Source organism: Silene latifolia, chromosome Y (assembly GCF_048544455.1).
Source record: "Silene latifolia isolate original U9 population chromosome Y, ASM4854445v1, whole genome shotgun sequence".
NCBI lineage: Eukaryota > Viridiplantae > Streptophyta > Magnoliopsida > Caryophyllales > Caryophyllaceae > Silene > Silene latifolia.
In genome coordinates this window covers 59,141,486-59,213,574 of record NC_133538.1, presented here as the reverse complement: position 1 = coordinate 59,213,574, position 72,089 = coordinate 59,141,486, and the positions used below count along the sequence as shown (strand labels likewise).

The 72,089-nt window shown below is 39.6% G+C and overlaps 1 protein-coding gene and 1 non-coding gene across 2 annotated transcripts; one reads left to right on the top strand and one right to left on the bottom strand.

Annotated features, from left to right (window-relative positions):
• The first annotated feature begins 30,878 nt into the window (after window positions 1–30,878).
• LOC141628141 (uncharacterized) lies at window positions 30,879–35,159 on the top strand. Its single transcript, XM_074441318.1, has 7 exons — window positions 30,879–31,415; window positions 31,641–31,760; window positions 31,856–32,304; window positions 32,722–32,905; window positions 33,858–33,967; window positions 34,158–34,580; window positions 34,715–35,159. Exons 1-7 carry the CDS (start codon window positions 30,879–30,881, stop codon window positions 35,157–35,159), a joined length of 2,268 nt encoding a protein of 755 aa, XP_074297419.1.
• A 3,921-nt stretch (window positions 35,160–39,080) lies between these two features.
• Window positions 39,081–39,187, bottom strand: LOC141636305 (small nucleolar RNA R71). Its single transcript, XR_012540926.1, has one exon. It is a non-coding gene; the product is annotated as a small nucleolar RNA R71 (small nucleolar RNA).
• Window positions 39,188–72,089: the final 32,902 nt, after the last annotated feature.

Below are 72,089 nucleotides of genomic sequence, written 5' to 3'. Positions count from 1 at the left end.
GGTTTTTTGCACCAGGATTTTTTAAGGAAAAAGGTTTAGGGTTGGATTAGCCGGCTCCGCGAAGCTTTGCCGCCTAATCCAACCCTAAACCCTTTTCCGTCCTGTTTTAGGAGCGTTTTTCCCCAAATTTAAATCCTGTCGTACGTTTTAGGAGCGTTTTTCCCCAAATTTAAATCCCGTCCACGACAGGGTATCACTCGTCCTTCCCTAGGGTTTAGTTTTGGTTTTTTGCACCACGATTTTTTAAGGAAAAGGGTTTAGGGTTGGATTAGGCGGCTCCGTGAAGCGGTGCCGCCTAATCCAACCCTAAACCCTTTTCCGTCCCGTTTTAGGAGCGTTTTTCCCCAAATTTAAATCCTGTCGTACATTTTAGGAGCGTTTTCCCCCAAATTTAAATCCCGTCCACGATGTGGTATCACTCGTCCTTCCCTAGGGTTTAGTTTTGGTTTTTTGCACCACGATTTTTTAAGGAAAAGGGTTTAGGGTTGGATTAGGCAGCTCCGTGAAGCGGTGCCGCCTAATCCAACCCAAAACCCATTTTCTTCCCATTTTAGGAGCGTTTTTCCCCAAATTTAAATCCCGTCCATGACAGGGTATCATCCGTCCTTCCCTAGTGTTTAGTTTTGGTTTTTATCATGTAACAGTTTTGTACTACGAACAACCTTTGTTTAAGGAAAAGGGTTTAGGGTTGGATTAGGCGGCTCCACGAAGGGGTGCCGCCTAATCCAATCCTAAACCCATTTCCGTCCCGTTTTAGGAGCGTTTTCCCCCAAATTTAAATCCCGTCCACGACAGGTATCAAACCCGTCCTTCCCTAGTCTTTAGTTTTTGTTTTATCAGAATAAAGTGTTGTACTACGAACAACCTTTGTTTAAGGAAAAGGGTTTAGGGTTGGATTAGGCGGCTCCATGAAGCGGTGCCGCCTAATCCAACCCTAAACCCTTTTCCGTCCCGTTTGAGGAGCGTTTTTCCCCAAATTTAAATCCTGTCGTACGTTTTAGGAGCGTTTTTCCCCAAATTTAAATCCCGTCCACGACAGGGTATCACTCGTCCTTCCCTAGGGTTTAGTTTTGGTTTTTTGCAGCATGATTTTTTTAAGGAAAAGGGTTTAGGGTTGGATTAGGCGGCTCCGCGAAGCGGTGCCGTCTAATCCAACCCTAAACCCTTTTCCGTCCCATTTTTGGAGCGTTTTTCCCCAAATTTAAATCCCGTCCACGACAGGGTATCACCCGTCCTTCCCTAGGGTTTAGTTTTTGTTTTTTTGCACCACGATTTTTTAAGGAAAAGGGTTTAAGGTTGGATTAGGCGGCTTCGCGAAGCGGTGCCGCCTAATCCAACCCTAAACCCTTTTCCGTCCCGTTTTAGTAGTGTTTTTCCCCAAATTTAAATCCCTTCCACGACAGGGTATCACCCGTGCTTCCCTAGGGTTTAGTTTTGGTTTTTTTTCACCACGATTTTTTAAGGAAAAGGGTTTAGGGTTGGATTAGGCGGCTCCTCGAAGCGGTGCCGCCTAATCCAACCCTAAACCCTTTTCCGTCCCGTTTTAGGAGCATTTTTCCCCAAATTTAAATCCCGTCCACGACAGGGTATCACCCGTCCTTCCCTAGGGTTTAGTTTTGGTTTTTTGCACCAGGATTTTTTAAGGAAAAAGGTTTAGGGTTGGATTAGCCGGCTCCGCGAAGCTTTGCCGCCTAATCCAACCCTAAACCCTTTTCCGTCCTGTCTTAGGAGCGTTTTTCCCCAAATTTAAATCCTGTCGTACGTTTTAGGAGCGTTTTCCCCCAAATTTAAATCCCGTCCACGACAGGGTATCACTCGTCCTTCCCTAGGGTTTAGTTTTGGTTTTTTGCACCACGATTTTTTAAGGAAAAGGGTTTAGGGTTGGATTAGGCGGCTCCGTGAGCGGTGCCGCCTAATCCAACCCTAAACCCTTTTCCGTCCCGTTTTAGGAGCGTTTTTCCCCAAATTTAAATCCTGTCGTACATTTTAGGAGCGTTTTCCCCCAAATTTAAATCCCGTCCACGACAGGGTATCACTCGTCCTTCCCTAGGGTTTAGTTTTGGTTTTTTGCACCACGATTTTTTAAGGAAAAGGGTTTAGGGTTGGATTAGGCGGCTCCGTGAAGCGGTGCCGCCTAATCCAACCCAAAACCCATTTTCTTCCCATTTTAGGAGCGTTTTTCCCCAAATTTAAATCCGTCCATGACAGGTATCATCCGTCCTTCCCTAGTGTTTAGTTTTGGTTTTACTGTAACAGTTTTGTACTACGAACAACCTTTGTTTAAGGAAAAGGGTTTAGGGTTGGATTAGGCGGCTCCACGAAGGGGTGCCGCCTAATCCAATCCTAAACCCATTTCCGTCCCGTTTTAGGAGCGTTTTCCCCCAAATTTAAATCCCGCCACGACAGGGTATCGCCCGTCCTTCCCTAGTCTTTAGTTTTGGTTTTATTGTAACAGTGTTGTACTACGAACAACCTTTGTTTTAGGAAAAGGGTTTAGGGTTGGATTAGGCGGCTCCATGAAGCGGTGCCGCCTAATCCAACCCTAAACCCTTTTCCGTCCCGTTTGAGGAGCGTTTTTCCCCAAATTTAAATCTTGTCGTACGTTTTAGGAGCGTTTTTCCCCAAATTTAAATCCGTCCACGATGTGGTATCACTCGTCCTTCCCTAGGGTTTAGTTTTGGTTTTTTGCAAAGACGATTTTTTTTTTAAGGAAAAGGGTTTAGGGTTGGATTAGAGGGCTCCGCGAAGCGGTGCCGCCTAATCCAACCCTAAACCCTTTTCCGTCCCATTTTTGGAGCGTTTTTCCCCAAATGTAAATCCCGTCCACGACAGGGTATCACCCGTCCTTCCCTAGGGTTTAGTTTTTGTTTTTTTGCACCACGATTTTTTAAGGAAAAGGGTTTAGGGTTGGATTAGGCGGCTTCGCGAAGCGGTGCCGCCTAATCCGACCCTAAACCCTTTTCCGTCCCGTTTTAGTAGTGTTTTTCCCCAAATTTAAATCCCTTCCACGACAGGGTATCACCCGTGCTTCCCTAGGGTTTAGTTTTGGTTTTTTGCACCACGCTTTTTTAAGGAAAAGGGTTTAGGGTTGGATTAGGCGGCTCCGTGAAGCGGTGCCACCTAATCCAACCCTAAACCCTTTTCCGTCCCGTTTTAGGAGCGTTTTTCCCCAAATTTAAATCCTGTCGTACGTTTTAGGAGCGTTTTTCCCCAAATTTAAATCCCGTCCACGACTGTGGTATCACTCGTCCTTCCCTAGGGTTTAGTTTTGGTTTTTTGCACCACGATTTTTTAAGGAAAAGGGTTTAGGGTTGGATTAGGCAGCTCCGTGAAGCGGTGCCGCCTAATCCAACCCAAAACCCATTTTCGTCCCATTTTAGGAGCGTTTTTCCCCAAATTTAAATCCCGTCCATGACAGGGTATCATCCGTCCTTCCCTAGTGTTTAGTTTTGGTTTTTATCTGAATAGATTTTGTACTACGAACAACCTTTGTTTAAGGAAAAGGGTTTAGGGTTGGATTAGGCGGCTCCACGAAGGGGTGCCGCCTTATCCAACCCTAAACCCATTTCCGTCCCGTTTTAGAAGCGTTTTCCCCCAAATTTAAATCCCGTCCACGACAGGGTATCACCCGTCCTTCCCTAGTCTTTAGTTTTGGTTTTATCAGAATAAAGTGTTGTACTACGAACAACCTTTGCTTAAGGAAAAGGGTTTAGGGTTGGATTAGGCGGCTCCATGAAGCGGTGCCGCCTAATCCAACCCTAAACCCTTTTCCGTCCCGTTTGAGGAGCTTTTTTCCCCAAATTTAAATCCTGTCGTACGTTTTAGGAGCGTTTTTCCCCAAATTTAAATCCCGTCCACGACAGGGTATCACTCGTCCTTCCCTAGGGTTTAGTTTTGGTTTTTTGCAGCATGATTTTTTTAAGGAAAAGGGTTTAGGGTTGGATTAGGCGGCTCGCGAGCGTGCCGCCTAATCCAACCCTAAACCCTTTTCCGTCCCATTTTTGGAGCGTTTTTCCCCAAATTTAAATCCCGTCCACGACAAGGTATCACCCGTCCTTCCCTAGGGTTTAGTTTTTGTTTTTTTGCACCACGATTTTTAAGGAAAAGGGTTTAGGGTTGGATTAGGCGGCTTGCGCGAGCGGTGCCGCCTAATCCAACCCTAAACCCTTTTCCGTCCGTTTTAGTAGTGTTTTTCCCCAAATTTAAATCCCTTCCACGACAGGGTATCACCCGTGCTTCCCTAGGGTTTAGTTTTTTTTTTTTTTGCACCATTTTTTTTTTTTAAGGAAAAGGGTTTAGGGTTGGATTAGGCGGCTCCTCGAAGCGGTGCCGCCTAATCCAACCCTAAACCCTTTTCCGTCCCGTTTTAGGAGCATTTTTCCGCAAATTTAAATCCCGTCCACGACAGGGTATCACCCGTCCTTCCCTAGGGTTTAGTTTTGGTTTATTTCACCACGATTTTTTAAGGAAAAAGGTTTAGGGTTGGATTAGCCGGCTCCGCGAAGCTTTGCCGCCTAATCCAACCTTAAACCCTTTTCCGTCCTGTTTTAGGAGCGTTTTTCCCCAAATTTAAATCTTTTCGTACGTTTTAGCAGCGTTTTTCCCCAAATTTAAATCCCGTCCACGACAGGGTATCACTCGTCCTTCCCTAGGGTTTAGTTTTGGTTTTTTGCACCACGATTTTTTAAGGAAAAGGGTTTAGGGTTGGATTAGGCGGCTCCGTGAAGCGGTGCCGCCTAATCCAACCCTAAACCCTTTTCCGTCCCGTTTTAGGAGCGTTTTCCCCAAATTTAAATCCGTCGTACGTTTTTAGGAGCGTTTTCCCCCAAATTTAAATCCCGTCCCACGATGTGGTATCACTCGTCCTTCCCTAGGGTTTAGTTTTGGTTTTTTCCACCACGATTTTTTAAGGAAAAGGGTTTAGGGTTTGATTAGGCAGCTCCGTGAAGCGGTGCCGCCTAATCCAACCCAAAACCCATTTTCGTCCCATTTTAGGAGCGTTTTTCCCCAAATTTAAATCCCGTCCATAACAGGGTATCATCCGTCCTTCCCTAGTGTTTAGTTTTGGTTTTACTGTAACAGTTTTGTACTACGAACAACCTTTGTTTAAGGAAAAGGGTTTAGGGTTGGATTAGGCGGCTCCACGAAGGGGTGCCGCCTAATCCAATCCTAAACCCATTTCCGTCCCGTTTTAGGAGCGTTTTCCCCCAAATTTAAATCCCGTCCACGACAGGGTATCACCCGTCCTTCCCTAGTCTTTAGTTTTGGTTTTATTGTAACAGTGTTGTACTACGAACAACCTTTGTTTAAGGAAAAGGGTTTAGGGTTGGATTAGGCGGCTCCATGAAGCGGTGCCGCCTAATCCAACCCTAAACCCTTTTCCGTCCCGTTTGAGGAGCGTTTTTCCCCAAATTTAAATCCCGTCGTACGTTTTAGGAGCGTTTTCCCCAAATTTAAATCCCGTCCACGACAGGGTATCACTCGTCCTTCCCTAGGGTTTAGTTTTGGTTTTTTGCAGCATGATTTTTTTAAGGAAAAGGGTTTAGGGTTGGATTAGGCGGCTCCGCGAAGCGGTGCCGTCTAATCCAACCCTAAACCCTTTTCCGTCCCATTTTTGGAGCGTTTTTCCCCAAATTTAAATCCCGTCCACGACATGGTATCACCCGTCCTTCCCTAGGGTTTAGTTTTTGTTTTTTTGCACCACGATTTTTTAAGGAAAAGGGTTTAAGGTTGGATTAGGCGGCTTCGCGAAGCGGTGCCGCCTAATCCAACCCTAAACCCTTTTCCGTCCCGTTTTAGTAGTGTTTTTCCCCAAATTTAAATCCCTTCCACGACAGGGTATCACCCGTGCTTCCCTAGGGTTTAGTTTTGGTTTTTTTGCACCACGATTTTTTAAGGAAAAGGGTTTAGGGTTGGATTAGGCGGCTCCTCGAAGCGGTGCCGCCTAATCCAACCCTAAACCCTTTTCCGTCCCGTTTTAGGAGCATTTTTCCCCAAATTTAAATCCCGTCCACGACAGGGTATCACCCGTCCTTCCCTAGGGTTTAGTTTTGGTTTTTTGCACCAGGATTTTTTAAGGAAAAAGGTTTAGGGTTGGATTAGCCGGCTCCGCGAAGCTTTGCCGCCTAATCCAACCCTAAACCCTTTTCCGTCCTATTTTAGGAGCGTTTTTCCCCAAATTTAAATCCTGTCGTACGTTTTAGGAGCGTTTTTCCCCCAAATTTAAATCCCGTCCACGACAGGGTATCACTCGTCCTTCCCTAGGGTTTAGTTTTGGTTTTTTGCACCACGATTTTTTAAGGAAAAGGGTTTAGGGTTGGATTAGGCGGCTCCGTGAAGCGGTGCCGCCTAATCCAACCCTAAACCCTTTTCCGTCCCGTTTTAGGAGCGTTTTTCCCCAAATTTAAATCCTGTCGTACATTTTAGGAGCGTTTTCCCCCAAATTTAAATCCCGTCCACGACAGGGTATCACTCGTCCTTCCCTAGGGTTTAGTTTTGGTTTTTTGCACCACGATTTTTTAAGGAAAAGGGTTTAGGGTTGGATTAGGCAGCTCCGTGAAGCGGTGCCGCCTAATCCAACCCAAAACCCATTTTCTTCCCATTTTAGGAGCGTTTTTCCCCAAATTTAAATCCCGTCCATGACAGGGTATCATCCGTCCTTCCCTAGTGTTTAGTTTTGGTTTTACTGTAACAGTTTTGTACTACGAACAACCTTTGTTTAAGGAAAAGGGTTTAGGGTTGGATTAGGCGGCTCCACGAAGGGGTGCCGCCTAATCCAATCCTAAACCCATTTCCGTCCCGTTTTAGGAGCGTTTTCCCCCAAATTTAAATCCCGTCCACGACAGGGTATCACCCGTCCTTCCCTAGTCTTTAGTTTTTTTGTTTTATGAAAAAGTGTTGTACTACGAACAACCTTTGTTTAAGGAAAAGGGTTTAGGGTTGGATTAGGCGGCTCCATGAAGCGGTGCCGCCTAATCCAACCCTAAACCCTTTTCCGTCCCGTTTGAGGAGTGTTTTTCCCCAAATTTAAATCCTGTCGTACGTTTTAGGAGCGTTTTTCCCCAAATTTAAATCCCGTCCACGACAGGGTATCACTCGTCCTTCCCTAGGGTTTAGTTTTGGTTTTTTGCAGCATGATTTTTTTAAGGAAAAGGGTTTAGGGTTGGATTAGGCGGCTCCGCTGGCGGTGCCGTCTAATCCAACCCTAAACCCTTTTCCGTCCCATTTTTGGAGCGTTTTTCCCCAAATTTAAATCCCGTCCACGACAGCGTATCACCCGTCCTTCCCTAGGGTTTAGTTTTTGTTTTTTTGCACCACGATTTTTTAAGGAAAAGGGTTTAAGGTTGGATTAGGCGGCTTCGCGAAGCGGTGCCGCCTAATCCAACCCTAAACCCTTTTCCGTCCCGTTTTAGTAGTGTTTTTCCCCAAATTTAAATCCCTTCCACGACAGGGTATCACCCGTGCTTCCCTAGGGTTTAGTTTTGGTTTTTTTGCACCACGATTTTTTAAGGAAAAGGGTTTAGGGTTGGATTAGGCGGCTCCTCGAAGCGGTGCCGCCTAATCCAACCCTAAACCCTTTTCCGTCCCGTTTTAGGAGCATTTTTCCCCAAATTTAAATCCCGTCCACGACAGGGTATCACCCGTCCTTCCCTAGGGTTTAGTTTTGGTTTTTTGCACCAGGATTTTTTAAGGAAAAAGGTTTAGGGTTGGATTAGCCGGCTCATGAAGCTTTGCCGCCTAATCCAACCCTAAACCCTTTTCCGTCCTGTCTTAGGAGCGTTTTTCCCCAAATTTAAATCCTGTCGTACGTTTTAGGAACGTTTTTCCCCCAAATTTAAATCCCGTCCACGACAGGGTATCACTCGTCCTTCCCTAGGGTTTAGTTTTGGTTTTTTGCACCACGATTTTTTAAGGAAAAGGGTTTAGGGTTGGATTAGGCGGCTCCGTGAAGCGGTGCCGCCTAATCCAACCCTAAACCCTTTTCCGTCCCGTTTTAGGAGCGTTTTTCCCCAAATTTAAATCCTGTCGTACATTTTAGGAGCGTTTTCCCCCAAATTTAAATCCCGTCCACGATGTGGTATCACTCGTCCTTCCCTAGGGTTTTGTTTTGGTTTTTTGCACCACGATTTTTTAAGGAAAAGGGTTTAGGGTTGGATTAGGCAGCTCCGTGAAGCGGTGCCGCCTAATCCAACCCAAAACCCATTTTCTTCCCATTTTAGGAGCGTTTTTCCCCAAATTTAAATCCCGTCCATGACAGGGTATCATCCGTCCTTCCCTAGTGTTTAGTTTTGGTTTTATCAGAATAGTTTTGTACTACGAACAACCTTTGTTTAAGGAAAAGGGTTTAGGGTTGGATTAGGCGGCTCCACGAAGGGGTGCCGCCTAATCCAATCCTAAACCCATTTCCGTCCCGTTTTAGGAGCGTTTTCCCCCAAATTTAAATCCCGTCCACGACAGGGTATCACCCGTCCTTCCCTAGTCTTTAGTTTTGGTTTTATTGTAACAGTGTTGTACTACGAACAACCTTTGTTTTAGGAAAAGGGTTTAGGGTTGGATTAGGCGGCTCCATGAAGCGGTGCCGCCTAATCCAACCCTAAACCCTTTTCCGTCCCGTTTGAGGAGCGTTTTTCCCCAAATTTAAATCTTGTAAACGTTTTAGGAGCGTTTTTCCCCAAATTTAAATCCCGTCCACGACAGGGTATCACTCGTCCTTCCCTAGGGTTTAGTTTTGGTTTTTTGCAGCACGATTTTTTTAAGGAAAAGGGTTTAGGGTTGGATTAGGCGGCTCCGCGAAGCGGTGCCGCCTAATCCAACCCTAAACCCTTTTCCGTCCCATTTTTGGAGCGTTTTTCCCCAAATGTAAATCCCGTCCACGACAGGGTATCACCCGTCCTTCCCTAGGGTTTAGTTTTTGTTTTTTTGCACCACGATTTTTTAAGGAAAAGGGTTTAGGGTTGGATTAGGCGGCTTCGCGAAGCGGTGCCGCCTAATCCGACCCTAAACCCTTTTCCGTCCCGTTTTAGTAGTGTTTTTCCCCAAATTTAAATCCCTTCCACGACAGGGTATCACCCGTGCTTCCCTAGGGTTTAGTTTTGGTTTTTTGCACCACGACTTTTTTAAGGAAAAGGGTTTAGGGTTGGATTAGGCGGCTCCGGTGCCGCCTAATCCAACCCTAAACCCTTTTCCGTCCCGTTTTAGGAGCATTTTTCCCCAAATTTAAATCCCGTCCACGACAGGGTATCACCCGTCCTTCCCTAGGGTTTAGTTTTGGTTTTTTGCACCACGATTTTTTAAGGAAAAAGGTTTAGGGTTGGATTAGGCGGCTCCGCGAAGCTTTGCCGCCTAATCCAACCCTAAACCCTTTTCCGTCCTGTTTTAGAAGCGTTTTTCCCCAAATTTAAATCCTGTCGTACGTTTTAGGAGCGTTTTTCCCCAAATTTAAATCCCGTCCACGACAGGGTATCACTCGTCCTTCCCTAGGGTTTAGTTTTGGTTTTTTGCACCACGATTTTTTAAGGAAAAGGGTTTAGGGTTGGATTAGGCGGCTCCGTGAAGCGGTGCCACCTAATCCAACCCTAAACCCTTTTCCGTCCCGTTTTAGGAGCGTTTTTCCCCAAATTTAAATCCTGTCGTACGTTTTAGGAGCGTTTTCCCCCAAATTTAAATCCCGTCCACGACAGGGTATCACTCGTCCTTCCCTAGGGTTTAGTTTTGGTTTTTTGCACCACGATTTTTTAAGGAAAAGGGTTTAGGGTTGGATTAGGCAGCTCCGTGAAGCGGTGCCGCCTAATCCAACCCAAAACCCATTTTCGTCCCATTTTAGGAGCGTTTTTCCCCAAATTTAAATCCCGTCCATGACAGGGTATCATCCGTCCTTCCCTAGTGTTTAGTTTTGGTTTTACTGTAACAGTTTTGTACTACGAACAACCTTTGTTTAAGGAAAAGGGTTTAGGGTTGGATTAGGCGGCTCCACGAAGGGGTGCCGCCTTATCCAACCCTAAACCCATTTCCGTCCCGTTTTAGAAGCGTTTTCCCCCAAATTTAAATCCCGTCCACGACAGGGTATCACCCGTCCTTCCCTAGTCTTTAGTTTTGGTTTTACTGTAACAGTGTTGTACTACGAACAACCTTTGCTTAAGGAAAAGGGTTTAGGGTTGGATTAGGCGGCTCCATGAAGCGGTGCCGCCTAATCCAACCCTAAACCCTTTTCCGTCCCGTTTGAGGAGCTTTTTTCCCCAAATTTAAATCCTGTCGTACGTTTTAGGAGCGTTTTTCCCCAAATTTAAATCCCGTCCACGACAGGGTATCACTCGTCCTTCCCTAGGGTTTAGTTTTGGTTTTTTGCAGCATGATTTTTTTAAGGAAAAGGGTTTAGGGTTGGATTAGGCGGCTCCGCGAAGCGGTGCCGCCTAATCCAACCCTAAACCCTTTTCCGTCCCATTTTTGGAGCGTTTTTCCCCAAATTTAAATCCCGTCCACGACAAGGTATCACCCGTCCTTCCCTAGGGTTTAGTTTTTGTTTTTTTGCACCACGATTTTTTAAGGAAAAGGGTTTAGGGTTGGATTAGGCGGCTTCGCGAAGCGGTGCCGCCTAATCCAACCCTAAACCCTTTTCCGTCCCGTTTTAGTAGTGTTTTTCCCCAAATTTAAATCCCTTCCACGACAGGGTATCACCCGTGCTTCCCTAGGGTTTAGTTTTTGTTTTTTTGCACCACGATTTTTTAAGGAAAAGGGTTTAGGGTTGGATTAGGCGGCTCCTCGAAGCGGTGCCGCCTAATCCAACCCTAAACCCTTTTCCGTCCCGTTTTAGGAGCATTTTTCCGCAAATTTAAATCCCGTCCACGACAGGGTATCACCCGTCCTTCCCTAGGGTTTAGTTTTGGTTTATTTCACCACGATTTTTTACTGAAAAAGGTTTAGGGTTGGATTAGCCGGCTCCGCGAAGCTTTGCCGCCTAATCCAACCTTAAACCCTTTTCCGTCCTGTTTTAGGAGCGTTTTTCCCCAAATTTAAATCTTTTCGTACGTTTTAGCAGCGTTTTTCCCCAAATTTAAATCCCGTCCACGACAGGGTATCACTCGTCCTTCCCTAGGGTTTAGTTTTGGTTTTTTGCACCACGATTTTTTAAGGAAAAGGGTTTAGGGTTGGATTAGGCGGCTCCGTGAAGCGGTGCCGCCTAATCCAACCCTAAACCCTTTTCCGTCCCGTTTTAGGAGCGTTTTTCCCCAAATTTAAATCCTGTCGTACGTTTTAGGAGCGTTTTCCCCCAAATTTAAATCCCGTCCACGACAGGGTATCACTCGTCCTTCCCTAGGGTTTAGTTTTGGTTTTTTCCACCACGATTTTTTAAGGAAAAGGGTTTAGGGTTTGATTAGGCAGCTCCGTGAAGCGGTGCCACCTAATCCAACCCAAAACCCATTTTCGTCCCATTTTAGGAGCGTTTTTCCCCAAATTTAAATCCCGTCCATAACAGGGTATCATCCGTCCTTCCCTAGTGTTTAGTTTTGGTTTTTATCAGAACAGTTTTGTACTACGAACAACCTTTGTTTAAGGAAAAGGGTTTAGGGTTGGATTAGGCGGCTCCACGAAGGGGTGCCGCCTAATCCAATCCTAAACCCATTTCCGTCCCGTTTTAGGAGCGTTTTCCCCCAAATTTAAATCCCGTCCACGACAGGGTATCACCCGTCCTTCCCTAGTCTTTAGTTTTGGTTTTATTGTAACAGTGTTGTACTACGAACAACCTTTGTTTAAGGAAAAGGGTTTAGGGTTGGATTAGGCGGCTCCATGAAGCGGTGCCGCCTAATCCAACCCTAAACCCTTTTCCGTCCCGTTTGAGGAGCGTTTTTCCCCAAATTTAAATCCGTCGTATGCGTTTTAGGAGCGTTTTTCCCCAAATTTAAATCCCGTCCCACGACAGTGGTATCACTCGTCCTTCCCTAGGGTTTAGTTTTGGTTTTTTGCAGACGATTTTTTTTAAGGAAAAGGGTTTAGGGTTGGATTAGGCGGCTCGCGGCGGTGCCGCCTAATCCAACCCTAAACCCTTTTCCGTCCCATTTTTGGAGCGTTTTTCCCCAAATGTAAATCCCGTCCACGATGGGTATCACCCGTCCTTCCCTAGGGTTTAGTTTTTGTTTTTTTGCACCACGATTTTTTAAGGAAAAGGGTTTAGGGTTGGATTAGGCGGCTTCGCGAAGCGGTGCCGCCTAATCCGACCCTAAACCCTTTTCCGTCCCGTTTTAGTAGTGTTTTTCCCCAAATTTAAATCCCTTCCACGACAGGGTATCACCCGTGCTTCCCTAGGGTTTAGTTTTGGTTTTTTTGCACCACGATTTTTTAAGGAAAAGGGTTTAGGGTTGGATTAGGCGGCTCCTCGAAGCGGTGCCGCCTAATCCAACCCTAAACCCTTTTCCGTCTCGTTTTAGGAGCATTTTTCCCCAAATTTAAATCCCGTCCACGACAGGGTATCACCCGTCCTTCCCTAGGGTTTAGTTTTGGTTTTTTTGCACCACGATTTTTTAAGGAAAAGGGTTTAGGGTTGGATTAGGCGTCTCCTCGAAGCGGTGCCGCCTAATCCAACCCTAAACCCTTTTCCGTCCCGTTTTAGGAGCATTTTTCCCCAAATTTAAATCCCGTCCACGACAGGGTATCACCCGTCCTTCCCTAGGGTTTAGTTTTGGTTTTTTGCACCACGATTTTTTAAGGAAAAAGGTTTAGGGTTGGATTAGCCGGCTCCGCGAAGCTTTGCCGCCTAATCCAACCCTAAACCCTTTTCCGTCCTGTTTTAGGAGCGTTTTTCCCAAAATTTAAATCTTGTCGTACGTTTTAGGAGCGTTTTCCCCCAAATTTAAATCCCGTCCACGACAGGGTATCACTCGTCCGTCCCTAGGGTTTAGTTTTGGTTTTTTGCACCACGATTTTTTAAGGAAAAGGGTTTAGGGTTGGATTAGGCGGCTCCGTGAAGCGGTGCCGCCTAATCCAACCCTAAACCCTTTTCCGTCCCGTTTTAGGAGCGTTTTTCCCCAAATTTAAATCCTGTCGTACGTTTTAGGAGCGTTTTCCCCCAAATTTAAATCCCGTCCACGACAGGGTATCACTCGTCCTTCCCTAGGGTTTAGTTTTGGTTTTTTGCACCACGATTTTTTAAGGAAAAGGGTTTAGGGTTGGATTAGGCAGCTCCGTGAAGCGGTGCCGCCTAATCCAACCCAAAACCCATTTTCGTCCCATTTTAGGAGCGTTTTTCCCCAAATTTAAATCCCGTCCATGACAGGGTATCATCCGTCCTTCCCTAGTGTTTAGTTTTGGTTTTTTATAACAGTTTTGTACTACGAACAACCTTTGTTTAAGGAAAAGGGTTTAGGGTTGGATTAGGCGGCTCCACGAAGGGGTGCCGCCTAATCCAATCCTAAACCCATTTCCGTCCCGTTTTAGGAGCGTTTTCCCCCAAATTTAAATCCCGCCACGACAGGGTATCGCCCGTCCTTCCCTAGTCTTTAGTTTTGGTTTTATTGTAACAGTGTTGTACTACGAACAACCTTTGATTAAGGAAAAGGGTTTAGGGTTGGATTAGGCGGCTCCATGAAGCGGTGCCGCCTAATCCAACCCTAAACCCTTTTCCGTCCCGTTTGAGGAGCGTTTTTCCCCAAATTTAAATCCTGTCGTACGTTTTAGGAGCGTTTTTCCCCAAATTTAAATCCCGTCCACGACAGGGTATCACTCGTCCTTCCCTAGGGTTTAGTTTTGGTTTTTTGCAGCACGATTTTTTTAAGGAAAAGGGTTTAGGGTTGGATTAGGCGGCTCCGCGAAGCGGTGCCGCCTAATCCAACCCTAAACCCTTTTCCGTCCCATTTTTGGAGCGTTTTTCCCCAAATGTAAATCCCGTCCACGACAGGGTATCACCCGTCCTTCCCTAGGGTTTAGTTTTTGTTTTTTTGCACCACGATTTTTTAAGGAAAAGGGTTTAGGGTTGGATTAGGCGGCTTCGCGAAGCGGTGCCGCCTAATCCGACCCTAAACCCTTTTCCGTCCCGTTTTAGTAGTGTTTTTCCCCAAATTTAAATCCCTTCCACGATGGGTATCACCCGTGCTTCCCTAGGGTTTAGTTTTGGTTTTTTTGCACCACGATTTTTTAAGGAAAAGGGTTTAGGGTTGGATTAGGCGGCTCCTCGAAGCGGTGCCGCCTAATCCAACCCTAAACCCTTTTCCGTTCCGTTTTAGGAGCATTTTTCCCCAAATTTAAATCCCGTCCACGACAGGGTATCACCCGTCCTTCCCTAGGGTTTAGTTTTGTTTTTTGCACCATTTTTTTTTTTTTAAGGAAAAGGTTTAGGGTTGGATTAGGCGGCTCCGCGAAGCTTTGCCGCCTAATCCAACCCTAAACCCTTTTCCGTCCTGTTTTAGAAGCGTTTTTCCCCAAATTTAAATCATGTCGTACGTTTTAGGAGCGTTTTTCCCCAAATTTAAATCACGTCCACGACAGGGTATCACTCGTCCTTCCCTAGGGTTTAGTTTTGGTTTTTTGCACCACGATTTTTTAAGGAAAAGGGTTTAGGGTTGGATTAGGCAGCTCCGTGAAGCGGTGCCGCCTAATCCAACCCAAAACCCATTTCCGTCCCATTTTAGGAGCGTTTTTTCCCAAATTTAAATCCCGTCCATGACAGGGTATCATCCGTCCTTCCCTAGTGTTTAGTTTTGGTTTTTCTAATGTGAGTTTTGTACTACGAACAACCTTTGTTTAAGGAAAAGGGTTTAGGGTTGGATTAGGCGGCTCCACGAAGGGGTGCCGCCTAATCCAACCCTAAACCCATTTCCGTCCCGTTTTAGGAGTGTTTTCCCCCAAATTTAAATCCCGTCCACGACAGGGTATCACCCGTCCTTCCCTAGTCTTTAGTTTTGGTTTTTCTGTAATGGTGTTATACTACGAACAACCTTTGTTTAAGGAAAAGGGTTTAGGGTTGGATTAGGCGGCTCCATGAAGCGGTGCCGCCTAATCCAACCCTAAACCCTTTTCCGTCCCGTTTGAGGAGCGTTTTTCCCCAAATTTAAATCCCGTCGTACGTTTTAGGAGCGTTTTTCCCCAAATTTAAATCCCGTCCACGATGTGGTATCACTCGTCCTTCCCTAGGGTTTAGTTTTGGTTTTTTGCAAAGATGATTTTTTTTTTTAAGGAAAAGGGTTTAGGGTTGGATTAGGCGGCTCCGCGAAGCGGTGCCGCCAAATCCAACCCTAAACCCTTTTCCGTCCCATTTTAGGAGCGTTTTTCCCCAAATTTAAATCCCGTCCACGACAGGGTATCACCCGTCCTTCCCTAGGGTTTAGTTTTGGTTTTTTGCACCACGATTTTTTAAGGAAAAAGGTTTAGGGTTGTATTAGGCGGCTCCGCAAAGCTTTGCCGCCTAATCCAACCCTAAACCCTTTTCCGTCCTGTTTTAGAAGCGTTTTTCCCCAAATTTAAATCCTGTCGTACGTTTTAGGAGCGTTTTTCCCCAAATTTAAATCCCGTCCACGACAGGGTATCACTCGTCCTTCCCTAGGGTTTAGTTTTTGTTTTTTGCACCACGATTTTTTAAGGAAAAGGGTTTAGGGTTGGATTAGGCGGCTCCGTGAAGCGGTGCCGCCTAATCCAACCCTAAACCTTTTTCCGTCCAGTTTTAGGAGCGTTTTTCCCCAAATTTAAATCCCGTCCTTGACAGGGTATCACCCGTCCTTCCCTAGTGTTTAGTTTTCGTTTTACTGTAACAGTGTTGTACTACGAACAACCTTTGTTTAAGGAAAAGGGTTTAGGGTTAGATTAGGCGGCTCCGCGAAGCGGTGCCGTCTAATCTAACCCTAAACCCTTTTCCGTCCCGATTTAGGAGCGATTTTCCCCAAATTTAAATCCTGTCGTACGTTTTAGGAGCGTTTTTCCCCAAATTTAAATCCCGTCCACGACAGGGTATCACTCGTCCTTCCCTAGGGTTTAGTTTTGGTTTTTTGCACCACGATTTTTTAAGGAAAAGGGTTCAGGGTTGGATTAGGTGGCTCCGTGAAGCGGTGCCGCCTAATCCAACCCAAAACCCATTTCCGTCCCGTTTTAGGAGCGTTTTCCCCCAAATTTAAATCCCTTCCACGACAGGGTATCACCCGTCCTTCCCTAGTGTTTAGTTTTGGTTTTACTGTAACAGTGTTGTACTACGAACAACCTTTGTTTAAGGAAAAGGGTTTAGGGTTGGATTAGGCGGCTCCATGAAGCGGTGCCGCCTAATCCAACTCTAAACACTTTTCCGTCCCGTTTGAGGAGCGTTTTTCCCCAAATTTAAATCCTGTCGTACGTTTTAGGAGTGTTTTTCCCAAATTTAAATCCCGTCCACGACAGGGTATCTCCCATCCTTCCCTAGGGTTTAGTTTGGTTTTTCTGTAATAGTGTTGTACTATGAACAACCTTTGTTTAAGGAAAAGGGTTTAGGGTTGGATTAGGCGGCTCCGCGAAGCGGTGCCGCCTAATCCAACCCTAAACCCTTTTTCGTCCCGTTTTAGGAGCGTTTTTTGATAATTTTAAACATAGTTACATAATCGTTGTTCAATTTAATATACCACAATCTAATAGTAAATTGGACAATTAACCGAATTAAGATGTCAGTCATTAAAAACAAGTGTTACAAACACTGATTAAAAACGAAATACTTCCAAAAAGAATGATGAGTTAACTTAAATATACGTGTCACAAAGAAGCATAAATCGTAATAAGATAAAGGAAATATTAAATCTTTTACTCCTTTCTTAGTCGTTTGTTCACAGGAGGAGAATGAACGCTGCTTTCGCCCTCTAGCAACTCCTTTTTCAGATTATTCCTGTAACCTTCCATCTCTTCAATAGCTTTGACAACAAGAGGCCACTTCATGTTAATCGAAGGGTTGACTTTAGCATATGACTCCCTAAGAGCTGTAACACCAAGGAGAAATTGACTGTCTAAATCAGTTTCAGTGTATTTCTTCACCTTTTTTTTCTTCTAGCTGTTTCCCAATACACTTGTTTTCCGCCATCAGAAACTTGAGATGAGCTTCAGCATTGTTCAAGTCATTTTCAAGCACTTGTACTCGTTCTAGCATTTCTATTACCTTACTATCAAATGATATAACCTGGTCAAGTAATGAATCTCTATGCCTTGTCATTTCATCCAGTTCAAACTTGGTGTCTTCCAGTTTCCTTTGAATTCGTTCCATTTTTCTCTTGCTGAAACAAAAAAAAAAACCTATTAAAACAGAAAAATAAACTTTTTTCCCTAAATTAGAGAAAACAAAATCTATTTATAAACAAACATAAATTGTTTTCCCTAAATTTGAGCAAGGTAGTCATGTAATAAATGAAATTTTAGCAACAGTTGTAATATTAAACCATCCATGATCTTTATAGATACTTAATATTACAAAAGATTAAAAAAAAATTAGACATGAAAAACCTTTGAATTTGTCTTGGCTTATTTTTTTGTTTAGAAAATGAAGTGTAAATGTTGAATGAAAATGAGATTATTTATAGATAATTGAAAAAAACAAATCAGTTTTTAAAAAAAAACAAAAAAAATAACTGCCTTGGAAAATGTCACTTTGAACAAAGTGAAAAACTGTTTTAGAAAGATAACTGCTGCAGATTGTAGAATTCAAAGCGTCAAAAACGTGTGTTACAGTAACATAATTGTGTTTTTTTAAAATGAGATTATTTATAGATAATTGAGAAAAACAAAACTGTTATTTTTTTTAAAAAAAAAAATTAACTGCTTTAAAACCCACTTTTATTAACTGCTTTGAAAACTGTTTTTAAATGATGATTGATGTTAACCACGTGCCTGTTCCCCATAATTAAGTCCAGTTATAAATGCTGCACAGAGTGGAGAATTCAAAGCGTCAAAATCTTTTATTATAATTTTCATTTATTACTATCACAGTGTTACAGTAACATTATTTTCATTTTGTCTCGACTTTTTTTGTTAAAAAAAAAAACTAATATTTTAAAAACTGTTTTCAAAATTAAATGCTTTAAAAAACAGTTAATTTTTGAATTCGAAAAGACAAAATAAGACATGAAATTTATCGAACCCATGTTTCATTTTCCCTATGAAGTGCAGTTATAACAGCTGCAAGAGTGAAGAATTCAAAACGTCAAATTATGTTTTCTTTTTCCACTTTTGCAATCGTCACATCTTTATTCTGATAACATTGTTAATGAATTTCGCATATAATTAGTTATCACATTAAAGAATAAACTTATTAGTAATATATTCCAAAATATGTTCCACTGTCTATGACAGCCACTATTACGTTGTTAAAGTAACATTGTTTTAGATTACATCACTTGATTTTCACTTTAAAATGAAGTACAGGCATTTCGGTGTTGAGTGGCTTCGGTTCATTCTCAATCGGTGGTTGTTTGTCTGACAATTCATCTTCCATTTCCTTCCCTTTGAGCATTCTAGCGGCTTCCCTCCTTGCAGCTATATCAGGCCAGATTGTTTTCTTTGATTTTTTGAAGATTTCAACAGCGTCCAACAATTCAGCCCGTGTTTTGTTGATGTCAGCCATGAGCAAACATGCATCAATTTGGGAAGCACATGCCCGCCGATAAAATGTGTTGTTGAGCAAAGAAGACTTGTTTGCATATCCCAAAAAATTGGAGACAATTTGTCATAGTGATACAGTGACTCTTCAAATACGGAAGCCCGTTTCGCCATTTAAACTTCACATTTACCACAGGATAGCGGAGCATTTCAGTTACCCTCACGTCGCCCTTTGTGTCCAGGTAGTCACTCATGCAACCGGCCGTCGAAATGTAACATTAATTTCCTTTTAGTATCAATTAAGAAATCGAGTAATCAACAATGTTACAAAGATAGGTGTACCAAGAATTTGAAACAACATAAAAATGTTAAAGATAGGTATTATCGTAACAATCGAAACTTTAAACATACAATTTGACAACTCGGGGGACTTTATCTGTCGTTGTCGTTGCGATGTCGTAAGTGAATGAAGACTCCCGGTTAGCATACGATTGACTGTCGATCACACTAATCTCTTTGTTGAGGAAATTAATACACACACAGAAGTAGTGATAGCCAGCCAAACAAGGTAAAAATAAGTTCGGCATCAAGTCTGTAATTTGCCTTGATCGCGTTGATGAAATTATCCCAAATTTCAAACAACTCGTTCTTTATATCAGACTGTTCACTATCCTCTTGCATCACAGCCAGTAGAGCATGCTGTAATTTTTAAAATAAAAAATAATAAAAAAAATGTTAGGGTTAGATTTCCCTTGTAAAAGAATCATATGTTATTGAACAGAAGCAGACATTTAACACCGATGCAACTTACCATGTGACCTAGTCCTAAGTAAAGTATGGTTGGCCCTCCTGCCCTTGTGCCTCTTTTGCTGTTCTCGACATAATTCAAGAGTAGAGACCGGCATTCAAACACCATCCAATTTGTGTGACTCCTAGGACGTAGTGAGAGTATATCAGCTCTTGTCAACCTCTTGTTGTCTCCAAACGCAGCCAGGATCTCACATTCGTAACCATAAGAGTCGATTACTCAAGAGTTTTCGCAGAAACAGCATTGTAACATAAACAGTGTTTAAAAAACACTTTTACGTAAAAAAAGTGTAATAAAGAACACTTTTACAGTATCAACAACTATTTTACCTTTTTTGGAAGTCGATATCATCCATAAACGCATAATCAAGAACGTGTCTTCTCAGATTAGTTTGTTCGGAGTTTCGATTTGCTCTCATAAATTCGAGACTAGGAATATATCACCGTCAATTTCACCGTGACCTAGAGAACATCCCATAGCATCATCTTTATGAAATTTAAATATTATCTCCTCATCTTCACCAATTGGTCTAGGAGAACGCTTGTAAGCAACCGACTTCACCCTCGGCTGTTTGGGCTCTTCCTCCTTTTGTTTTTCCTGTTGCTTCTTTGTTTTTTCCTCTTCCTTTTTTTACTCTTCCTTTTTTCTTCTTCTCTTCCAGCCTTCTTTTTTGCAGCAGCTTTTCCTTCAGCTGTTCCCTTTTATTCCTGAATTTAGATATCCTCCCTTGCACCTCTTTTCGTACTTGATTCAAGTCGCTAAGAACAAGTATTGCACATATTTCAGCACGGTACAACATTCTTTTCCATTCATCCCCCAGCTCAGAGTCAAAAACATTCCCCGTGTAGAAAGCCATGTGCATCATCATGAAAACCCCACAATCTACATTTTTTGCAATGCTCTGCCATTTAAATTTCACATTCTGCAGTGGGAAACTTTCCACTTTGGAGCCTTTTGCAATTTGCATTTCTGACAACATTTTCCCCATGATATTTGCCTGCACAAAAAGTAATATCATTATCGTATCTATATTCTTTGTAACAATGATTTCCAAATTTTTTAATGGAAATTTAAAAGTATAACATTGTTACTGTAAGTAGAGAAACTTACCACACTTCTTGCATTTTTGCTTTTCGAGATCTGGCATATAAGGGTTTGTTGTCTAGGTAGTCAACGGTTTTCGACATGAAATTTATGCAAGCACAGAAAAAGTGGTCCTCCAGAATGAGTGGAATGAATATCTGCAATTAAGCAGATATATATCATTGCTAAACAGAACTTCTATACACTCTACTTATATAAGAATAAAAAAAAATTAACAGTAATGTGGTTTACCATATCACAGTTGAAATTCAGTATACTTGGGTTGTATTTGATCCACTGTCTGAAGGACAGCAAAACTTCACCTTCTAAATGTCTGTTTTGAACGAGTTTTCCAACAGACATAGTTGCTAATGCGTCCTACAAAAATAAATATAAATACAAAGTCAATAAACATTATAGAAACACAAAATCAATAAGAATAAAAATTTATTTATTGCAGTAATATACAGATTGACCCAAGCCCATGAAGATCCTCAATGGTGTATCACTTGCTACCTTTCTGAAGATGAGGTCATTAAGCAACATTGACCAACATTCAGTCACCATTATATAAATGAGCTCACCACGAGCCAATGAAATTAAATCTTCCCTTGGAATGAAGTGATACTTCCCATACGAGACAAGCCTTTCCCTGTTGGACAATGAGATGTAATAGTCAGAACACCTTTTAATAGAGTAACAGTTTAACAGTAACAACTATTCAGTTAAAACAGTATTCACTTGCAAAGTAAAACGTTTTGTTTATCACAGTGCAAGAGTAAATAAAGTACTCACGTATCTTATAGGTTCTCGTCATCGCCGATAAAACAATAGTCAATTGTTTCTTTCCTAACTTCAAGAATAGGCGCCATTATCTCCTTGTGTTTTATCATAGTCTTGGACACAAGTGTTAGATCCGGAGTTGGTAGGCCACATTCGATTGTGCAGCCGTAGCGAGGATCCGTCACGCGCATCAAGTCTTCAGTTGTTTCGACATGTAAGAAATAGTGGTCGCCAGTATGTTCGTCGTAATCGTCATACAGGATCTCATCACTACAATCATCGACAATATCAACTTCATCATCGTCGTCATCTTCTGCTACCTGACTGCACTGAGTAGTTATTGGTTCTTCGTCGCCAACTGTCTAATCATCAGCCTCACGGGGTTTTTCTCCTTTCTCGCCTTTTTCATCATTCCCATCGGCGTCTTCATTACCAGTTGCTTCATCCTCCTTACTGTTATCTTCGTTTTTATCGCCAGCACTGTCTTCATCTTTATCATCATCGGTCTCTTCATCTAGTTTTTCATTCCCATCATCTTCTTCTTCATCTTTATCGTCATCTTCTTTTTCATTTCCCTCACTGGTTGGTTGGTCATCAACCTGGCCTGATGCATCATCATCGGCCTCTTCCTTGTTATCTGTGGCATAAGTAATTGAATTGAATATAAATTAATAATGTTTTTCGGACCAACAATGCCTCATAGTTATACTAACAGTGTTACTGTAAATTTGCTACTTCAATTACCTTTGGAAGATCCTTCTTCAGCTGCCTCAGTCGTTGGGTTCTCTTCAGCTTGGCCCGATGCATCATCTTCGGCCTCTTCCTTATCATCTGTGTAGTAGATAATTGAATATATATATATCACTGTAAACTTCTGATAAAACTACGACAAGAATAAAAATAAGCGTTACTATAAAGTTGTTAAAGAATGATTGCTAAGCAGTGTTAAATCGCCTAACACAACGAGTGCAAATAGATTTTCTATTACCTTCGGGAGATCCTTCTTGATTGCCTCATCTCATTGGGTTGTCTTCAGGCTTGCCTCGATTCATCGCCTTCCGCCTCTTCCTCGTCATCGTGTCACAGGTAATTGGATTCAATATATATTAACAATTTTTCTTTGAACCAAAAAAGGCACAATAGATACACTGTAAATTTCGGTTAAAATTACGTCACATGATAACATTGTTCGATTACATCCTCTGACACAACGAGTTTAAATAGATTCATCAATTACCTTCAGGAGATGCGTCTTCACCTGCCTCACTAGTTGGGTTATCTTCAGGCTGGCCTGATGCATCACCTTCGGCTTCTTCCTTGTCATCTGTGTACCAGATAATGAAAATATATTACTAAATTATTTGTTAAAAAAGCACCCAGTAACAGAAAGCCTATAACAGTATTACACTATTACCTTCACCAGATCCATCTTCACGCTCGCTAGTTGTTTTGTCACCCTGCCCTGATGCATCATATTCATCAACATCATCGTTTTCATCTAAAAGGAAAGTAATTGAATATTAGTAATTATTTGTAAAATGAAAACTCTATAACAGCGATGATGTAACAGTGTTAGTGCAAGTGATTAGATTATTGTAGTAGTGTTACTATATTACCTTCATCAAATGCATATTTATCATCCTCGCCACTCCCCTCTTTGTCGTCTTTATTTTCTTCGTCTTTATCATCCTCCTCCTCTTCATCTCCGTCATCCTCTTGACCTTTGCCAGATTCATCCTCTTCATCTGCATCATCGTCTTCATCTGCATCATCCTATTCCTCTGTATCATCCTCTTCATCTGCATCAGAAGTAAGTAATTGAATATTATATTACTAACTATTAATATATATATATAACATATTACAGTAACAGTGTTATTGTAAAACTATAACTAAAAGTAATAACAGTAACACTGTTACTCGATCTATTACCTTCACCAGATTGGCTTTCAACATCCTCTACATCCTCCTCTTTGTCCTCTTTGTCTTCTTCCTCTTCATCCTCCTTTTCCTTTTCATCTTGTTCATCGTCTTCCTCCTCATCGGCACTTTCTTCATCGTTATCTATGTCCGTGCCATCCTCTTGAAGCCTCTTGTTTTTAAGACGACTCTCAACATCGCCGCCATCGTCATCCCCGTCCTCATCATCATCCTCCTCATCATCAGTCTCGTCATCATCGTTGCCATCATCAGTCCCGTCCTCATCATCACTTTCCACTCCACCCTCCATCTCATCTTGCCTGTCCTCGTCATGAACCTCCTCATCCTCTTCATCATCTTTTTCATGATGTTGCTCACTTAAACTGCTTAATACCTTCTTTACCAGGGATTCTGACTTAACTGTCCTAGGACTTTTCTCTGTTGGAAATGGTTCCAACTTCCTACTGACTTTGGACCTTGTATATACCGGGAAGTCATTCGCCCTCCTCTTCAACGATTGAGCCTTTCGCACAACATCTTCAAAGATATTTAAGGCATTCGGGCTTTAGTGGTGATTTTGCATTTCGCTTCGATTCGAAAACCTTTGATCGCCGAGCAAATCTCTCGTGAAAAAGGTTGGAATCCTTATATACATCAGCAACATCAGGCCGGTCTCCTAAGTCAATAAACCAGGATTTAAAGAAACGAATTAGATACCGATTTGGGAGTTGTAACAATTGCACACAATTAAATTTATAAAAACAACTCACATCAACAGATTTTTCCTTCAACTCAAGATCTGTTTCAATGCCAGGAAGCTTTTCCATCAAGATGTACTCCCTTCCCTCACTACTCTTAAGAAAATCGCTCGTCATCCTCACCCTCATCGAGTCTCCGCCCATCCTATTTATTAAACATATTAGTAATTAGTAATTAATATTAATAATTAACAATATAGTAAGGTAACAATAATGTTATTACAAAGTAAATCCATTACAAGAACGATATTACAAAGTGACCATATTACGTTGATTTATATTACACCGACAAAGTGCCACATTACCTTGATTTGGGGATCCCTTGCCAAGATAAATAGGATAGACAGTTTCGACATCTCATCACTCCTAGACACCAATCTTTCCTTCGTCTTTGAATCTTTTGAAAGACTTTCATCTGTCAATCGTATCGAGGTAAGTCGGTTGGTTGTACCTCGCCATGGAACTCAAACCGGTGAATGTAAGCCAACAGTAGCACCACAATACACCCACAAAGACATTTAACCGTTCCTGTCTTCAACCCCTTGACACCCTCAGCTACCTTCTCAAAGATATACTTTGACCAATTAAAACCTTTTATTTTTTCAACATCGTCCACAAACCTTAAATGACCTAAAATCAGAATAATTTGGAGTCGACGCTAAAAAAGTGGAGAGCGCATAAAGAACGAACACCTGCTTGAACTCATCACCGCAGGCGCCCTTGTTATTCTTAAACCAACTAGTCACCAAATCAAGCTTGATGTTCTATGCTGTAGAGATGTTGAACTTCCTTCTCCATTTGTTTTTTAACTCAGTGTCCTCAGCCTGGGATCCACGACCAGTCGCGGTCAGCACCACATTATTACCCTTCACCGGTAGTAAAAATAGGTCATGAACATCATACTGTGACAGCACAAACTCCTCTGTTTCAGTAACATGAACCTTAAAACTGTCGTAATCAAAAGTCTCAACAATCAAGTCTGTTAGCCCGGAAGGGACTACTGATATATTCATCTTCAATAGTCCTCCAAAACCAATTTCTTTAATGGCTTTCTTTTGCTTTACGGAAAACTTGCTCATAACATCGACTAACGACTGGGCCCTGCACTTAGTTGGGTATTTATCCGGCCTGTAATAAGGAAGTGTAAATTAGCACCACTGCTTAAACAGTGTGACACTATTTTATGCCAACAAACCAGCAGTAAGAAAGCAACAAAACAAGGATACAGTAAATGTGTTACTATAACACTGAAACTTTAAACAACTCAACACGACGAACAAATAAATCAGTAGAAAGGAGAACGGTAACACATATTAATTGCTCATATATTACAAATTATCAACCCTAATTTTAAAGCGAAAAACTAGAACGCAGAAAATCAATTACTCACTTCGAGCAAAACAGTTAGGCTAAATTTATTACGAATCAGTATAATCGACACAAACAACAACAATAACAACAAGAACAGCAACAACCTAATTTTTTAATGGAAAATTAATTTCCTTCTAAGATCAATTAACAAACAAGTATAATCGACAATGTTACGGTACATCTATTACAAAGAGTAATCAAACAAAGATAAAAATGTTACAAAGATAGGTGTTTCGTAACATCGAAATCGAAATGAAACTTTAAACATACAAGTTTTGGCCACTAGAAAGATACATACTTTTTAAAGACTGTTCTTTTTCACCTTCACCACCGTCTTGGTGGTCTCTTCTCTCATTTTAGCCCTCTTCGACATTTTTGAGCGACGCTCGAGTCATCCGAAACCTCATAATCTCTATCACTTTCTTCTTCAGATGACATGGGCTTATCTCTAGGTCTCTTTTTTGTTACTCGATCTTTGGTTTCTTTGTTTCGCCACCTTTTTTGGCATCGCGTTTGTGTTTCTTTTTTACACACCTTCACGCTCTCTTTCTTGCTTACTACCTTTTCTGGTGTTGGCTCTTTTGCCGCTGAAACTTTCTTTTTTGCTATAACCTTCTCCGTCGTCTTTTGTTTGGGCACCTTCTTTGCCACCTCTTCGTCACCAACTCGCAGATTTGGCCATTCCGCCTTCGGTCCGACCCTTTGTTCTGATAACTTTTTGGGCACCTCTTCTTTTGTCTCCTTTGCAACCGATTTTGATTGCTTAGTCGTTGCCTTTGACGTTGGTACGATTCTTCGCCTTTTGAGGAGGTGCACTTGCTTGCTTCTCAATGGGCACCGATTGCTCCTTCGACAACACTGGCACATCATGCGACGACTTTTCTGCTGCCTTCTTCCTCGGCACATTGGTTTCTCTTTTACTTTGCTGGATCGGAACCTTCGCAGCCTGCTCCTTTGGTACTACTGTTGGTGGCTTAAGCACCTTTTCAGTAGGCACCTTACTTTCCTTCACTGGCACCTTTTTTGAAGGAGCAGGTGTTGCCTGACGTACACTCTCGGTAGGCACCTTCGTTGCCTTTTCATTTGTAGGATTTGTGACTTTTCGGCCGCATCTTCTTAGTCGGCTTTGGCACGTTCTCTGTCGGCACCTTTTTGCTCGTGTCTTCTCCGATGTGGCCACTTTAGCCTTCTTAGTGGGAGCCGATTTCTCGGTACCTCTTTTTTCCTGACATTGTTATTTTCAAAAATTAAAATCAGAATTTTACAATAACAATATAACAGACAACTATTAAATTGAAAAGGAATGATGGTAGTCAAGTCGTTGAAGAAATGACAAATGGAATACAAATAATGGCGGTCGAATAATTTTTTAAAGATCAATTGATTCTGTTTTACTGTAACAATGAGACAATATATCATAAACCCTAATAGTAGTGACTTGCGGTCGAGCAAAGATTTTTAGACACATACTCAGATGCATGAGATGCTTCGACTTCCTTCTGTGCTGTTGGTTTTGATGGCTTCTGTGTCGGCATCTTTTTGCTAGGTGTCTTCTCAAATGCTGCTACTTTTGCCTTCTTCGTCGCAGCTGATTTCTCGGGCATCTCCGCTTTCTTGACATTGTTTTTCCAAAAATCAAAATCAGAATAAGATTAAAAGTAAATCAATTACAGCTACTACACTGATAGGTAATGATGCTGCTCTTTAAAAGGATAGGGGATAGTATACACTGTTACTGTATCAGTGTTATAGTAACATTGTTAATGTATATCTGTTGAGAAATATTATAAACTTCAGGAAAAGGGAGATTTCATGCAAATCACTAACAACTCCACACAACGAAGAGTCATAGGGACATACTGATCCGCATGAGATGTTTCAACGTTTTTCGGTGCTGGCATTTTGGAAGGCTTCTGTGTCAGCGCTTTTTTGCTCGCTGTCTTTTCTGAAGCTTCCACTTTAGCCTTCTTACTGACGACAGATTTCTCAGTTACTACGTCTGCTTTCCTGACATTGTTTTTCAAAAAACAAAAACAGAATAACATTAAAACTAAAACAATTACAGCTATTAAACTGAAGCAGAATGATGGTGGACGAGTTTGACAAAGAATGTGGAATGGAACAAGAATGATAGTATCCTCAGAGAATGAGACACTGTTACAGTATTGTCAAACATTGTTTTGATATAAAACTACAGTAACACTGTTACAGAAGCAATTGCTGCTCTTGAAAAGGATAGGGGATACACTTTTACTCTGATAGTGTTACAGTAACATTGTTAATGTAGATCTTTTGAGAAATATTATTAATTTCAGGAAAAGAGACATTTCATGCAAATCAGCTCAACACGACGAAGAGTTATAGGGACATACTGATCAGCATGAGATGCTACTACGTTTTTCTGTGCTGACGGTTTGGAAGGCTTCTGTGTCGGCGCTTTTTTGCTCGCTGTCTTTTCCGATGCTTCTACTTTGGCCTTCTTACTGACGGCATATTTTTCAGGTACTACCTCTGCTTTCCTGAGATTGTTTATCAAAAAACCAAAACAGAATAACATTAAAACTAAAACAATTACAGTTATTTAACTGAAGAGGAATGATGGTGGACGAGTCTGAGAAAGAATGTGGAATGGAATAAGAATGATAGTATCCTCACAGAATGAGACAGTGTTACAGTATTGTCAAACAATTATTTTGATATAAAACTACAGTAACACTGTTACAGAAGCAATTGCTGCACTTTAAAACGATAGGGGATACACTTTTACTATGACAGTTTTACAGTAATATTGTTACTGTAGATTTGTTCAGAAATATTATTAACTTCAGGAAAATGAACATTCCCTGCAAATCACAAATAACTCAACACGACGAACAAATAAATCAATCGAAAGAAGAACGGTAACACACATTAATTACTCATTTATTACAAATCATTAACCCTAATTTTGAAGCGAAAAACTAGAACGCAGAAAATCAGTTACTCACTTCGAGCAAAACAGTTAGCCTAAATCAATTACAACAGCAACATTAACAACAAGAACTATAATAACCTAATTTTTTTTTACTGAAAACTCAATTTCTTTCTTCGATCAATTAATAAACGCTTCAAATCACTATAATCGAGACTAACAACAACAACAATAACAACAACAATAACAACAACAACAGTAATAACCTAATTTTTTACTGAAAAATCAATTTCTTTCTTCGATCAATTAATAAACGCTTCAAATCACTATATCAAGACTAACAACAACAACAATAACAACAACAACAACAACAACAATAATAACCTAATTTTTCGCGGAAAAATCAATTTCTTGCTTTGAGCAAAATAGAAACCCTAAGTCGATGATTATTTGAAGAAAAAAGAGTATAATCAACACTAAAAACAACAACAATAACAACAATAATAGAAACAACAACAACATGCAGTGGCGAAATAAGTTTATAAACAATATAATGAAATAGAGCGATTTTATACCTCTTCGTCATCTTCGAAACGATTGTTCTGAGTAAATATAATAATGATCTTCACTTGATTAGTGCAAATTTGCTTGATGTAATAAAATTTACGGAAAAAATTTATGGTTTAGTGAATTAACTGCCAAAGAAAAAGAAAGTGAAGCGGTTTTTAGAGGGAGAGACATGCGTTTTAGAGAGAGAAAAGGAAGTGAAAATTTATGAGGAATAATGAATGTGTCGTTCTTATTATATCAGCGTGCCTACTTTTTCTTTTTTTTTTCTTTTTTTTTTAAAATAAAGACACGTGTCAAAATCAGGACGGTTGGATCAAAAGATCCAACGGTTCTTATTGATATGCTTGACTCATCTAAGATGATAGACTCATGGGATGCTCACTCTATATAGAGTTGCATCAAGTGAGTCTAGGTATCTTAGGTGAGTCTAGCATTTTAATCTCATCCATTAGATCTACTCCTAATCAACAGCAGAGATGACATCTCAGAAATTATAACAAACCTATAAAAGCTAAGAATTCAAACCTCCCCCTCATAATTCAGTTTCACTTTCTCTCTCCTCCGTCTTTTTTCCTTACTCGCTTTTATCAATTCATTCACAAATCAATCAAATTCGTCTGTTTTCCAGGTTCTCGTTGCTACAATGGATGCAGATTCTACCGACATTAACATGCAAACAGGTAATTTCCGTAATCCTTTCGTTTTCAGTTTTCCTTTTCGCGATTTCATCTGGATTCTATGTCGTTGATCATTCGCTATTGTAATTTAATTATTCCGTTGCTTTTCAGTTTTTTAGGTTAATCGATTTTATTTTTGCTTCAATTTTAATGACATCCGTTCACTTCTACTTTAATTTTACGGTGTCCTTTCCTTTGATTATTCTCGTATTTGCTTTTCTCTTAAATATTAGGTGAAATATCCTTGTATTTGTTATTTTTCCTATCGAATTTTCATATTTGCGTTCTCCTCTGCTTCTGCTTACAATCGCAGTTGCTTTATCGTCACATTCCGCCAATTTTGATTATATTTGTCTTTATTCTGTTGCTTTTCAGTTTTTTAGGTTAATCGATTTTATGTTTGCTTTAATTTTAATGCCATCCGTTCACTTCTACTTCAATTTTACGGTGTCCTTTCCTTTGATTATTCTCGTATTTGCTTTTGTCTTAAATATTAGGTCAAATATCCTTGTATTTGTTGATTTTCTCGTTCAAATTCGGTCAAATTTCATTATATTTGACCTCTTTTCCTGTCTTGTATATTCATGTTCCCTGTCTCGTATATTTTGTTCTCTTGTCAAGCTTAGGCTCAAATTTTGTTACAATATCAATGTTACTGTAACACAATCACATATATTCATTTTCCATTGCACATATAACATATGTTGTACCACTTCTGGACGTCCTCTTGTTCTGTTGTTACTTCAATGTACTTTAGTTTCTTGTTCTAAATTGTAGTCCAGCCTCTTCGCATATTCCTGTTCTCCCGTCCATCCTTATGTCACTACATTGTCATAGTACTAGTATTATCAGAACAATGTTACTCTTTGTAATACCACCGTTGTATTTGGTCACTAATACTCGTATTTTCCTTTTTGTATTACGAGACTCGTCATGTCACTCAACCCCATTTTACGCCAATTGTCCAAGAGCAACCCAATCCTCAACCAAATAATCAGCTTGTTCTGTCTCACACGCCTAATGGAGGTGAGCGCTGGACGCGTGTGGTTAAGCACAAGTTTAGACCTACCATTAGTGCAGTTTTCGCCTCCCTTGAGGCTGGAATCAAGTTCTACGAGGTTTATGCTTGGGCATGTGGATTTACCCCTCGGAAGCACAGTACGAAAACACTACGAGGTGGTGTTGCACACCAAAAATTCGTAGTCTGCAACCATCAAGGGTTCAGGGAATCTAAACCAAAAAAGCGTCCCCGTAACCAAGGATGATGAGAATATGGGTGATGGTTCGTCCACGGCTAGTACGATTTACGGCGAGTTAAAATCACAAGAACCGGATGCCGAGCGTGACGTCGATTTGCCCTTCTACATGTCCTTGATGGCCCAGCTATGATTGACGAGTTTTCTGAAGTCCACAATCATCGTCTTACCTACTCTCAGAACGAGAGATCTCGATAAGATTTCACGATCCTTGATATGTTCCGAAAGACGCTTATCTTGGACAACTCCAAGTTGAATATTGGCGCTGGATTGACCTTTAGACAGGTTAAGGAACTTGTCAATGGGTATGAAAATATCGGTGCTACATTGATAGATTTTAAGAACTTTCAAAGAGATATCAAGTGCTATATTGGGTTACGAGATGCTGACCTTTTCATCGATCGACTCGAGAAACTCAAAGCAACCCAACCCCAGTTCTACTTCGCCTATGATGTTGATCCGCAAAACCATCTAACAAAGTTCTTTTGGGCTGATGCTACATGTATTAGAAACTACTCATTCTTTGGGGATGTTGTGAGCTTCGACCCTACTTACGGAACCAACAAGTATGATATGGTTTTTACACCATTCACAGGTGTTAATCACCACAGAAAGTCGGTGTTGTTTGTCGGTTGTCTCCTGTTACACGAGGATGACATCTCCTTCCAATGGACCTTTCAGCATTTATTGACTGCCATGGGACAAAAAAAGCCACAGTTCATGATCACGGATCAATGCCCTGGCATAAAGAAGGTAATAGTGTGACAATGTTACTGTAACAGACTTACTTAAATTTATTGTACCACAACTTTCGACTCCAACTACCACTGTTCCATCTCTTCCTCTTTTACAAGGTTATTCAATAACAATGTCATCAGTAACTAAATTACTAACATATAATTTACTCACTTGCTCTTTCCTATCACCGGTCAATATCACGTTCGACTTCTTTGTTTCATTATGACTGGCATACAACAGGCTTTCCCTTCTGTTTTCAAGAAAGCAAGGCATCGTTATTGTATGTGGCATATTACACAAAAGATCACGGAAAAAGTTGGTTCAGTACTCTGCAAAGACACGGGAACAGTGTATGTTACAGTACACTGGTCGAATTTTTCAAGCGCTATGAGAATCACTTTGGTACACTGGTCGAATTTTGGATGAGGTAAACAACTCTTTTTCATTCCTTACAGTACCCGGGAACAGTGTATGTTACAGTACCATTGTTTCATTGTTACATAAATAATTTGTTGCCGAATCCTTGTTGCATTAAAACCAGGTTCCAAACTGCTATGGACCAGCAGCGCTATACACGAAGGTGCGATGATTATAACAGCGACCACTCATTCCCTGAGCTTAAGACAGAATTACCTATAGAAAAGCATGACGCTATTATATACACACATGCTGTGTTCAAGGTGTTTCAAGAAGAAGTAATGGCTGCCGATTCATGTGGTGTTGATGACTTTGGGAAAGAGGAGCATGTGCGCATAATTCATGTAATCGATGCTGAGATAGACAAAATTTTCAAGGTGGGGTTCGACCCTAGAAGCACAGATGCAGTATGCGAGTGTAAACTGTTCGAAAGAATTGGACTACTCTGCAGGCATATTGTGTGGGTGTACAAGGGCAAAGGAATTGGGTGAATACCAAGCAAGTACATTGTAGATCATTGGCTAAATAACACACACGCAGCGAACAGGTTTGATTCGAAAACATTATTACGATGATGATTTTGACTTGTTACAAGATTGTTTTCTGAGAACATTGTAACCATAATTTCTTATAGTAACATTGTCACCATGATAAACAGTAACCTGCTGTTTTACTTCCAGGCTTGATTCGAATGGGAATGTCATTGAGGATTCATATATGGCTACGCCTCGATAATGATCATTTGTGCAACGTATGGTCGAGTTCCGTCGAGATAGTTGGTGTTCTCAAAACTTTACCTGCTGAACACACGGAAGAGTTAGCATCCCTCCTAATTGAGTTCCGGCAGAAGTTATGTATTGAACCGGTTACAAAAGACCAAGAGATGGATTCTGTTGGGCTGCAGCTCGTCGTCTGAAGTCACTATCCACCCTCCGGAACAAGCACGCAACAAGGGCAGTGGAAAAAGATTGAAGTCAGCTAAACAACAGGCCATTGAAAAAGCAGCCAAGCCAAAGAGGCTATCTGCATACTGCAAAGAAAGAGTTACCCACAACAGGAGAACATGCCCTCTTCGCATATTTGATGAAGTCTGAGAAAGCGATTTTTAAAAAAAAAGTTTGATGATCTTTGTTATGATGTTACAGTATCATTGTGACCTTAGCAATAATTAGTAGGATTTTGTGTTGCCGTGACAATAATATCTCACAGTAAAAATAAAAAGTAGAATTGTGTGTTGCTGTGACAATAACATGTCACAGTAAAAAGTCATTCGATTTTTCAACATCATAGTTAACATTTTATACAGCACTTACAACATTTTATACAGCAATAAATATTGTTTTATGACCATTTTCCGTACCGTTTTAGGAGCATATTTCCTAAGTTTTACAGTAACAGTGTTATACGATTTGTTTTGTTTAAGGAAAAGGGTTTAGGGTTGGATTAGGCGGCTCCGCGAAGCGGTGCCGCCTAATCCAACCCTATACCCTTTTCCATCCCGTTCTAGGAGCATTTTCCCCCAAATTTAAATCCTGTCGTACGTTTTAGGAGCGTTTTTCCCCAAATTTAAATCCCATCCATGACAGGGTATCACCCGTCCTTCCCTAGGGTTTAGTTTTGGTTTTTTTGCACCACGATTTTTTAAGGAAAAGGGTTTAGGGTTGGATTAGGCGGCTCCGCGAAGCGGTGCCGCCTAATCCAACCCTAAACCCTTTTCCGTCCCATTTTAGGAGTGTTTTTCCCCAAATTTAAATCCCGTCCACGACAGGGTATCACCCGTCCTTACCTAGGGTTTAGTTTTGGTTTTTTTGCACCACGATTTTTTGAGGAAAAGGGTTTTGGGTTGGATTAGGCGGCTCCGCGAAGCAGTGCCGCCTAATCCAACCCTAAACCCTTTTCCGTCCCGTTTTAGGAGCGTTTTTCAATAACAATGTCACTGTAACTAAAGTACTAACATATAATTTACTCACTTGCTCTTTCCCTATCACTGGTCAATATCACGTTCTGACTTGCTGTTTCATTATGAATGGCATACAACAGGCTTTCCCTTCTGTTTTCAAGACGGCTAGGTATCGTTATTGTATGTGGTATATTACACAAAAGATCACGGACAAAGTTGGTTCAGCACTCTGCAGAGACATGGGAACAGTGTATGTTACAGTACACTGATCGAATTTTTCAAGCGCTTTGAGAATCACTTTGGTACACTATTCGATTTTGGATGAGGTAAACAACTCTTTTTCATTCCTTACAGTACCCGGGAACAGTGTATGTTACAGTACCATTATTTCATTGTTACATAAATAATTTGTTGCCAAATCCTTGTTGCTTTAAAACCAGGTTCCAAACTGCTATGGACCAGCAGCGCTATACACGAAGGTGCGATGATTATAACAGCGACCACTCATTCCCTGAGCTTAAGACAGAATTACCTATAGAAAAGCATGGCGCTATTATATACACACATGTTGTGTTCAAGGTGTTTGAAGAAGAAGTAATGGCTGCCGATTCATGTGGTGTTGGTGACTTTGAGAAGGAGGAGCATGTGCGCATAATTCACGTAATCGATGCTGAGATAGATAGAATTTTCAAGGTGGGGTTCGACCATAGAAGCACAGATGCAGTATGCGAGTGTAAACTGTACGAAAGAATTGGATTACTCTGCATGCATATTGTGTGGGTGTACAAGGGCAAAGGAATTGGGCGAATACCAAGCAAGTACATTGTAGATCGTTGGCTAAATAACACACACGCAGCGAACAGGTTTGATTCAAAAACATTATTCCAGTGACAGTTTTGACTTGTTACAGTAATTGTTTTACAGTAACATTGTAACCATAATTTCTTATAGTAACATTGTCACCATGATAAACAGTAACCTGCTGTTTTACTTCCAGGCTTGATTCGAATGGGAATGTCATTGAGGATTCATATATGGCTACATTTGATATTAGTCATTTGTGCAACGTATGGTCAGAGTTCCGTCAGATAGTTGGTGTTCTCCAAACTTTACCTGCTGAACACACGGAAGAGTTAGCATCCCTCCTAGTTGAGTTCCGGCAGAAGTTATGTATTGAACCGGTTACAAAAGACCAAGAGATGGAGATTCTTTTAGGCTGCAGCTCGTCGTTTGAAGTCACTATCCACCCTCCGGAACAAGCACGCAACAAGGGCAGCGGAACAAGATTGAAGTCAGCTAAACAACAGGCCATTGAAAAAGCAGCCAAGCCAAAGAGGCTATATGCATATTGCAAAGAAAGAGTTACCCACGACAGGAGAACATGCCATCTTCGCATAGCTGATGAAGCTGCTGAGAAAGCAGCTAAAAAGAAAAAAGTTTGATACTGTTATGATGTTACAGTAACATTGTGACCTTAGCAATAATTAGTAGGATTTTGTGTTCTTTGTGACAATAATATGTCACAAAGTAAAAATAAAAAGTAGAATTGTGTGTTCTTTGTGACTATAACATGTCACAAAAAAAGTCATTCAATTTTCCTACATCATAGTTAACATTTTATACAAAGACTTACAACATTTTATACAAAGAATAAATATTGTTTTAGGACCATTTTCCGTCCCGTTTTAGGAGCATATTTCCTAAGTTTTACAGTAACAGTGTTATACGATTTGTTTTGTTTAAGGAAAAGGGTTTAGGGTTGGATTAGGCGGCTCCGCGAAGCGGTGCCGCCTAATCCAACCCTAAACACTTTTCCGTCCCGTTTTAGGAGCGTTTTTCCCCAAATTTAAATCCTTTCGTACGTTTTAGGATCGTTTTTCCCCAAATTTAAATCCCGTCCATGACAGGGTATCACCCGTCCTTCCCTAGAGTTTAGTTTTGGTTTTTTGCACCACGATTTTTTAAGGAAAAGGGTTTAGGGTTGGATTAGGCGGCTCCGCGAAGCATTGCCGCCTAATCCAACCCTAAACCTTTTTCCGTCCCGTTTTAGGAGTGTTTTTCCCCAAATTTAAATCCGGTCCATGACAGGGTATCACCCGTCATTACCTAGGGTTTAGTTTTGGTTTTTTTGCACCACGATTTTTTAAGTAAAAGGGTTTAGGGTTGGATTAGGTGGCTCCGCGAAGCGGTTCCGCCTAATCCAACCCTAAACCCTTTTCCGTCCTGTTTTAGGAGCGTTTTCCCCAAATTTAAATCCCGTCCATGACAGGGTATCACCCGTCCTTCCCTAGGGTTTAGTTTTGATTTTTTTGCACCACGATTTTTAAAGGAAAAGGGTTTAGGGTTGGATTAGGCGGCTCCGCGAAGCGGTGCCGCCTAATCCAACCCTAAACCCTTTTCCGTCCCGTTTTAGGAGCGTTTTTCCCCAAATTTAAATCCCGTCCACGACAGGGTATCACCCGTCCTTCCCTAGGGTTTAGTTTTGGTTTTATGTAAATTTCTTGTTGTACTACGAACAACCTTTGTTTAAGAAAAAGGTTTAGGGTTGGATTAGGCGGCTCCGCGAAGCCGTTGCGCCTAATCCAACCCTAAACCCTTTTCCGTCCCGTTTTAGGAGCGTTTTTCCCCAAATTTAAATCCCGTCCACGACAGGGTATCACCCGTCCTTCCCTAGGGTTTACTTTTGGTTTTTTTTGCACCACGATTTGTTAAGGAAAAGGGTTTAGGGTTAGATTAGGCGGCTCCGCGAAGCGGTGCCGCCTAATCCAACCCTAAACCCTTTTCCGTCCCGTTTTAGGAGCGTTTTTTCCCAAATTTAAATCCCTTCCATGATAGGGTATCACCCGTCCTTCCTTAGGGTTTAGTTTGGTTTTACTATAACAGTGTTGTACTACGAACAACCTTTGTTTAAGGAAAAGGGTTTAGGGTTTGATTAGGCGGCTCTGCGAAGCGGTGCCGCCTAATCCAACCCTAAACCCTTTTCCGTCCCATTTTAGGAGCGTTTTTTGACAATTTTAAACATAGTTATATAATCGTTGTTAAATTTAATATACCACAATTCTAATAGTAAATTGGACAATTAACCGAATTAAGATGTCATTCATTAAAAACAAGTGTTACAAACACTGATTAAAAACTGATGCGTGTCTTTTATATGATGTTTTACATCCCATTTTACACGCATTTCAGAGCTCATTCATGTAGTTTATGCTACATTTCTACCTATTTCCGTCTACTTCCGTATTTTTGTACATTTTTGCAGAAATGTGAAGAATCCAGCGGAAATCGAGCTAAATCCATCCCCGAGTATCTTGCATTTCATTTGACGTGAAGTATTCGTTTAAGGAACGAGCTTGGTGCGCAATTCAAGGCCCAAAAGACAAATCCACGAGATTATAGAAGTCAAGTAGCAGCTCAAGCAGTCGATCGACCACTACCATCAGTCGATCGACCAACCATCGGGTTCGAAGTCGTTGTTCATTGCTATTCGGGCCGATCGATCGACCGATCTAGCGATCGATCGACCAAACTGCTATTCCAGACGAGAATTAAAAGACCGTGAATCTTGAAGCCCAAAGTTATGTTAGGTTTAGGAAATAAAGTTACGTTAGTTGCTATATAACGTAACCTAGAAACATCAGTTTGGACATCAAGTTTTTACATTAAGTTTTACATACGATTCTTTAGAAATAATTAGGGTTTGGGAAACTATTTCGCATTGGATTTTCGTTGTGACTTCAATCATTCCGTTACGATCATTCTTCAATTTCGGTATTCACTTGCTCTATTTTCAGTTCATCTTTATTGCATTGTTAGTATAGGAATTGTTAGTTAGTCTCCCGAAACCGATTTATCTTTATTGTTAATTGTTTGTTCATTCGTTTTAAGCATGAAACTTTCTGCCTATTTCGTTAATTTCATTGTTGTTATCAACGTTACTATGAGTAGCTAAATCAATTGTTCTAGGATGTAGGCGAATTATAGCGTAGGCGGCGTAGTATTGTTTTGGATTGAATTCGCGTGTCAGTCGATCGACCGCCATAGCTGGTCGATCGACTGACCACGTGAGGTTACCTTTCGTTTTAATTGATTTTAATGTTGTATTTAACGAATCGAATGCATGCGACCAGTTAGATGCTTAATTTATAACTGACCCATTAGATCGAAATATAGGGACAGTTGTTAGACCACCAATTAAAATGACTAGACTATGCTGAGATCGAAAGATAGGTATAGTTTAGACCATTAATCACTTTTCAGGACGAGAGTCAGTATTGGTGATATTAGGGACATATAGCGAGATCGAAAGATGCTATCTGTTAAGAGTGGACCGAGAGGACCTCTTGTTTTCCCGCCTTACTTGTGTTTGATTCAGACCGATTTAGTATGCTGCCGCCGAAGCTGTAATGAACCGACCATCCTAGTACCCCTTCTTTATCTATTTAATCCGTCTTCTTAGTTTATTGTCTTTATTTACTCTTAGGTATAGACCAATTCAACTCAACCCATACACTCGTTACCTTAGACTAGAATTAGACAGCTAGAAATTACGTCTGCCTCCTTGTGGTTCGGCCCTGTTACCACTAGCCTAGGTTAGTCTTAATAGGAAATTATAAATCTTATTTTGGTACTCACAACGACGGGTATCAAATTTTGGCGCCGTTGCCGGGGAGGCAATAGTTCTAATTTTTAGTTGTTTTATTCTTTCTTAGTTTAAGGGACATCCGTTCCTTAAACTTTTCTTATATTCTTTTTGTAGTTTTTCTTATGCGCAGGTCACAGGGTGGCGAACTAGTACCATTAAATCCTGAGATCGAGAAATCCTTGCGCGAGTTGAGACGATCACAAAGGGTATTACCGACAGAGGAAGAGCTAAGTACTCTGTCAAGCCACTACGAGAACAATCTGTTCGAAGGAGATCCACCTACATCTCCTACCTCTACTTCTTCAGCCGAGACAGTTACTTCTCCAGAAATCCCAGTTATGGCTGAAGAAGCAACCATTGCTAGTCACTCAGAGCCAACAGCTGCGAATCTCTACAAAGGATTCGAACTACCTGGGGAGGCGAGAAAATTCGAGCCAAAGCCTTCCTATATTAACCTGGTTGAGAGAAACTAGTTCGGGGAGCCGCAAATGAAGATGCGACCAAGCACATGGAGATTTTTATTGATTATTCTTTGCTCTATACCCCGCCACCGGTGTGACCCAAGATCGATCAAGGAGACCATGTTCATTTTCTCTCTTCGTGATCTTTTGCAAGAGAGTGGTATAGAGATCTGGACCGAGCCGCACATGGGATCACCGACTGGAATTCCTTAGCCCTGGCATTCTACAAAAAGTACTTCTCTGCCTCGAAGACGAATGCCATTAGAGCTCAGATCACGAGCTTTAAACAAGGGCCAGATGAGAACTTCCATGAAGCATGGGTCCGTTTCAAGAAACTGGTGCGAACCATACCGCACCATGGGTTCGAAAAATGGACCTTGTGCAATCAGTTAAATAATGGACTGTATGACGATCAAAGGGCCATATTGGATGCTGCAGCCAATGGCCGATTTGCTGAGAATATGGGAGAGACTAAGGGGTGGAAGATTATCGATGATTTGGCCACTCATAAGGCCGAATATGGGAATTCGAGAGGAAACCAGAGGAGAGCTGCTGAATCTTCCTCTGTTGCTGCACTAGAAGCCCTCACTGTAAGGTTTGACAAATATGAATTAGGAGGAGCTTCTAAAGGTGGGATGTACCAAGTAAATGTTGTTTCAGACGCTCCTTTCGTCTGTAGATGATGTGGAGCTGAGGGACATGTCTCAGAGAATTGTCCCAGTCCTTTCGAGTCTTGTGCTGCCTTTCAACACTATAGGCAGACAAACACGTACTATGAGCTGAATGTTCACCCCAACTTGAGGTGGAGTAGCCAGAATGTCCTAAATCCGACTCAACCTCCACAACAGCAGCAGCAGCAAGCTTATGTGCTCCCTCATCATAAGCAACAACAATACCAAAAACCCCCTTATGTGCCGCAACAGCAACAACAATCCCATGGTTCTGATTTTGCTGAGTTTAAGAACTTGTTGCTGAAGGAGTCCCAAGCTAGAGAGGCCGGGATGAAGCTACTAGAGAGCCAAATTGCTCAGTTGGCTAGTAAGAGTACCACTCGAGCTCCCGGACACTTACCGACTCAAACTGACCAGAAAGAGACCCTAAACGCCATTACTTTGAGGAGTGGGTCTACCCTGGAGGGGCCTGCTATGGTCGAGGATACCCCGGAAAAGAATAAGGCGGAACCGAGTCAAAACAAAGTCAGAATGAATAATTCAAAGAAAAAGGCGTCTACTGGGTATATCGGTCGATCGATCGATATACCCGATCGATCGATCGATATGCGGGTTACATGAGCTTCGAATCTGTACATCTCGGTCGATCGACCGAGCAAGGTGGTCGATCGACCGAGACCCTGCGATATTGAGAAATTTCGTCCTTCAATGCCCGATAATTTGAGAGACCATTTGTTCCGGGGTTCGACAACTCCGAAAGTATTGGGAAAGACCGAGTCTTTGATGGGTCCGTCCCGATTCCGAAGTTCGATCCGATGACGGTTAATGGCTCACATTTGAGATGGTCCGAGGAGGGTTCGAGCTTCATTAAGGAGAAGGTGGTGGACTTTCAGCCTAAGTCCACGGATACCGGCACGCGCGATTTAGAGGAGAGGGCTAAGGTACTTCTCTCAGCCCCATATCCAGAGCGACTAGTGCCGACAAAGGAATAGGTATCTTTCAATAAATTTGAAAAGGTTATTCGTAGTTTGAATGTACAAGTTCCTTTCCTTGAGTTGGTCAATCAAGTGCCTGCCTACACTAAATTCATGAAACAATTCCAGTCTAAGAAAAAGTCACTTGAAAATGTGCATACTGTCACGTTAACCAAAGAGTCATGCTCTTATTTGTCTCATACCGCACCCCATAAGCTAGAGGACCCGGGTAGCTTTTCTGTTCCTTGCAATATAGGTACCTTCTCTATTGAGAAGGCATTATGTGACTTAGGAGCTAGTATAAGCGTCATGCCTTTGAGTCTAGCTAGGAAGCTCAAATTGACTAGGTTCACGGTGACAGATATGATAGTACAGATGGCTGACCGATCTGTGGTCAAGCCAGTAGGAGTCTTGGAGGACATCCCTGTCCAAATAGGGAAGTTCTTCTTCCCCATCGACTTCGTGGTACTTGACATGCCTGAGAATGCTCATATTCCCATTATTTTGGGTAGGCCATTTCTGCACACTGCTGGTGCAGTCATAGATGTCGGTCTAGGAACCCTGACTTTTAAAATGGGCAAGCATTCTATTGTTTTTGCTCAGCCATCTAAGAAAAAGGACCCCATGTGGCCTGTGACTTGTAATACGGTTTCTGACAAGAAATTGTACTTTGTGCTTCCTGATTTACCTATCTCTATTCCTGTTGTAACCCCTCCGCCCCAGATTGGGAGCAAATTGGAGGAAGATTTGTCTATTTCTGATGTTTGGGGAAGGAAGAACAGCAAGTTGCTCCAACTGTAAAGAGGCCGATCATTCAAAGAGGAGGTCTTGGTTGCCTTAGCTATGGCATTGATGAAGAAGTTGATGACGAACCGGTCAAGACACGGAAGTCCGACTTGGACTTTGATAAGCAAGAAGAGGTCATTGACTGGGGAGACGATGAAAGTATTGATCCGTTGAGCCATACGGACGTGGAAGCTAAGAAGGGTGCAGCTGCTAAGATAAGCACCGTTGAGGCTACCTCTAGTAGCCAGAAGCCGACAAAGTGGGCCAATCCGTGGCCGTTCTTGATCAACTACTAGTTGATCACATGTTTTCCAAATATTTTATTTGCTTTTGTTAGACACTTTTTATTGCTTTTGTGTGCGCGAAACTTCGAATTTTATTTTGCTTGCTTAGGATTTTATGCGTTTGAGACTTTGCTTTGGGTTCTTGGGCAATTTTAGGCGCGTATTATTATGCATTTGCAGGTTTTTTAGACCTCTTTAGCTCCCGTAATTGAGCAAATATGAAGAAATAAGGAGTACAGCAGTATTTTCAGTCGATCGACTGGCTACATTGGTTGATCGACTGAGTTGCACTTTCCAGGAGCTACTGTTCCTGACACATTGGTCGATCGACTGCCGTTCTTAGTCGATCGACCAAGGACGCTGCTGTCCCTATTCACGACCTCTCCCCTGCTGTGTTTGGTCGATATGCGGAGTTACGGGAGTTTTCTACTCCACTTTATTTTCCGTCCAATTATTTATTTCTTCTAATTTTCTCATTTGTGCAAATATTTACCGCTTCAAAATTGTCTTCTCGATTTTATGCGTGGGTTTTATTTGTCTTTCAGGTACTTATTAGTAGCATGCTGCTTTGAAACCTCCTAGCTCACGCTGGTTTGGGAGGTTTCCTTTTGCTGCGCTTAAAGTCTTGTAAGTTCCCGATTTCCACTTCATGTCATTTTTATTTATTTTCCCGCAAATTCCCATTTCTCTTTTCTTCATTACATGATTTTGCACAATGGGGACATTGTGCGATTTGGTTTGGGGAAGGGTTTTGCGTCGCATATCATTTGCTTGCATTCACATTTACATTCTGTTTTGCATTGTTCATTTCATTTTATACGAAATTCAAAAAAATTGAAAAATTTCAAAAATTTCCATAAAATGCACGTTTATTTTAGCATATAGGTCGAGTCGGAACGGTAGTATTTCAAGGATGATATTGCATTTTGCACCTGTTTTGCCTGAGCCTTGCTTGATTAACATGTTATTAGTAGAATCGTAAATGCATATCTACAAGTTTTCATTAATTATTTGCTGGACTTAACACTTGACTTTGAAAATTAGCAATCTACATCATATTTCTGAGATTTAGAGCCTATAACTGGTGACATCTATGATCAGTTTATTTAGGAATGTGAGTAGTACTCCTTATGAGGCATGTCACATAAATGTGCATAAATATGAACTTAATCTGCTTAATACCTGTACGCATTCGGTCTGTGGTTAGTTGACACATGTGGTAGAGGTTTCCCTTTTCTCGTTTCACCCATGAACCCCACACCGCCAAAGATGACCTTTTTGTCCCATTACTACATCCTACATTTAGCCTGCCCTTGTCAAGCTAGTAGTCTGTGTTCTTGGGATTGTTACTTAGTTTTTGGTAGCATATGCTCATGTTTGAGATATTGTTGGAAAGATGAAAAGGAGGAAAGAAAGAAATAGAAAAGAAAAAAAAAAGATGAAAAAAAATGATTCGAAAAGAAAAAAAAGAGTTTTGTACTGTTCATGCGGTCGATCGACTACCCCTTTTGGTCGATCGACTGAGGTTCGAGAAAAAGAGAGAGAATCAATTCGCATAATTCAAAATCCTTATCTTTTGGCGATTTTTGCTCCCATGTATTATTCATATTTTGTGGGGAGGTAGTTGATTACTTTTATACCTGGAGATTGTGAGATTTGTGCTTGCTATAGCACCGTTCCATTTGTTTTTGAGCAAGAAGTTGGATGTTGCCATATGGTTCCGTTTCGGTACTAGCTTGATCACCTGTACCTCCACTTTTCCATAAACGTTTTGCCTCTTCTTACCCATACCTCACATATCCACATATATACCTCGGCATATGTCATGGTCTCTTGTTGGTTGGAATGCATATGTACGGTTGTAGAGATTGCTTTCATATTAGACTGCAGGCATGTTCTTATAGGTCGTAGTTAGGTGAGAGTCTTTACAAAACCAATTCTTTCTATCTTTACGTTATTCGCCTGTGCTTGTTTGAGTGATATGAGCGACCCGTGAGAGTCCAATTTGATGAGTCTCTACAGTTGACGGTTCAGTAGTTTTAACGGCTCCATAACTCGTTTGCATGATTCATTTGCTAATTGATTGTTGGTTGTGCATTAAATTGGTTTAGGCTTTACATGTTGTAATTCGCTCTAAGATTGAACTCGTTCCATTAGGTCATTAGATCGAGTCTAGTTCTTTCTTGGGGACAAGCAAGGGTTTGGTTTGGGGAAGTTTGATGCGTGTCTTTTATATGATGTTTTACATCCCATTTTACACGCATTTCAGAGCTCATTCATGTAGTTTATGCTACATTTCTCCCTATTTCCGTCTACTTCCGTATTTTTGTACATTATTGCAGAAATGTGAAGAATCCAGCGTAAATCGAGCTAAATCCATCCCCGAGTATCTTGCATTTCATTTGACGTGAAGTATTCGCTTAAGGAACGAGCTTGGTGCGCAATTCAAGGCCCAAAAGACAAATCCACGAGATTATAGAAGTCAAGTAGCAGCTCAAGCAGTCGATCGACCACTACCATCAGTCGATCGACCAACCATCGGGTTCGAAGCTACTTGTTCATTGCTATTGATCGATCGACCAGTCTAGATCGATCGACCAAACTGCTATTCCAGACGAGAATTAAAAGACCGTGAATCTTGAAGCCCAAAGTTATGTTAGGTTTAGGAAATAAAGTTACGTTAGTTGCTATATAACGTAACCTAGAAACATCAGTTTGGACATCAAGTTTTTACATTAAGTTTTACATACGATTCTTTAGAAATAATTAGGGTTTGGGAAACTATTTCGCATTGGATTTTCGTTATGACTTCAATCATTCCGTTACGATCCTTCTGCAATTTCGGTATTCACTTGCTCTATTTTCAGTTCATCTTTATTGCATTGTTAGTATAGGAATTGCTAGTTAGTCTCCCGAAACCGATTTATCTTTATTGTTAATTGTTTGTTCATTCGTTTTAAGCATGAAACTTTCTGCCTATTTCGTTAATTTCATTGTTGTTATCAACGTTAGTATGAGTAGCTAAATCAATTGTGCTAGGATGTTGACGAATTATAGGGTAGGCGGCGTAGTATTGTTTTGGACTGAATTCGCGTGTCAGTCGATCGACCGCCATACCTGGTCGATCGACTGACCACGTGAGGTTACCTTTCGTTTTAATTGATTTTAATGTTGTATTTAACGAATCGAATGCATGCGACCAGTTAGATGCTTAATTTAAAACTGACCCATTAGATCGAAAGATAGGGACAGTTGTTAGACCACCAATTAAAATGACTAGACTATGCTGAGTTCGAAAGATAGGTATAGTTTAGACCGTTAGTCACTTTTCAGGACGAGAGTCAGTATTGGTGATATTAGGGACTTATAGCGAGATCGAAAGATGCTATCAGTTAAGAGTGGACCGAGAGGACCTCTTGTTTTCCCGCCTCACTTGTGTTTGATTCAGACCGATTTAGTATCTTTTTGCCTTGGAAGCCGTAATGAACCGACCATCCTAGTACCCCTTCTTTATCTGTTTAATCCGTCTTTTTAGTTTATTGTCTTTATTTACTCTTAGCTATAGACCAATTCAACTCAACCCATACACTCGTTACCTTAGACTAGAATTAGACAGCTAGAAATTACATCTGCCTCCTTGTGGTTCGACCCTGTTACCACTAGCCTAGGTTAGTCTTAATAGGAAATTATAAATCTTATTTTTGGTACTCACAACGACGGGTATCAAAAACGAAATACTTCCAAACAAGAATAATGAGTTAACTTAAATATAAGTCATCAGAGAAGCATAAATCGTAATGATTAAGGAAATATTAAATCTTTTACTCCCTTCTTAGTCGTTTGTTCACAGGAGGAGAATGAACGCTGCTTTCGCCCTCTAGCAACTCCTTTTTCAGATTATTCCTGTAACCTTCCATCTCTTCAATAGCTTTGACAACAAGAGCAGGCCACTTCATGTTAATCGAAGGGTTGACTTTAGCATATGACTCCCTAAGAGCTGTAACACCAAGGAGAAACTGACGGTCTAAATCAGTTTCAGTGTATTTCTTCACCTTATTTTCTTCTAGCAGTTTCCCAATACACTTGTTTTCCGCCATCAGAAACTTGAGATGAGCTTCAGCATTGTTCAAGTCATTTTCAAGCACTTGTACTCTTTCTAGCATTTCTATTACCTTACTATCAGATGATATAACCTGCTCAAGTAATGAATCTCTATGCCTTGTCATTTCTTCCAGTTCAAACTTGGTGTCTTCCAGTTTCCTTTGAATTCGTTCCATTTTTCTCTTGCTGTTGCAAAAAAAAAAAAAAAAAATACCTATTTAAACAGAAAAATAAATTGTTTTCCCTAAATTAGAGAAAACAAAATCTATTTATAAACAAACATAAACTGTTTTCCCTAAATTAGAGCAAGGTAGTCATATAATAAATGAAATTTTAGCAATAGTTGTAATATTAAACCATCCATAATCTTTATAGATATTTAATATTACAAAAGATTAAAAAAAAAATTAGACATGAAAAACCTTTGAATTTGTCTTGGCTTAACTTTTTGTTTAGAAAATGAAGTGTAAATGTTGAATGAAAATGAGATTATTTATAGATAATTGAAAAAAACAAAACAGTTTTTTTAAAAAAATAAAAAAAATAACTGCCTTGAAAAATGTCATTTTGAAGAAAGTGAAAAACTGTTTTAGAAAGATAACTGCTGCAGATTGTAGAATTCAAAGCGTCAAAAACGTGTGTTACAGTAACATAATTGTTTTTTTTTTAAAATGAGATTATTTATTGATAATTGAGAAAAACAAAACAGTTATTTTTTTTTAAAAAAAAAAAATTAACTCCTTTAAAACCCACTTTTATTAACTGCTTTGAAAACTGTTTTTAAATGATGATTGATGTTAACCACGTGCCTGTTCCCCATAATTAAGTCCAGTTATAAATGCTGCACAGAGTGGAGAATTCAAAGCAGAAAAATCTTTTATTATAATTTTCATTTATTACTATCACAGTGTTACAGTAACATTATTTTCATTTTGTCTCGACTTTTTTTGTTAAAAAAAAACACTAACATTTTAAAAACTGTTTTCAAAATTAAATGCTTTAAAAAACAGTTAATTTTTGAATTCGAAAAGACAGAATAAGACATGAAATTTATCGAACCCATGTTTCGTTTTCCTTATGAAGTGCAGTATAACAAATGCAAGAGTGAATAATTCAAAACGTCAAATTATGTTTTCTTTTTTCACTTTTGCAACTGTCACACTGTTACAGTAACATTGTTAATGAATTCTGCATATAATTAGTTACTGTTACAATAACAAACTTATTAGTAATATAATCCAAAATATGTTCCACTGTCTATGACAGCCACTATTACGTTGTTAAAGTAACATTGTTTTAGAGTACATCACTTGATTTTCACTTTAAAACGAAGTACAGTCATTTCGGTGTTGAGTGGCTTCGGTTCATTCTCAATCGGTGGTTGTTCGTCTGACAATTCATGTTCCATTGCCTTCCCTTTGAGCATTCTAGCGGCTTCCCTCCTTGCAGCTATATCAGGCCAGATTGTTTTCTTTGAATTTTTGAAGATTTCAACATCGTCCAACAATTCAGCCCGTATTTTGTTGATGTCAGCCATGAGCAAACGTGCAGCAATTTGGGAAGCACATGCCCGCCAATAAAATGTGTTGTTGAGCAAAGAAGACTTGTTTGCATATCCCAAAAAATTGGAGACGGCTGTCATAGTGATACAGGCTGACTCTTCAAATACGGAAGCCCGTTTCTACCATTTAAACTTCACATTTACCACAGGATAGCGGATCATTTCAGTTACCCTCACGTCGCCCTTTGTGTCCAGGTGAGTCACTCATGCAATCGGCCTGTCGAAAGCAGAACATTAATTTCCTTTTACTATCAATTAAGAAATCGAGTAATCAACAATGTTACAAAGATAGGTATAACAAAGAATACTTTGAAACAACATAAAAATTTTACAAAGATAGGTATTCTTGTAACATCGAAATCAAATCAAATCGTAAACATACAATTTGACAACTCGGGGGACTTCATTGTCGTGGCGATGTCGTAAGTGAATGAAGACTCCCAGTTAGCATACGATTGACTGTCGATCACACTAATCTTTTTGTTGAGGAAATTAATACACACACAGAAGTAGTGATAGCCAGCCAAACAAGGTATAAAAATAAGTTTGGCATCCAGTCTGTAATTTGCCTTGCTCGCGTTGATGAAATTATCCCAAATTTCAAACAACTCGTTCTTTATATCGATCGCATTCACTATCCTCTTGCATCACGGCCGTAGAGCATCTTTGTAGTTTTTAAAAAAAATAATAAAAAAAAAATGTAAGGGTTAGATTTCCCTTGTAAAAGAATCATATGTTATTGAACAGAAGCAGACATTTAACACCGATGCAACTTACCATGTGACCTAGTCCTAAGTAAAGTATGGTTGGCCCTACTGCCCTTGTGCATCTTTTGCTGTTCTCGACATAATTCAAGAGTAGTGACCAGCATTCAAACACCATCCAATTTGTGTGACTCCTAGGACATAGTGAGAGTATATCAGCTCTTGTCAACCTCATGTTGTCTCCAAACGCAGCCAGGATCTCACTGTTACAGAACCATAAGAGTTAGATTACTCAAGAGTTTTCGCGAAACTTGTGTAACATAAACGAGTGTTTAAAAACACTTTTACGAAAAACAAAGTGTAACAATAACACTTTTACAAAGAACAACAAGTATTTTACCTTTTGTGGAAGTCGATATCATCCATAAACGCAGAATCAAGAACGTGCCTTCTCAGATTAGTTGTACTGGACAACAGTTTCTGATTTTCTCTCATAAATTCAGAGACTTGGAATATTTCACCGTCAATTTCACCGCGACCTAGAGAACATCCCGTAGCATCATCCTTATGAAATTTAAATATTATCTCCTCATCTTCACCAATTGCTCTAGGAGAACGCTTGTAAGCAACCGACTTCACCCTCGGCTGTTTGGGCTCTTCCTCCTTTTGTTTTTCCTGTGGCTCCTTTGTTTTTTCCTCTTCCTTTTTTTCCTTCTTCTCTTCCAGCCTTCTTTTTGGCAGTGACTTTTCTTGGTTGTTCTCTTTCATTCCTGAATTTTGATATCCTCCCTTGCACCTCTTTTCGTACTTGATTCAAGTCGCTAAGAACAAGTATTGCACATATTTCAGCACGGTACAACATTCTTTTCAGTTCATCCCCCAGCTTAGAGTCAAAGCCATTCCCCGTGTAGAAAGCCATGTGCATCATCATGAAAACTCCACAATCCACATTTTTTGCAATGCTCTGCCATTTAAATTTCACATTCTGCAGTGGGAAACTTTCCACTTTGGAGCCTTTTGCAATTTGCATTTCTGACAACATTTTCCCCATGATATTTGTCACAAAAAAGTAATATTCTTTGTATCTATATTCTATGTTATCAGAACAATGATTTCCAAATTTTTTAATGGAAATTTAAAAGTATAACAATGTTACTGTAAGTAGAGAAACTTACCGCAGTTCTTGCCATTTTTGCTTTTCGGGATCTGGCATATAAGGGTTTGTTGTCTAGGTAGTCAACGGTTTGCGACATGAAATGTATGCAAGCACAGAAAAAGTGGTCCTCCAGAATGAGTGGAATGAATATCTGCAATTAAGCAGATATATATCATTTTTAAACAGAACTTCTATACACTCTACTTATATAAGAATAAAAAAAATTAACAGTAATGTGGTTTACCATATCACAGTTGAAATTCAGTGGACTCGGGTTGTATTTGATCCAATGTCTGAAGGACAGCAAAACTTACCTTCTAAATGTCTGTTTTGAATGGGTTTTCCAAGATCCATTGTTGCTAATACGTCCTACAAAAATGAATATAAATACAAAGTCAATAAACATTATAGAAACACAAAATCAATAAGAATAAAAATTTATTTATTACAGTAACATACAGATTGACCCAACCCATGAAGATCCTCAATGGTGTACCACTTGCTACCTTTCTGAAGATGATGTCATTGAGCAACATTGACCAACACTAAGTCACCATTATATAAATATCCTCACCAGGAGCAAATGAAATAAAATCTTCCCTTGGAATGAAGTGATACTTCCCATACGAGACAAGCCTTTCCCTGTTGGACAATGAGATGTAATAGTCAGAACACCTTTTAAGAGAGTAACAGTTTAACAGTAACAACTATTCAGTTGAAACAGTATTCACTTGCAAAGTAAAACGTTTTGTTTATCACAGTGCAAGAGTAAATAAAGTACTCACGTATCTGAGAGGTTCTCGTCATCGTCGATAAAACAATAGTCAATTGTTTCTTTCCTAACTTCAAGAATAGGCGCCATTATCTCCTTGTGTTTTATCATAGTCTTGGACACAAGTGTTAGATCCGAATCTGGTAGGCCACATTCGATTGTGCAGCCGTAGCGAGGATCCGTCACGCGCATCCAGTCTTCAGTTGTTTCGACATGTAACAAATAGTGGTCGCCAGTATCTTCGTCGTAATCGTCATACGGGATCTCATCACCGCAATCATCGACAATATCAACTTCATCATCGTCGTCATCTTCTCGCTACGATTTTGACCTTTGAGTAGTTATTGGTTCTTCGTCGCCAACTGTCTCATCACCAGCCTCACTGGGTTTTTCTCCTTCCTCGCCTTTTTCATCATTCCTATCGGCGTCTTCATTACCAGTTGCTTCATCCTCCTTACTGTTATATTCGTTTTTATCGCCAACATTGTCTTCATCTTTATCATCATCGTTCTCTTCATCTGGTTTTTCATTGCCATCATCCTCTTCTTCATCTTTATCGTCATCTTCCTTTTTATTTCCCTCACTGGTTGGTTGGTCATCATCCTGGCCTGATGCATCATCATCGGCCTCTTCCTTGTTATCTGTGGCACATGTAATTGAATTGAATATAAATTACTAATGTTTTTCGGACCAACAATGCCTCATAGTTTTACTAACAGTGTTACTGTAAATTTGCTACTTCAATTACCTTCAGAAGATCCTTCTTCAGCTGCCTCAGTCGTTGGGTTCTCTTCAGCTTGGCCCGATGGATCATCTTCGACCTCTTCCTTGTCATTTGTGTAGCAGATAATTGAATATATATATCACTGTAAACTTCTGATAAAACTACGACACAGTAACAGCGTTACTGTAACAGTGTTACAATAACAATGTTAACAGTGTTACATCAGCTAATACAACGAGTGCAAATAAATTTCTCTATTACCTTCGGAAGATCCTTCTTCAGCTGCCTCATTGGCTGGGTTGTCGTCAGGCTGGCCTGATTCATCAACTTCCGCCTCTTCCTCGTCATCTTTGTCACATGTAATTGGATTCAATATATATTAACAATTTTTCATTGAACCAAAAAAGGCACAATAGATACACTGTAAATTTCTATTAAAATTACGTCACAGTAACATTGTTACAGTTACATCCTCTGACACAACGAGTTTAAATAGATTCCTCAATTACCTTCAGGAGATGCCTCTTCACATGCCTCACTAGTTGGGTTATCTTCAGGCTGGCCTGATGCATTACCTTCGGCCTCTTCCTTGTCATCTGTGTAGCAGATAATGAATATATATTACTAAATTGTTTATTAAAAAAGCACCCAGTAACAGAAAGCCTATAACAACATTACACTATTACCTTCACCAGATCCATCTTCTGGCTCGCTAGTTGTTTTGTCACCCTGCCCTGATGCATCATATTCATCAGCATCATCGTTTTCATCTAAAAGGAAAGTAATTGAATATTAGTAATTATTTGTAAAATGAAAACTCTATAACAGCGATGATGTAACAGTGTTAGTGCAAGTGATTAGATTATTGTAGTAGTGTTACTATATTACCTTCATCAGATGCATCTTTATCATCCTCGCCACTCCCCTCTTTGTCGTCTTCATTTTCTTTGTCTTTATCATCCTCCTCCTCTTCATCTCCGTCATCCTCTTGACCTTTGCCAGATTCATCCTCTTCATCTGCATCATCGTCTTCATCTGCATCATCCTGTTCCTCTGCATCATCCTCTTCATCTGCATCAGAAGTAAGTAATTGAATATTATATTACTAACTATTAATATATATAACATATTACGAGAATGATGTTATTGTAAAACTATAACTAAAAGTAATAACAGTAACACTGTTACTCGATCTATTACCTTCACCAGATTGGCTTTCAACATCCTCTACATCCTCCTCTTTGTCCTCTTTGTCCTCTTTGTCTTCTTCCTCTTCATCCTCCTTTTCCTTTTCATCCTGTTCATCGTCTTCCTCCTCATCGGCACTTTCTTCATCGTTATCTATGTCCGTGCCACCCTCTTGAAGCCTCTTGTTTTTAAGACGACTCTCAACATCGCCGGCATCGTCATCCCCGTCCTCATCATCATCCTCCCCATCATCAGTCCCGTCATCATCGTTGCCATCATCAGTCCCGTCCTCATCATCACTTTCCACTCCACCCTCCATCTCATCTTGCCTGTCCTCGTCATGAACCTCCTCATCCTCTTCATCATCTTTTTCATGATGTTGCTCACTTAAACTGCTCAATACCTCCTTTACCAGGGATTCTGACTTAACTGTCCTAGGACTTTTCTCTGTTGGAAATGGTTCCAACTTCCTACTGACTTTGGACCTTGTATATATCGGGTAGTCATTCGCCCTCCTCTTCAACGATTCAGCCTTTCGCACAACATCTTCGGCATATTTAAGGCATTCAGGCTTTAGTGGTGATTTCTGTTTCTGCTTCGGTTCGAAAACCTTCAGTCTCGTGAACAAGGTTGGAATCCCTTCTATACATTAGCAACATCAGGTCGGTCTCCTAAGTCAATAAACCAGACAGAAAGAAACGAATTAGATACCAGATTTGGGAGTTGTAACAATTGCACACAATTAAATTTATAAAAACAACTCACATCAACAGCTTTTTCCTTCAACTCGGCATCTGTTTTAATGCCATGAAGCTTCTCCATCAAGATGTACTCCCTTCCCTCACTACTCTTAAGAAAAACTGCCTCGCCTTCCTCACCCTCATCAGATTTTGCCCATCCTATTTACAGAAACATATTAGTAATTAGTAATTAATATTAATAATTAACAATAAATTAAGGTAACAGTAATGTTATTACAGTAAAGCCATTACAGTAATGATATTACAGTGACCATATTACAGTGACGACATTACACTAACAGTGCCACATTACCTTCAGATGGGGATCCCTTGCCAAGACAAATAGGATAGACAGTTTCTGACATCTCATCAGCTCCTAGACAGCCAATCTTTCCTTCGTCTTTGACTCTTTTTGAAAGACTTTCATCTGTCCAATGCTGTATCAGAGGTAAGTCAGTTGGTTGTACCTCGCCATGGAACTAAAACCGGTGAATGTAGGCGAACAGTAGCACCACAATACACCCACAAAGACACTTAACCGTTCCTGTCTTCAACCCCTTGACACCCTCAGCTACCTTCTCAAAGACATACTTTGACTAATTAAAACCTTTTATTTTTTCAACATCGTCTGACCTTCAACAATCTGAAATCAACAGAATAATTTGGAGTCGGCGCTAAAAAGTGGAGAGCGCATAAAGAACGAACACCGCTTGAACTCATCACCGCAGCGCCCTTGTTATTCTTAAACCAACTAGTCACCAAATCTAGCTTGATGTTGATCTTTGTAGAGATGTTGAACTTCCTTCTCCATTTGTTTTTAAATCGGTGTCCTCGGACTGGGATGCGCGACCCGATCGCGGCCAAAGACCATATTATTACCCTTCACCCGGCGGTAAAAATAGGTCATGAACATCATCGTGATGATAGCACAAACTCCTCTGTTTCACTAACATGAACCTTGAAACTGTCGTAATCAAAAGCCTCAACAAGCAAGTCTCATTAGCAGGAAGGGACTATTGATATATTCATCTTCAATAGTCCTCCAAAACCAATTTCTTTAATGGCTTTCTTTTGCTTTACGGAAAACTTGCTCATAACATCGACCAACGATGGGCCCCGCACTTAGTTGGGTATTTATCCGGCCTGTAATAAGGAAGTGTAAATTAGCACCACCTTTGCTTAAACAAAGTGTGACACTATTTTATGCCAACAAACCAGCAAAGTAAAAAAGCAACAAAACAAGGATACGAGAAAGGTATTCTTCGTAACATCGAAACTTTAAACAACTCAACACGACGAACAAATAAATCGGTAGAAAGGAGAACAAGAACACACTTTAATTGCTCATTTATTACAAATTATTAACCCTAATTTTGAAGCGAAAAACTAGAATGCAGAAAATCAATTACTCACTTCGAGCAAAACAGTTAGGCTAAATTTATTACGAATCAGTATAATCGACACAAACAACAACAATAACAACAAGAACAGCAACAACCTAATTTTTTAATAGAAAATTAATTTCCTTCTACGATCAATTAACAAACAAGTAGAATCGATAATGTTATAAAGACATCATTAGTAGCATCAAACAACATAAAAATGTTACAAAGATAGGTGTTATTTAACATCAAATCGAAATCGAAACTTTAAACATACAAGTTTTGGCCACTAGAAAGACACATACTTTTTAAAGACTTCTTCTTTTTCAGCCTTCACCACCGTCTTGGCTGGTCTCTTCTCTGTTTTAGCCCTCTTCGACATTTTGAGCCGACGCTTGAGTCATCCGAAACCTCATAATCTCTATCACTTTTTTCTTAGGATGATGACATAGGCTTATCTCTAGGTCTCTTTTTTGTTACTCGTATCTTGGTTTCTTTGTTTCGCCACCTTTTTTGCACTGCGTTTATCGGTTTCTTTTTTACATACACCTTCACGCTCTCTTTCTTGCTTACTACCTTTTCTGGTGTTGGCTCTTTTTGCCGCATTGAAACTTTCTTTTTTTGCTACAACCTTCTCCGTCGTCTTTTGTTTGGGCACCTTCTTTGCCACCTCTTCTGTCACCAACTCTGCAGATTTGGCCATTCTTTGCCTTCGGGGTCGACCATTTGTTACTGAGAACTTTTTTGGGCACCTCTTCTTTTGTCTCCTTTGCAACCGATTTTGATTGCTTAGTCACTGCCTTTGACGTTGGCACGATTCTTGCCTTTTGAGGAGGTGTACTTGCTTGCTTCTCAATGGGCACCGATTGCTCCTTCGACAACACTGGCACATCATGTGACGGCTTTTCTGCTGCCTTCTTCCTCGGCACATTAGTTTCTTTTTTACTTTCTTTGGATCGTAACCTTCGCAGACCTCCTCCTTTGGTAATCTTTGCTGGTGGCTTAAGCACCTTTTCAAAGAGGGCACCTTACTTTCCTTCACCGGCACCTTTTTTGAAGGAGCGGTGTTGCACAGCGTAGACTCTCTGTAGGCACTTTCGTCGCCTTTTTTTGTAGGATTTGACTTTTCGGTCCGCATCTTCTTAGTCGGCTTTGGCACGTTCTCTGTCGGCACCTTTTTGCTTCGTGTCTTCTCTGATGCGGCCACTTTAGCCTTCTTAGTGGGAGCCTGATTTTCGTGTACCTCTTCTTTCCCGACATTGTTATTTTCAAAAATTAAAATCGATGTTTACAATAACAATATAATGATAACTATTAAATTGAAAAGCAATGATGGTAGTCAAGTCGTTGAAGAAATGACAAATGGAATACGAATAATGGCGGTCGAATAATTTTTTAAAGATCAATTGATTCATTTTTATCGTAACAATGAGACAATATATCATAAACCCTAATAGTAGTGACTTGCGGTCGAGCAAAGATTTTTAGACACATACTCTGATGCATGAGATGCTTCGACTTCCTTCGTCTTTGTTGGTTTTGATGGATTACGTATCCGCACCTTTTTGCTAGGTGTCTTCTCCGATCTTCGCTACTTTTGCCTTCTTCTTCGCAGGTGATTTCGGGCACCTCCGCTTTCCGACATTGTTTTTCCAAAAATCAAAATCGAATAAGATTAAAAGTAAATCAATTACAAACTACTAATCGATAGGTAATGATGTTGCTCTTTAAAAGGATAGGGGATAGTATCTGTTATCGATCGTTGTTACAAGAACATTGTTAGTGTATATCTCGTTGAGAAATATTATAAACTTCGGGGAAAAGGGAGATTTCAAGCAAATCACTAACAACTCAACACAACGAAGAGTCATAGGGACATACTGATCCGCATGAGATGCTTCAACGTTTTTCGGTCTTTGGCATTTTGGAAGGCTTCGTGTCGGCCGCTTTTTTGCTCTTTGTCTTTTCCGATGCTTCCACTTTAGCCTTCTTATCGACGATGCAGATTTCTCGGTTACTACATCCGCTTTCCGACATTGTTTATCAAAAAACCAAAACAGAATAACATTAAAAATAAAACAATTACGGCTATTAAATGACGAGAATGATGGTGGACGAGTCCGACAAAGAATGTGGAATGGAACAAGAATGATAGTATCCTCGGAGAATGAGACAGTGTTACAAAGATTGTCAAACAATGTTTTGATATAAAACTACAAGTAACATCACTATTCTGAAGCAATTGTTTGCTCTTGAAAAGGATAGGGGATAGACTTTTACTCGATAGTGTTACAAATAACATTGTTAATGTAGATCTGTTGAGAAATATTATTAATTTCAGGAAAAGGGACATTTCATGTAAATCAGCTCAACACGACAAAGAGTTATAGGGACATACTGATCGGCATGAGATGCTTCGACATTTTTGTGTGCTGACGGTTTGGAAGGCTTCTGTGTCGGCGCTTTTTTTCTCGCAATGTTTTCCGATGCTTCCACTTTAGCCTTCTTACTGACGGCAGATTTTTCAGATACTACCTCTGGTTTCCGAGATTGTTTATCAAAAAACCAAAACAGAATAACATTAAAACTAAAACAATTACAGCTATTAAATTGAAGAGGAATGATGGTGGACAAGTCTCGAGAAAGAATGTGGAATGGAATAAGAATGATAGTATCCTCACGAGAATGAGACAACAGTGTTACAGTATTGTCAAACAATTGTTTTGATATAAAACTACGAACATCTGTTGTTACAAAAGCAATTCTTGCTCTTTAAAATGATAGGGATACACTTTTACTATGACAGTTTTCTGATAATATTATTATCAGTAGATTTGTTCGAAATATTATTAACTTCAGGAAAATGAACATTCCCTGCAAATCACAAATAACTCAACACGACGAACAAATAAATCAATCGAAAGCAGAACGGTAACACACATTAATTGCTCATTTATTACAAATCATTAACCCTAATTTTGAAGTGAAAAACTAGAACGCAGAAAATCAGTTACTCACTTCGAGCAAAACAGTTAGCCTAAATCAATTACAACAGCAACATTAACAACAAGAACTGTAATAACCTAATTTTTTTTACTGAAAACTCAATTTCTTTCTTCGATCAATTAATAAACGCTTCAAATCACTATAATCGAGACTAACAACAACAACAACAACAACAGTAATAACCTAATTTTTTTACTGAAAACTCAATTTCTTTCTTCGATCAATTAATAAACGCTTCAAATCACTATAATCAAGACTAACAACAACAACAACAATAACAACAACATCAATAATAACCTAATTTTTCGCGGAAAAATCAATTTCCTGCTTTGAGCAAAATAAAAACCCTAAGTCGATGATTATTTGAAGAAAAAAGAGTATAATCAACACTAAAAACAACAACAATAACAACAATAATAGCAACAGCAACAACATGCAGTGGCGAAATAAGTTGAAAAACAATATAATGAAATAGAGCGATTTTATACCTCTTCGTCATCTTCGAAATGATTGTTCTGAGTAAATATAATAATGATCTTCACTTGATTAGTGCGATTTTGCTTGATGTAATAAAATTTCCGGAAAAAATTTATGGTTTAGTGAATTAACTGCCAAAGAAAAAGAAAGTGAATCGGTTTTTAGAGGGAGAGGCAGGAGTTTTAGAGAGAGAAAAGGAAGTAAAGATTTATGAGGAATAATTAATGTGTCATTCTTATTATATCAGCACGCCTACTTTTTTTTTTTTTAAATTAAGACACGTGTCATAATCAGGACGGTTGGATCAAAAGATCCAACGGTTCTTATTGATATGCTAGACTCATGGGATGCTTTCACTTATATATATATATATATATATATATATATATATATATATATATATATATATATATATATATATATATATATATATATATATATATATATATATATATATATATATATATATATATATATATATATATGAATCGGGATCTGTGCGAACTAAATTACGGTGCGTGAAACTGCATTTAACTACACTTTACACGTGCACCACTCACAAACCATTAGATATTTAGATTAATCAAATATATGTGGTCACTACACTTTACACGTGCACCACTCACATATTCTCACACCCTTCCCTTATCTTATTCTAACAAACTCCACCAACCCATTAATTTCCTTCAATCTTCACCAGCCATCACGTCTCAACGTCGTCGCACTTCCGACGTAGACGATGACGGCGCACTTCGATTGCCGACCATCCGTAGCACGTGACCAACATTCCTTCTCTTTTGTCGACTTTTTCGATCAACTTGCACTCCATGTAGCCCTTTCCGGCGACGGATCCGAGAAGACGGAAGTTATAACGGCGATTGATGTAGATGTCGGAAAAAAGAAGCGGAAGACGAAGAACAACTTGTGTGTGGTGCATTTGAGGCCGTAAATTTGCGAGCTCGAGAAATTTTTATGAATTTTACTCAGTTTTTTAAAAAAAATGTCGAGATATATGGATCTAACAAAAATTAAGTATAATTTCAAAAATATAATAGCTTTGATGATTTAATCAGAATTTGTAGGATAAAATGTCCAGTGGCAGCCACCGTTCCACCTCCACCAACATACGTCGGCACCCTCCCCAACCACCTTAACTCCGGCGATACGCCGGTTAGTGCGCCGACAAGTGTGTTGACAGCCTATCTCCTCCCACTCTCTCATCTTCTCACTTCAACCCATTCCCCTCAACACTCAGCCCGACACTCCACCTTCGGTCGATGAATGTCGCCGCCGGCAGATTATGGCGCCAGTAGCTCCTTCTCTCCAACGACCGTCCGCCACTTTGATGCCTCAAATCCTAAAACATGTCATCTCCCTTTACCTGTTGACGCCTCCGGCTAGATCCAACAGCGCCGAGTCCATCGACGAAGAACCACCGTGTTCATCGTCGTTTTTTTAGATCTAACAAAAACCGAATTGAATTTCGAAAAAATAATGGTGTTAATAGCCTATTCGAAAGATTTATAATCAGAAAAGCTCCTCCTTTGCCGTTATGAATCGAGTTATAGTTTTGATAACGGTGATGATATGCCGGAGCTGAGTGGCGAGGAAGCAGATTCGTGGTGGTGTGAAGGAAGTGCGATTTCTGACATTTCTTCTGGTGGTGGTCGGTGTTGTTGTCCGACGGGATATCTGGGTAAGCATGAGGTTAGTGATGGGTTTGTGGTCGGGCGTCGGGTGTTCGTATGACATTATTGGTGATGTCATTTTATGTCGCCTGAGATTAAGTAGGTGGGGTCGTGGTAGTGTTTGAGTAGGGCTGGTGGTGGTTGTGGTGGCTGTTATGGCAGCGGGGATGGTGGTGGGGGGCAGTGGTGGTGGTTGTGGCGTTCGTGGTGGGGGTGATGTAGCCGGTGTTGTTTTGTGGGGTGGTGGTGGTGGTGGTGGTGTGATGGTGTTAGTTGGGTCAGCTTGGTAATGCTGGTGGCGGTAGTGGTGGTGGGCAGCGGTGGTGTTAGCGGTGGTGAGGGCATTGGTGGTGGTGGCGGGGAAGTGGATACACAAAATACAACCCGAGATACACATGGTATTGATACGGGATACACTTGGTATTAATACTGGATACATGTGTATCCGGCAGTATAACCATGTGTATCTGGTATTAATACGATGTGTATTTGGAAGTATGAACTTGTGTATCCAGAAGTATTATAACGTGTATCTGGCTTTAATGTCATGTGTATCCGCAAAAAAAAAAAATGTATCCGCAAAAAATATAAAAGTTATTCGAGAGTTAGTGTGAAAATTTGTAACAATTTCCACAAAGTGTATCCGCTAATAATATAAAATGTATCCGCAAATAGTATAAAATGTATCTCGGAATTAGTCTTAAAACTCCAAAAAAAAAAAGTGTAAAATGAATCTAAAATTTTGGTGTGGAAAAAGTGTATCTACATATGTTATAAAATGTATCTGAATAAGAGGTGTATCTGGTAAGAAGACAAAATGTATACGAAAAAAAAAAAAAAAAAAAAAAAAACTGTCTATTTGAGCTAGTTCGTACGGTTCGTACGATAACTCAGTTCGTACCTGAACCCGCCCCATATATATATATATACATAGAGGTGGGATCTGGTGAGAACGAACACTCGGTGAGAACGTTGAGAACAAATATATTCCCTCTTATCCCTTGTTATTAAAACCCCAAGTCCACTCATCCCTCGTCCACCACATTCACCCCTCTCGGCACACCTGACACATCCATCATCTACTTCACCGCCGGCTACCTGACGCACCACCGTCACCACCCACAAGTTAGCACTCCGCCGGCGCCGGCGCCATTCACAGCGGCACATCTCAACGATCGTCTCCCCGTACCTCGTCATCCCCACCATCATCATTACCTTATTTATTTATCATTCAACTGCTTCACCCCCAGCCACTCTGACCACCACCGGCAGCACCCAGAGGACGGCACCACGCCGGCACGACCAAGAGCAGCACAACTTACCGGTTGTTGTGGTGGTTGTGACGGTGGCAGAGAGAGAAATGGTTCGAGGAAATGATAAGAAACAGAAATCGTCGACATCCGATAAATCTAGCACATTCGCCACCTCCACTACTAGAGACATCCGATAAATGTCGTCAGCCACGTTTAACCTTCGTTGGCGTCGAAGTCATATGGACGAGGGTGATGATTCAGAAGTGAAATTTTATAGTATTTCATTCGGTGATAGGTAACCGTCGGAAGTATCGAACGATGGTTGTGGTAGGATGATCGGTGAGTCGTCGAGTTAACGACGGATTTGAATCCATCGTCGCCGAATCCTTCGAAGGTTTGGGGAGTTGGTTCGGTGGAGGTGAAGAGAGAAAGGAGAAGGAGAGAGAAGGATGAAGAAGATGAAGTTGGACGGTGAAATCGCCATTGATGGGAAGCTTGGTAAGATGACATGTGAAGAGTGGTGGTGGGGATGGTGAGTTGTTGCTCATTCTGGTTAAAGCATGTAACTTGATCTGATGATAGGTAGAGCCGTGATAGTCAAATTAGTGCTTGATAACTTTATTGAAAAGTTCAAGAAAAGCTAGAAAATGAGTGTGATTCATTGTGAGTTGCAACATTACAGTGTTCATTGTGATTCCAGTGCATAATATTTATTGTGTCTTATTATAATATTGTCTCGTATACATGTATACACTATCTTGAAAGTAAGGTGACGCAACTGTGCAATTTAATTGATCCATGATTTTTGCAATATTAGATATATTATTATATGTGGGAAAAATTGTACCTACAATGGAAAAAAAGTGTATATGTATTATTGTAAAGTGTATCTAAAATTTATGCAAAAAAAACGTGTCTATTATAATTTAAAGTGTATCTGAAATTTGGTAAAAAAAAACTATATCTACGATACATTTCAATGTGTATATTAAATTCTGGTAAAAAGTGTACCTACGATAGTCAAAAGTGTATCTGAGATTTGGTAAAAAAAAAAAAAGTGTATCTACATCATTAAAAAGTGTATATAGAATTCTGGTAAAAAGTATACCTACGATAGTCAAAAGGGTATCTGAGATTTTATTAAAAAAAAAAGGTGTATCTACATCATTAAAAAGTGTATATAGAATTCTGGTAAAAAGTGTACCTACGATAGTCAAAAGTGTATCTAAGATTTGGTAAAAAAAAAAAAAAAAAAGAAAGTGTACCTTGTATATATGTATATATTCTCATGAATATAGTGCGTTCTCACCGAATGATCGTTCTCACCGGATCCTAAATCTATATATATATATATATATATATATATATATATATATATATATATATATATATATATATATAGTAAAGATCATGTGAGTCCTCTTAGGATATATGAGTTCAAAAGTCCCTTTAGAAGCCCTTGGATCTTGAAAATGAATGGTTGAGAAGGGAAGCCAAATATGATGATTAAGGAGGTGTTTAACAATCTCTCTCATCCACAACCTAATTAAACCACTAAACACACTACATATACCCTTCTCCCTCACTCTTTAACTCATTTCTCCCTCAACTCACTTCTCTCCCATCCAAAGAAACAAAAAAAAAACTCTCATCTCTTCTCTCAATAATCTCACCCGACTACCAACCTTACCACCACCCTCTCTCCCTCACTCACCACCACCCACGACACCATCACCACAACCACGCCACTGCCCACAACCTATCCGCCACCACCATCAGCAGTGCCACCACTCGACGTCGCCTCCCTCCTTCCACCATCAACACCGATAAACTCCTACCCACCATTCTTACAACCCCATACACTAACCGACATCACAACCTTCCTCATAGCTCCCTCCTCGCCGCCATCGCCTGCCTAGCCTGAAATCCGACATTAACACCATGCCTTAGATCTGTCGCCACCACAACCAATAAAAAATAACCACCAAATCTAGAAAAAAAAAAGATAACCCCGACTAACACCTTCATCAACAACAACCATAAAACACACCACTACAAAGGGAGATCTGAAATAATTAAAAAGAAACTAAAAAAACGAAAACTAGGTATGGTGGTCGACGGCTGGTGGAAGGTCGGTGTTGGCGGCGTGTGTCGGGGTTGTTCTGGTGTCGGAGTTGTTGCGTGTTGGGTTGCGTGCGATTGTCGGGGAAGGAGGACACGAGATCTGGTGGTGGTGAGGTGTTTGGGGAGGTTGTCGAGGTCGGGGTTGTTGCGTGAGGCTGTCGAGGTTAGAGGTTTGTCGGGTTTGGTGGGTTAGAGGTGTGTCGAGGTTAGGGGTGTGTCGGGTTGTTGCGGTTAGGGGTATGTCGAGGTGGTTTGGTGAGGTGGATGTGTCGGGTTAGGTGGGTCTGGCGAGGGTTCGTCGAGGTTGTCGAGATCTGTTCTTCTTTTGAATTTTTTTTAAAGATTTGTTTATTTAAAATCATGTCTTAATATATGTTTTGTTTTCAGATCTACTTCCTCCTCTTTGTTTTTTTTGTTTCTCAAGTATCGTCTATTTTATATTTTTTCTAATATCGTCTTGTTAAAATAAATTTTGTTATATAGTTTTTTTTTCAGATTTAGTATTTAAACTTATAACTTCAGTGACATTATGTGTAACTTCCGATTTTGTATTTTAAATCTCGTCTTATTATTTATTTTCTCAAATCTCGTCTTGTTATATATTTGTTTAGACCTTTGATTTAATAAATGTTAGATCTATCAAATAGATTTGGTGTTATTAATATGAAGTTGCACTATTTAGGACAAAAGTTATACCATTATGGACTGAAGTTACACTCATAAAATACAAAAGTTATAGGTCTATTTTATATAACTCAATTTGTTTATTTTTATTTTATTTTATTGTTTTAGTATTTATTTTCTTGTCTTAGTATTTATTTTCTCAAATATCGTATTTATTGACAAAGTACAGTTGTTTAAGATTTTTTTGTTAATTTTTTTTAGATTTCCTTTGTTTTGTATTTCAAATATCGTTTGTTTTATAGTTTTTCAAATCTCGTATTGTTTAAATTCGTCTTGTATATATTTTTAGATCTAGTTTTCTTAGATCTACAAAATTTGCACATTATGCTACTTCAATGGCATTATGTGTAACTTTATTACACATTTTGTGTAACTTTAATGCCCAATATGCGCAACTTTAATAGCATTATGTGCAACTTCAATGCTTATTATGCGCAACTCCAATGACATAATGTGCAACTCTAATGCCCAATATGCGCAACTTTAGTAGCATTATGTGCAATTTCAATGCCTATTATGCGCAACTCGAATGACATTATGTGCAACTTCAATGACCATTATGTGCAAGTGTGCAACTTCAATGACCATTATGCGCAACTTCAGTGGCATTATGTGCAACTTATATAAACTTGTTATGCAATTTTGGACTAAAGTTACAAGAGTTTGGACTAAAATTACACAATTTTGGACTAAAGTTACATAATTTCTGACTAAAGTTATACAAAAAACACTAAAATTACAGTAGGACAAATTATATAAACTTGTCTTAAAATTAAATAAATTTCAAGTAGTTTTGACTAAAGTTACAAAAATTTGGATTAAAGTTATACAATTTTGAAAAAAAAGTTATACAAAATTGACTAAAAATATAATAGGACTAAATTATAAAAACTTGACCTAAAATTAAATAAATTCCATTAATTTATCAAAAAGGACTAAAGTTACATAAATTTGGCTAAGATTTTACTCGTAAAACACAGAAGTTACACTCTAAAAAATACTGAAATGTCGTAAACTTGTCGTAAAAATACAAAAAGTCAAAAAAATATCCATTAAAATCATTTTTTAGTATAAAGTTGCACTATTTTGTATTAAAGTTATACTTGTAAAACACTGAAGTTATACTCTAAAAAATACTGAAATGTCGTAAACTTGTCTTAAAATAACAAAAAAAAAAAAAAAAAAAAAAAAACTTATCTGTCAAAATCACTTTTTATTATAAAGTTGCAATATTTTGTATTAAAGTTATACTCCTATAACGCAAAAGTTATACTCTAAAGAATAGTGAAATGTCGTAAACTTGTCTTAAAATTACAAAAAGTAAAAAAAAAAAAACACGTCAAAATCACTTTTTAATATAAAGTTACACTATTTTGGATTAAAGTTATACTCGTAAAACACTGAAGTTATACTCTAAAAAATACTGAAATATCGTAAACTTGTCTTAAAATTACAAAAAAATAAAAAAATATCCGTCAAAATCACTTTTTACTATAAAGTTGCACTATTTTGTATTAAAGTTATACTCATATAGCACAGAAGTTATACTCTAAAACATACTGAAATGTCGTAAACTTGTCTTAAAATTACAAAAAGTCAAAAAAATACATTAAAATCACTTTTTAGTACAAAGTTGCACTATTTTGGATTAAAGTTATACTCGTAAAATATTAAAGTTACACTAATTAGCATTAAAGTTATACTTGTAAAAGTGTCATAAATTTTGTAAAAAGTTAAAAGCATAAGAAGACAAAAGATTAGTTTTAAGTGGGTGGGATAATAGATTAGTGCATGTATAATTAATCCTAGAGAGAGAAAATGCAATTAATTAGTGTTAAGTGTCTTTTTGTGTTTCAATCTCAACCATGCATCTCCAAGATCCAATGGCTTGGATGAGGACTTATGGACTCAATTTCTTTGGTGGACTTACTAGAACTGCTCTCTCCCTCTCTCTATCTCTACACACACACACACACACACACACACACACACACACATATATATATATGTATGTATGTATGTATATAGGCGGGATCTCGTGAGTTTGGTTCTTATGGTAAGTTTGTGCTCACAAATCTCAGTCATTAGAAGAGAATAAATAGACTGTTAAGATTAAAACTATTACTAACAAAAAAAAAACACAGAGAACTGCACAACATCGTTTATATCATACCAAAATCAATTATAATGCCCTTTAGCCTCTCACTAAACTCAAAAACTCCAAAAATCACTGGAAAAATACGATTAAAACCTAGAAATTCCCGAAAAAAATACCGTAACATTAATATTGTCTCAATTTCACCAATTTCGTGCTTGATTGCGATGCCGTAACATTGATATCATCTCAATTTCACCAATCCGGTGCTTGATTTCGTTATCTGAAATTCCGTCAGATGTCGACTCGAGTAATTTAAAAAGAAGCAAACTTACTGGTGAGCTTGGTGCGCTAAATTGAATGCGGGAGTGTCAGAGGATGAATGGAACCTATTAGTAGCAGCGATTTCATTTCCCGAATAGCTGTCGTCGCCGAAGAGAAGGATTCAATCTCAGTTCCCTTCAGTCATGGGGATCCAAAAGATCCCGCTAAAGCTCCCCTCACTTCTTCTCGCGAGGTTTACTTACTTCTCCTCTTTCTACTCCCTTAATTTTACTGCTCAATTTCATTACTTGTTTACTAATTTTGAATTTAGGTTTTTATTTCGATTATTTCGAGGCAAATACGGTGCTATTAAACCTAATTAATTTATGCAGCAATTTTATGCTATTTTGTTCGTTGAACTCCTCGATTGAGAAGTTTAGTTTATTTATTGATAAGTTTTAGACGAGCTTCTAATTTTAGGAAAAGAATTTGTAAACAAATAAAGGCTACAGCTTCTAATCCAGTGTTTATGTCCAGCTGATATTAGGAGATAACTAGTTTCTCATGTTGGCGGAGATGAAGCGACATTGGTGATTCGGTCGATATGTCGTCTATACTCCCAATCACACAATATTTATAATCTCAACAAAATACTCTTAGTATTGCGGTAAGTAAAAGTCGGATCCCAAGGGACGGGTATTGTATTGACTTATCGGTTATAAATAGCTATGTCTTTAGTGTTACACTTTGGGTTGAGGTTAAGATTTGTAATCTAAACTAATTAACAAATGCAAAGTAAATAAATGAAAGTAAAGCAAAGTAAGCAAATAGAGTTTGTAAACAATTGATTAAAGCACTAGGGTGTCATGGGTTCATAGGGAAACATAATGAGATCACATAAATAAGTTTGATAGATGCAAGCAATTTATTGTTGTAATGGAATCGAGTTAGTTTATATCTTACAATTCCTAGAGAGTTTTAGGTCTCGCAGCCGAGTCGATCAAGACTTTACAACACCTACATCGACTTAGTCCTCCCTATTCAACTATATGCATGGTCTAACAAGCCTTGAGTTGGTTTATGTCTTACAAGCCTTGTTGAAAGGATTAGAGAATCATGCTAGGTTGCTAATCAAGCATTTCATTAAGCATAACATGTGCATAAGTTGAAATTACAACAAGCAAGCATTCATATGAACATATTAAGTAAAGATCTACCCCATGATTAACTCCCCTAATCCCCCACTAACCCTAGCTAGGAAACTGCTCACTCATTATCATGGTGAACATGCTAACAATGGTGTCAATCATCTTAACAAGTCTAAACATGATGAAAGAGTAAAATAATAAACAAGGATTAAGTAAAGAGTAAAGAAATCGTACCAACTTAGGATGATCAAATAGAAAGCAAAGAATAATAGAAGAAAACTTGATTGATGATGAAGAGTTGTCAATTCTCCAATAATTCCAAATAATCTTCAATTTCCCAACTAGATCTAAGAATACTTGAACAATAATTAAGGAAAGATTAAGTTGTAATTAATCAAAATAACTTGGTTTTTAATCTAAAGTAACTTGGTTTAATATAAGATAACTTGATAATCACTTGGTAATACAAGGGAGTATTTATACTAAGTACAAGTATTAGGTTAACTAAGGGCTTAAATGACGATTAAGCCCCGTAAATGAAGTCTAACGCCTTGAAAGTCCTAGCTTGGGACGCACGACCTCCTCTTGATGGACGCCCATCATGTATTGAAAAATGCACATCCTGCTTTGGGGACGCTCGGGCTGAGCTTGGATACGCCCGTCCTTCTCAGTGGGACGCCCGTCCTGAAGGGCATATTTGCTTCTTCTTCATTTGGCTATCCCCTAACTCGTGGGGATCCTTCAAGGGTCGTGGGGGTCCTTCATCATTGCCCATATACTTGTTTTATTGACTTAGGCCTTTAATATTGGTCTCCTCTTTGTTCCTTGGTCGTTAGATGCGATCAATTTAGCTCCGTTTTGCTCCATATAAGCAAGGCTAGCACTCCTCTCCTACCAAGGGCACAAAACCTCATAGAATATGCATAATAGGAAGCTAAAGATAAGAAAAGACCCTAATACATGCTAGAAAGTATAGGAACGAGGCTAGTTTGGAGACTAAATGTGCGTAAATACGAGTCACATCAAATATCCCTAAACCGAACATTTGCTCGTCCCGAGTAAAGAGGTGACTAAAACTATGATCTTTATTTATAGTACTCTAATAACATAGCTGATGTGTGACAATTAGTGGGTCTCACTCCGCCCCTTCAACTCACAACAAGACATCTATGAGGTAAGATGCCTTCTTGCAAGGCAAGGCGGGGCTTGCCAAAATGGCGATACATCCAAACATTAAGCACAAAAACAAATCAAAGGATGTATCTACAAAAGAATAGCTACTTTTCTCATCTAAATGGCGGAAATAATCTAAAAGGGAAGCAATTTAAGGGTACACATTCCACCATAGATATTAGTTCTCCAAGTTACTAAGTCCAAGAGGATACAAACAAGTCACCTCCAAGTTGTGTTAAACTAGGTTAGTTTCGTCCACAATTGCTAAATGCTTTCATCAAGGGTGATCTGATGGGGTGGAAGGATGATCCTTATGATGTTAGTGGCATATGACATGACAAATCTCGGATTATCTACAAGTGTAAAGGCCAAAGATCATCCCAAGCTCAACAAGGTGGCATAGCAAAAATGACTTTTGGGAATGAAGTACTCAAGTCAATTAAAACAAAAGTATTGGGTTTGACTAACATTCAAAATTTGACCTCATTTCAACTTCCGCATTTCACATTTCAAAACTTTGAGATGGGGGTTGTCCCTCATTTTCTAGTGTCCTTTGCTTTCGCCAATCGCTTATTAGGCAACCTCTAGACAATAGCTCTTGGGGTGATAGTCACTTTGTCTTTGAGCGGTCGAATTCACAACCGTGTAGGGGCCCAATTCAATGGATCCCTCACCAAAGCACAAAGCACATTAACGTGGTACACCTCCATCAAATTTCTCGGCAATTCAACAATTCAAAACATTTTGAGGTTTCCTGGCAATTAAAACGATTCCACATCACAAAATTTTTGAAATGAGCACTTCAAACTTATTAATGAAAAATATTGTTGGGTTGCCAAACCACCAAGTCAATCAAGGTCCCCTAGATAAGTTGATCAAGTCCATATCACATCATAAGGTTGGATAGGTGACACACATGCAAACCCTTTACTAGGCCTTAGACCATGGGACAAAAGATACTAGTATGACACATCCTAGGGTGTCTTGAGGATATTCTAGCAAACAAAGTCTCTGTAATACCCCGTAATTTGATAAGAATTTATATTAATTAACCCATTTTAAATAATTAATTATAATTTATAATTGAGAATAAGACGGAATAATATAATAAAATAATGTATGAGACGGGACTAGATAGTTGGGTCGTGTATATGATTTGGGCCGTATATAATAATAGTAATACTAATATTAATAATAATAGTAATAATAGTTGGTGATAGCAATTGTATTTTATACTAATAAAAGTAATAAGGTAATAAGTTTCCTAATTAGTGTCCTAGACATCTAAACCTAGCCTATAAATATAAAAAAATCTAAAAAATAATTCATAAAAGAAGAAGGAAGAGATCTAAAAGAAAGAAGAAGAGAATTAAGGAAGATAAAAGCAAAGGGATTAACTTTTATTATCGCCTCAAGGTAATACTTTAAACCGTCTTATGTATACACTTTGACTTGCCATAACTCGTAAACTAGGCCACCGTAGGACGAACCGTGACCATGGACCACCAGGGACCTTATTTGACCTCCGTTGACAACGAAAAACCGGCGGGAAAGGGGTGTTTGAAGGGGGTTGTTGTGGGTGGTCGTTATACATGTTTTTATGATTTATGAACCCATACTCGAGGCATGACTGACCTAGCTTGGGTAAGATGGGTCGTGGTGGCTGGGTCGACCATGGTGGTGGTGTTAGGGTGGCGATAGGCGGTGGTTCGTGCGGTGGGTGGCCGGAATCCGCATAAAACAGGGGAAAACAGGGGAATTGTTGGTGGTGTGATGAGGCCGTCTTAAGACAGATTAATAACCTTGTTATCGTGGCCTACTTAGGGGACTATGGGTGTTTAGTGTTGTAGGCAGTGAGGGGATCATGATGGTGGCCATGGCTGGTGGAATGGGTGGTGGTTGGTGGTCGGAAATCAGGTTCAAAGGGAGGTGCACGGGTCGTGTGTGTCGTGTTTATAGTTTTTATTGTCGTGGTTGTGGTCGTATATAGTGGTGGCTAGGGTTTAGGTGAAGTTGTCGGTGTCTAAGGTGGTGTTAGGATGAGTAAAGGCGGTCAATGGTGGTGTGTGGTGGTGTTGTGGTTGTGTTTGGTGGGGTGTGTCGTGTGGTGTGTTGTTGTGGGTATCGGGTATGTTGTTGCCAAAGCTCGGCCTTGGCATTCGGGTATGGTGGTGCTGCTGGGAGCCCACCGTGGGCCAGGAAGAGACCACGGTGGTGGCCTGGTGGCAGTATGGTGGCTAGTGGTTATGTGTGTAGTTGTGTGTCGTGTATGGTTGCGTCGGGTTCGTGTGTTGTGCTTGGGCGTGATGGGTGGTTGTGGTTTGGTGATGTGGCTGGTGGCAGGTTGGTGTTGGTGGTAGGAGTTGGGGGCTGTCGGGTTTAGAGAAACACATGTTGTTTTGGTTGGGTGTTTGAGGTTGAAGGGTTAAGACGGGATTAATTATAATAATTATGTATTGTTTATAATTAGTTTAAATTATTTTATAATTAGTTTAATTATTTCGTAAATTATTTAATTAGTAATTGTAATTATTATAATTGCTTATCTTAGGTGACGATTTTGTTGAGGAGTGCTTCTAATCGTTTTTACTTGGATTGCTTAAATTGGAGTATTGCTTGCCAGGTGGGATAACGATTCTACTAGACTTATTATTTGTGTATCTTGTCTTTTAATTGGATGTTGTAGATTGAATTGTTTGGATTATTGGATTATTGCATATATTGCATATTGTGATTACAAGCGGTTGTATTGGTTACTTCTGAGACGGTGTGGTAGGTAGCCATTATTGTTGCTACTGTTGGTTTGATAATGGGTTGGATATCAGGTTTAGCCTGGCTGACATCGTGGTAAGAGCCTTCGGGTGATGTGATATAAACTTACTGGCTGAGGTAGACATCATGGTAAGAGCCTTCGAGTGATGTATTATAAACTTACTGGCAGACACCGTTTAATACCTTCGTGGTGGTGTAAGGCCCCAGGCTGGTTCTGTAGACCTGTCTCTGGTGTGTCTACTGAACTGGAGGTTGAGGACTGAATTGTGACTCAACGGGAGGTTGAGGGCTGAATTATGAGAACAGTTGGTTTGGCATTTGTGTTTGAATCTTTATACTATTTATATTATCTGTCTTGAGATTGTTATCCTACTCAACCTCGTGGTTGACAGTGTATTCGTGAACACCTGTGATGAACCATAAATGGGGAGCAGACTTGCAGGTGCTTAAGATTAGCTGACGTGGGAACTTATGGGGATGTGTGAGGACTTGGCCAGTCTACCTAGAAGTCTAGACCATTTAGTTTTACTAATCACTTGTAATTATTTCCGCCGCGAGTTGTATTTTATTTTATATTAAGTTTTAGTTTAGTTAAGTTGTAATAAACATGAAAAAGCTAAATTTTATCTAAAGTACTTTGGTTTGTTGTACTTTGTTATTTACTACCTCGGGAAACCGAGATGGTAACGCTCTCATTTACTTGGGAGGCCTAGCTAAAGGCTCCTGAATAAATGGGGGGTGTTACAGTCTCAAGGAGAAAAATTATCTACAAGGGCCTTATATACACTTGTCAAGCTTCCCAAATAGGCATTTTCACAAAATTTTCTATCATGCAACTACATGCCATGATGCAACTAACATATATACAACTCTAATGCATATGCTTCTACCAACTAAAGTGCCATATAAACTAAATGCAACTCCTAACAACACATAGTTTCATACCGGATCAATCAAAAATTAGCCACATTGTCATTAACATATAAGAAGGGAGAAGGAGATTTGGAAAGATCATAACATGCGGTCTTCTTTATCCCTTATGCTTCGAATGTGGCGTAGTCGTCCCAATGTGATAAGAGTGACAAACAAACAAATATATACAATTCTATGCTACAAAGGAAGAACATGTTTTTGGAATTTTTAAATTTTTTCATTTTTTTGAAATAAAGGTTAGAATTTCTCATCCCCACAATAGTATGGACATTTTACTCAATGAACAAAATGATAGGAAATTATGCAAATGCAAATGCATGAAGCTATATGAAATGCATGAATTCTATACTAAATGCATACTACATGATAAATATTTACATATGATGCAAACTAGACTATACTATATGATGCATGCTTTCGAGTAGGTTGGAGAGCTAATTTAAATTAACTCGGGTTGCCTATGAAGGAACTTCCCCAAAACAAACAAAACACTATTTCTAGTGCAAAAATTGGGAAGTTTATTCACAAGGTATGCAATGTAATGCATGAAAAGTGACTTGTCATTTTTGAATTCTTTTATGGTGGGAACAAAAAAAAAAATAGTCA

Bases quoted from the DNA above. Each gene is read 5' to 3' on its own strand.
- LOC141628141 (XM_074441318.1), top strand. From the start codon at position 30,879: ATGTTCCGAAAGACGCTTATCTTGGACAACTCCAAGTTGAATATTGGC. The intron at 31,416-31,640 runs GTAATAGTGTGA...GGCATACAACAG, and splicing joins AATGCCCTGGCATAAAGAAG to GCTTTCCCTTCTGTTTTCAA. The intron at 32,305-32,721 runs GTGAATACCAAG...GTTGGGCTGCAG, and splicing joins TACAAGGGCAAAGGAATTGG to CTCGTCGTCTGAAGTCACTA.